The 72089-nt window shown below is 36.1% G+C and overlaps 2 protein-coding genes across 3 annotated transcripts in view; one reads left to right on the top strand and one right to left on the bottom strand.

Moving 5' to 3' along the window:
- Positions 1-29374, top strand: part of LOC121414302 — a 31380-nt gene extending 2006 nt beyond the window's left edge. The window contains exons 2-16 of the mRNA XM_041607430.1: positions 5721-6009; positions 8041-8392; positions 9107-9298; positions 10452-10694; positions 11379-11494; positions 12587-12715; positions 13423-13715; positions 14293-14407; positions 15429-16227; positions 17146-17261; positions 18450-18646; positions 19113-19345; positions 20387-20483; positions 24521-24673; positions 29078-29374. Coding sequence (XP_041463364.1) covers positions 5750-6009; positions 8041-8392; positions 9107-9298; positions 10452-10694; positions 11379-11494; positions 12587-12715; positions 13423-13715; positions 14293-14407; positions 15429-16227; positions 17146-17261; positions 18450-18646; positions 19113-19345; positions 20387-20483; positions 24521-24673; positions 29078-29103 — 3321 coding nt within the window. The 5' untranslated portion in view covers positions 5721-5749 and the 3' untranslated portion in view covers positions 29104-29374. The remainder of the gene's footprint in view (positions 1-5720; positions 6010-8040; positions 8393-9106; positions 9299-10451; positions 10695-11378; positions 11495-12586; positions 12716-13422; positions 13716-14292; positions 14408-15428; positions 16228-17145; positions 17262-18449; positions 18647-19112; positions 19346-20386; positions 20484-24520; positions 24674-29077) is intronic.
- A 16923-nt stretch (positions 29375-46297) lies between these two features.
- On the bottom strand, positions 46298-71708 carry LOC121414300. 2 transcript variants are annotated; one of them, XM_041607429.1, is made up of 2 exons: positions 71524-71708; positions 46298-48922 (listed from the first exon to the last, which is right to left on the bottom strand). In XM_041607429.1, the coding sequence occupies exon 2, from the start codon at positions 48876-48878 to the stop codon at positions 47901-47903; it is 978 nt and encodes a 325-aa protein (XP_041463363.1). In that variant the 5' UTR covers positions 48879-48922; positions 71524-71708; the 3' UTR covers positions 46298-47900. The 2 variants fall into 2 exon arrangements, with proteins under 2 accessions (XP_041463363.1, XP_041463362.1); XM_041607428.1 differs by lacking the exon at positions 71524-71708 and adding an exon at positions 59908-60040.
- Positions 71709-72089: the final 381 nt, after the last annotated feature.

Genomic DNA, 72089 nt, shown 5'->3' with positions numbered 1-72089 from the left:
GGAACAAGGAAAGTAAACGAAGGGTCCAAAGGAAGAGGACCTGATAAAACATCCAAGCCAAAAGCCATGCGTTCTGTATCCTTTTCAGAATCAAACAAGGCTGCTCAAGAAAACAAGAAAGGTCAGGAGAAATTAATTAAAGTCAAACCTACAACAAAGAAATCATCAGGAAAGAAAGGTGAAGGTGCAAGCACAAGTACTAAGGATACATATGACTGTGAGTACTGCCAAGAGGAAGGTGTTACACATATGATTGAATGTGAGGCATGTGAGAGATGGTCATGTATGACCTGCCATAATATGACACTTGATATGTACCATTTCTTCACAAATGAATCAAATAGAGCACATTGGTTCTGTGTTGATTGCGAGAAGGAAGCAATTGACGCAGCAAAGCTAAAAGTGAAAAATAAAAAGATAACAACAATCTTGTGTAGTAATGTGGAAAAAGAATTGGGTGAAGCTGTTGGGAAAATCTTACAAAATGCTCAACAGACAATGAAAGAAATGGTTGATGAAGCACGAATCTGGAAGCGCTGTACCAAAAGTGATTATAGAAACGAAGACGAGAGACAAGCAGACTTAAATTCATATAAAAAGGCAAGGAATGAGCTAAGAAAGGCAACAAGAACAGCCAGTCGTAACTTCGAAGATGACCTAGTGGAAAGTATCAACTTTAATCCTAAGGCTTTTTGGAGGTACGCAAATAGCAAGATCAAAGGTAGAAGTCAGATAGGAAGTCTTAGAAGAGATGATGGATCTCTAGTAGAAACCGATAAGGAAAAGGCAGATGTCCTTAACAAATATTTTTGTGAAGTATTTACTGTTGAAGACTTACAAAACTTTCCAGATTATGTGACTGGATTAGATGTTGATATACCTTGTATGGAAAAACTAAGATTTGAATCATCAGATGTGATAAAAATGATCAAAAACTTGAATGTGAATAAATCAGCTGGCCCAGATGGGATCCATCCTAAAGTGCTGAAGGAGTTGGGTGAAGTTATTGCAGAACCACTATCTATCATATTCAACAAGTCAATGCATGAAGGTAAAATTCCAGCCGATTGGAAAAAGGGAGATGTAATTCCTCTTCCTAAGAAAGGAAACAGAACACAGATTTCTAACTATAGACCGGTGAGTCTTACATCGATAGCAGGAAAACTAATGGAAAAGATTGTGAGGAATGCTGTAGTGGACCATTTGCAAAATAATCAATTGTTGTATTATAACCAACATGGATTCATCCCAGGACGGTCATGTTCCACACAGCTTTTGTATGTCCTTGAAGAATGGACACAAATGCTTGATGAAGGGAAGCCAATCGATGTTTTGTACTTAGATTTTCGCAAAGCATTTGACAGTGTTCCACATGAAAGACTTCTTCGTAAATTAGAGGGACACGGAATTACGGGCCAACTTCTTATCTGGATGAGAGAATTTCTGACAGGAAGAGTTCAGCGTGTACGAGTAAATAGGGGACTATCTCCATGGTCTCCAGTATCAAGCAGAATACCGCAAGGGAGCGTTCTCGGACCTGTTCTCTTCCTAGTCTTTATCAATGACCTATCATCTGCTGTCAACAAGAGTAATGTTGCTTTATTTGCTGACGACACCAAACTTTACAATATAGTGAGTGACTTATCACAGATCAAAGATCTGCAAGAGGACCTGGATAGACTACAATTATGGTCAGAGAAATGGCAGTTACCGTTCAATGGTAGTAAATGTAAAGTTCTACACATTGGAAGGAATAATCCAGAAGCAAAATTTTATATGCTGGAACAAGAAGTGAAGTCAGTAGCTGCTGAAAAGGATCTTGGAGTAACAGTCGACAATCAATTGAAATTTCATCAGCATGTGTCTCTTGCTGTTAATAAGGCATATCAACTGCTCGGAATTATAAAGAGAACTTTCACTCAACTAAACAAATCTACCTTGCCAATTCTCTTCAAGACGTTAATTAGGCCACATCTGGAATATGGGAGCGTCATCTGGAATGGCAGATTTATAGAACATGCCAAGAAGGTTGAGAGAGTACAGAGGCGAGCAACAAAACTAGTAAAGGATTTGAGAAACTTACCATATGAAAGGAGACTCAGGGAACTTAACATGTACTCACTCTATTATAGAAGAAGGAGAGGAGATATGATAATGGTCCACCAGATTTTGCATGGATTGGTCAACATCTCTCCAGACCATTTCTTTTCCAAGTCTGGTAGTAACTCTACAAGAGGTCACTCCATGAAATTATTGAAATCCCATAGCAAACTGGATGTGAGAAATAAATCTTTTAGTAGAAGAGTAATTAATGACTGGAATAGTCTTCCTGAAAACCTAATACAAATGCCATCAACAGACAAATTTAAAAGAAATATTGATATATTTTGGCAAAATAAGCACTTTGAGCTTCCATGACTCCTCACGCAAGCTCATGAAGTAGTAGTTTCCAGTGACCAATCTTACAAGAAGCGACCGGGAATTACAGGCTTGCGCCTTCATCCCGTACCAGATGATGATGAACAAGCCAAGGTGATGATGATTATAAACCTTGTTCTCTGTTTAATACTCCTCCATGACATGTGTGGTGAAATAAAGTTGGCAATGTTTGGCTTATTTGCTCTTTTTCTTTAGGACAAATGCCTGATTTTTTGACACTGTCAGGTTGTATTACTGCTATTCATTATATAATTTGGCTCTTAAATAAATTTGATTCTTTAAATTATTTTTTCTTAATTAAAAATAGAGGTTGAAAAACTACAATTGTTGTGCCATATTTACTTTCCACCAATAGAGGGCGTACACAAAAATATGCCAAAAATTCAAGTTTTTGAGCGTTCTGGTAAATAAAAAAATTAACCCCAAGTTACTAATGAAAAATAAATTGAATCTGTATGGAAATTAGTATTTTTGGTCACAAAAGTGATATTTTATTAATGATTTATTAAACTGTGTTCCGTTAACAGCATTGGCATACCATAGTCCTACCTGTAGATTACCCACAGGCAGGATGGTAATGAACCCCCGGGGGGGGGGGCACTCAGTATATAACGCATAGTGGGTATGTGCCGCGGAGGGGACCCCCATTTTTGTCTCACCTGTGAAGCAAAGTGAGACTATAGGCGCCGCTTTTCCGACGGCGGCGGCGGCGTCAACATCAAATCTTAACCTGAGGTTAAGTTTTTGAAATGACGTCATAACTTAGAAAGTATATGGACCTAGTTAATAAAACTTGGCCATAAAGTTAATCAAGTATTACTGAACATCCTAGTAGAGTTTCATGTCACATGACCAAGGTCAAAGGTCATTTAGGGTCAATGAACTTAGACCATGTTGGAGGAATCAACATCGAAATCTTAACCTGAGGTTAAGTTTTTGAAATGTCATCATAACTTAGAAAAGATATGGACCTAGTTCAAGAAACTTGGACATAAGGTTAATCAAGTATCACTGAACATCCTGCATGAGTTTCACGTCGCATGACCAAGGTCAAAGGTCATTTAGGGTCAATGAACTTTGGCCGAATTGGGAATATCTGTTGAAATCCCATCATAACTTTGAAAGTTTATGGATCTGATTCATGAAACTTGGACATAATAGTAATCAAGCATCACTGAACATTTTGTGCAAGTTTCAGGTCTCATGATTAAGGTCAAAGGTCATTTAGGGTCAATGAACTTTGGCCGAATCGGGGGTATCTGTTGAATTACCATCATAACTTTGAAAGTTTATTGGTCTAGTTCATTAAACTTGGACATTAGAGTAATCAAGTATCACTGAACATCCTGTGCGCGTTTCAGGTCACATACCAAGGTCAAAGGTCAATGAACTTTGGCCGAATTGGGTGTATCTGTTGAATAACCATCCTAACTTTGAAAGTTTATGGATCTGATTCATGAAACTTGTACATAAGAGTAATCAAGTATCACTGAACATCCTGTTCGAGTTTCAGGTCACATGATCAAGGTCAAAGGTCATGTAAGGTCAATGAACTTTGGCCATGTTGGGGTTTTTTGTTGAATAACCATCATATCTCTGTAAGTTTATTGGTCTAGTTCATAAAAAGTGGACATAAGAGTAACCATGTATCACCGAACATCTTGTGTGAGTTAGAGTAGTATTCAAAGTCAGCACTGCTGCTATATTGAACCGCGTGATGCAGTTGAGACGGCCAGAGGCATTCCACTTGTTACACTCAAATTTCCGTTCCAAGGCATAGCATTTTTGCCTTGTTGAGAAAAAGAACAAAGAAAGCCGCTCCAAGGCATAGCATTTTCTTCTTATCGAGAAAAAAGAAGAGAGAAATCCGCCCCAAAGCTTCGCATATTTTTCGTTACGCCGCTCCGATCGCGTTGAATGCAATGAGCTGCAATTTTGGCCCGGAATTTTGGTGAAAAGCGGCCGCAGAGCTCCCCGGCGGAGGCCGCGCTAGCTGCATCATGCACGCATGACCGTTCCGTAGGGATGCATACGCGCTCACACGCTGGCGATCCGTTCCAAGGACCCCCGTTTTCACAAACATTTGTCGTTCCGAAGCCCGTTCCAAGGACCCTCCTTTTTACAATAAGCCCGCTCCAAGGCCCCCGTTTTTTGTCTCGCCCGCGGCACACCCCCACCACTTTTTTGGTCCAGTGCCCCCCCGGGAATGAACCCTTGGATGGCAGTATCCTGACATCGAGGCGCAGACTGGAACCTAAAAAACCCCAAAAAGTTCTGTCGCGGTAGCTCTCCTTCTTTCAGAATTCATAGCAAAATGGCCGTTCAAGACCAGTACCGAGGTTGTAGGGCGCATGCGCGAATTTGACCAAGTCTATATGTGCTAGTGCTATGGCCTCGGTCTCGATCGGCCATTTTGTTTTGAAATCATTATAGTGCATTGTTTTACGGACCATGTTGCACTAGTTGAGCTTTACAATGCGTTGTAAATTACGCTATACTGTAAGAGTGGTTATTTTGGGGTAGGCAAAAGTGCAAAAATGTAGAATTTTATGAACAGAATCTTTCACCTCTAAAAGCTCTGGTCATGTGACTCATGAGTATACAAACAGCTACTAATTCACTTGTATAGGGTCAATCAGATGACAATAAAATCAAATTATTTCATGGAAAGTACATTAAAGGAAAATTAAACCTTTGGAACAAGATGGCTTGTGTGAAAACAGAAAAATCAAAGAAACAGATCAACGAAAGTTTGAGAAAAAGTGAATGAATAATAAGAAAGTTATGAGCATTTGATTTTTAGATCATCATTCTATAGGCCTAATATAGATCCTCCCATTGGCAATGTCACAAAGATGTGTGACACTGTGATGCCACATGTGAACAACTTTCCCATTGCTTTTGTAGATTTCACTAAAAATGCCTCTTTCATCACATCTATCAATAGATCATGAATTCTTGCTATAGGAGGGCTTGTACTACAGATTTTCACAGAATATATTATGGATAAAGAGATTGTATCACCTTAAGAAAGAGCAAAAAGAGACAATGGGGTATTTTATACATGTAGACCATCAAAGGGAAAGTTGTTCACATTTGACATCACACATCCTTGTCGCATTGCCAATGAAGTTACAAAATTGAGGCATAGGTTTGAGCCCCGGTCATGTTTTTTTGATGGTTGCATTAAAAGTCGGTCAGAAAGGCAAATAATCAGATCTGATTGGTACACATTACACACACAGCAGACAGTCTGTCTTCTTTCTCCTCCTATCTTATAGATGTATGCAGCCATGTTGAAAACATCACTATGTATGGAAGATCTGTCAACCCTGCCTTTCCTCCAACACACTCTACGAACAGCAATTCTACAAGGTCAAAGGCCATATCAAGTCACAAAGGTCAAAGGACACCAACCCCATTGAACAGAGATGATGGATCAAGAAAGAAACAGGGTAAAACTGAAACAGGTGAAAAAAGGAAGCAGTCTAGGGTCAAAGGTCATGATCTATCAGCCACTGGGAAGAGTCTTCATGTTCCTGTTTATAAACCTATGCAAGCTCCTGTGAGGTAAGTGTAATATGAACTGCACAAATTATGTCAAGGATAGGTCAAACGATCATTTCAGGGTGACGTAAAGCTATCTTTCTGAAGGGAAATTATGTGTAATAGATTATATTGGCAAGAGAATGATTTTGTGTCATTCTCTTTGCGTAAAAATAATAAGGTGGTTATAATTGTTGTTTATTTTCAAATCCATTAATTTTTAGTAATGAACTATTCTCCAGGGGGCATTAATTTTTAGTAATGAACTATTAATAATAATAGCAGGGCCCGCTGGGAGAACAGTATTTGGAACTGAAGCGGCTTCCCTGGGTAAATATACCTATATTATTATTATTATTATTATTCCTTCCAGGATCCCCTCCAGGGGGCTAATCAATGGTACTATGCATCAGGGAAAAATACACGGACTCGGACAATTTAGCCCTTGAAATGATTTTAAAAAGAGCCCTGGTTAATTAGAAAGAACCCCCAAGTCCCCCTTCAGTTCAATGTGATCCCTTCCATTGTGATTCACAGGGCATATAAATAAAGGTTAATCACTTGAAAATATTATATTGCAGACCTGTTTCATCTTCATATCAATCCAAGTATTGCAGTATGTACAATACACTTTGTCAAACAGCAAACTAGAATTTACAGTTATTTTTGTGGGAGATACTTCAATTTGTCTGTTGTGACTCGCTTGCTGTGATGCTAATTAAATATTCCTGACCTTACAGTATTTGAATGGAATTTCTTCAGAAGATACTTCTCTGATTTAGATTACATTTTATGGAACTTGGTTTGAAGCATCTGCAAATATATTTGCATTATCTCTTGACTTTATATTTTGAGTCAATTGTCATTTGGAAATGTAACTCATGTGACACAAGAGTGTGACTCGCATGACATGAGTCAATTCAGATTAAAAAAGTTAACTAATCATCATGATTTTATACAGTAAAATGAGCTAAATTACATCCAAACAGAGCATTTATGTTCCGTTGCATCCCATACAACTTAAAAAACAAAGAAAACAAAGTTAACATCTGATGGGAATTTATTGTTAGTGGAACATGCAATACAAAACAGTGTATTTCTTGACCTGTGTATAATAGCAACACATAAGAGAAAACCCCTCGGATCTTAGCTTTTCTGATATTGCAGATTAAGGCAGTAGGTTGTGAGTAGCAACACTCAAAAATTCAATAATAATTTCAAATCCTGCTCTGCATTTTGAAAAGAAAAGAAATCTCTTCAGACAATTAGGCAGTATTAGGCAATAATTGCTCATCTGAAATTGAGCATCTTTAGAAGTATTATTAACAGGGAATCAAATTTTTGTATGAAAAAAGTCAATACCAGGAAAAGAAAGGGTTAACTAACCATAGGTAACTAAGCATTATGACGTACATTGTATGGCAGATAACTAGAAGCAATGCTCACATTTAATACCTCTAGTAAAGGGGAATCTAAACCTCAAAGGGAAAAGTAGATGGGTGGACATTTGAAACTAAATTGGACAAACAATTTTCAAACATTTATTCATGTTTAGATAACTATGTACTTGTCCCTAGAAAGGGAATTCAGAATGGCAGCATACAAGTGGTGATATCATTGTGGAGACTTCTCCTTCAAATTCAATACACAATTTGATGTTTACTTTGAATGAGTTTTCTCTTTAATATGAGGACATTATGTGTATATCGATGTTACATTTGATTTGATTGATTTCTGATAATCAGGAAAATAAAGAGATTCCTTGGTGTGAGTGATCTCTGCTTTTGAACAACCATAAATTTCTTACTATTTGTCAGCTTTCTTTAAACCTTTCAAAGTTCTGTTTACCATACATGTAATCATTTTCATAACAATGTTGGACTCCTAACACATAGTCTAGATATATTCTATCACTTTTTTAAAAATCATTTTAGCTCACAAACGATTAATTTCTCAAGGAATAGGGCTGTTTTGATTCTGTGCAACAAAAGTCCTAGTCCTAAAAATATACATGTTGTCAAAGCCTTTTATGTCTTGTTTTAAATTTGTTTACAGTCCACAGAAGTCTGATGTCTTTCATAAGTTGTTATCATCGGAGCTTCATCCTGGCCATACAAAATCAGATGAGCTTGAACTTCGACCTCTTCACGTCAAATGCAGCTGTGGAAATCTGAAGAACCGAAAGCCAGGTGTTGTTTCACCAATCCAGTCATCCTCAAGTGATGAAAGTGAGGATGAGGGAGAGGGTGATGAGAAGGATCAGAGAGGCTATGATGTCGCAGATTTGATTAAGCTCCTGATCATACAGGAGACCAAGCAAGGCCAGCAGAGGTCTGGGAGCATCCTCAGAAATCTTGCCAGGAGTGTGACTATTGGAGAAGATGTGACAGAAGTCCAACTACATCAGGTATTACAACCCACTCAATAGTAGATGTTAAACTGCACATAGGGAAGAAAAAAAGCTCCAAGGTGCTGCAAGAGGGAGTTTCTTGTAAAAATAAGCAACACCATCTCATGGTACTTTGCATTTGCTACATTCTGTTCTTTGCCCCCCCCAAAAAAAACCTTTAAAAACACATTTGTCATGTAGGAAAGGGGCCAGTCTTTGTTATGAAATCTTTACCTCAAACCATGTAAATCATGCCAATGACCGTGATGATTTACATTATGTTTGTATGTATGTATGTAATGTATATTGGTTATTTACAATATGTGTATGCAGATGAATTTATTTTATATTGAATAATTACACTTGGAATTTCTTTTCAAATTAAAGTACCCAGTGTAAGGGGAATCCCTATTTCATTCAGAAGATCAAGTTCACCTTTTAACAGGTTTGACACAAAGAAAATTCCTATTTTCTGCATGGAGGTTATATTCTGTATTTGACAAAAAAGGGTTTGTTCTCAAGATTTAGAGTACATGTCACTACTTCAAAGGATCTTTAGCCATAGGATTGAGTTGAATGACATGGAACATGTAGGAGATTGAACTGGTTATAGAGGAACTATGATTAGACCATGTGTGATGAGACCTAATAGATGTTTAATGAAGCAACCAATCTGATATTTACATCTTAGAGTTGGATTATCCTTGCAATCACTGATTTGTATTTCCCCAGCTCCTTCGTCTGGTGACAAGTCATATTGGATGCGTCAGAGAAGCAGCATTGTTAACCCTCAAACAGGCAGGAAAGATATCTCATCTAGCTAGTATGCTGTTAGAATCAGGTGCCTTAGGCAGGGTAATCATGTTGCTCCATGGAGAACATGAAGGTGCTGTTATCACCGCTGGATGCCAGTTTTTAGAAGAGGTAAAACTTTAGAATAAACTTGTGTGTAGTTGCAGTTAACATACAGCTGTTAATGGCAAAGTCCAACCTAACAATGCATGGATTTGAATAACTAGAGAAAAATGATACGACCATAGAACTGAAAATTTCATCAAAATTAGATGTAAATGTAGAAAGTTATAGTGTCTAAATTTTTTTTTATATCAGTGCATATCACTGTTTTGTAAAGTTAGTGAAACCTTTATTTGGTATCAGATTTTGATAGACATTCACCATTGATGATATTTATTTTTTCTATTTTTTAAAAATTAGAATATTTTGGATATATCTCACTTACATCACTAACCTTGCTCTGTATTGCATATAATAAAATAGATGTCTGAATTTGTGCTGACATCTCTTCATTCTCCTCCCATTTCTCTTCTTTTCATCTTTTCCAAAAACTTGCTTAGTTTGACATTTTGGTAATTTGACATGTTATATCATCATCTGTTTATTTATTAATTCTAATTATTGTTAATTTAATCATTTATATGTTGATTATTTTTATTATTGTTAATGATATTCTCCTCATCATCACCATCATTGTCTTTGTTGTCGCCATCATTACCATCATCATCATAGTCAAAATCATCATTCTTATCTTTTTAGTTTTGATGTTACTGTGATGATGATTATTTTAATTGTTATTGTACAACGCCTATTTAGCTTGTTGTACGCAAGCAAATGCGAGGTTGAAGGTCACGCATTCGTACCATTGCACGCAAGACGTACCATCCAAAATGTACCGTTGCACTGCTTTAGGAGGTGACGTCGCAATACGATTTAATTCATTGCGCTCAGTAAAATGTGCAATACGCGGATAAACCTGCTGGCTAAATGCGCAATGCTGCCCAAGGTCATGTGCGCTTGTGGGATTTTACTTTTCGCTTTCAATTTTATGCCCACTTTTCATAGATTCTTCATATTTTCACTAAATTCCGAGGCGTTGTACAACACAAATAGCGAATATTCGTGCAATGGTGCGAGATTTTGCATTCGGTGAAAGAAAGAGACGCTCTATTCAACGAGGCGTTAGCCGAGTTGAATAGAGCATCTTTCTTTCACCTCATGCGAAATCTCGCACCATCGCACTCATGCCTATTTGTATATTATGAATCCTCTATGCATTCAGATCACAAGCCACAATGCCTTGAAAGATCTTTGGCTAGAGGAGATGATAGTCACTGGCCTGACCATTCTGATTGGTCTGTTATCAAGAGATGGGAGGAACCAAGCCACTACCTCTGTCCATTCAGAGCGGGCAGCTGCTTGTCTGCTGAGCAAGCTAGCCAATCACCTTCAACTAGGTATCATGATGTTGGATCATGGCATGGATGACATTGAGGTGGCCTTCAGGAAGCAGTCATCTATCAGGGTAATGTATTCTATACTTATTGTGCCTGTACATGTATAACAGCTGAAATTGACTGCCCAGATCAAGAGTGACTGCCTTGGCATCCTTTATCACCATATAGCAATATGCCACCTCTTCCTGTTCTCTGCTGGTTGAGCCGTTTGTATCAGCTGCATGAGCATAACGATGTAGCTCATGCAATGACATTGATGCTCATTTCAGTCCTGACCTCATGCATTAAAATCCTTATAATAAAGAAAAGGATGAGAAATCATTGTTTACATTCTAATATTCATGCTTTAGTTTCTATTAGTGCTATTGCAGCATACATTTAATTTGTTTCCTGCAGGCCTTTTGTGTAATTTCTCTGAAACGAGAAACTATCATAGAGGGCGTAATTTTGTGGGGTTAGTCACTCAGCACCAATAACAGTGTATCCCCTGCTCAGAATCTGGGGGAACTGAAGCAGTTAGCTCCACTCTGATGATGCAGTGAATCAGGGAGTCAATATCAACTGTTATACCGGTACAGGAATAGTACAACAATGTAGTAAGCATTGTTTAGCACAGATTAGCCCTTTGTGCCATATACATGCATGAATGTGAGAGCTGAGGGAACCTGACAGACAGAGGTAATAGAGATGAACTAAAGTATGAGTGTGAATATGGTAATGAAACATTGTCATTGTATCCTTCCACCCATCAGGAACCAATCACAGAACTGTTAACCAATCTGATTCGTCATAATGATCACACTGCTGGAGGAGTCCTCAATTACAAATTTACATCCCTTGTTGCAGTGGCACTCAGAGATGGTCCTTGGTAAGAACTTAGAGCCTTTTTGTCTTGCCTGTACAAAGTTCAGCAGACATGTAGTGATTACTTTTCCTGATGGTCTGTTACGAAAAATTTTAAGTTTAACTTTCATTTCTTTATTTCTACATCCATTGTGTTCACGAGTGGGGAAAAAGGATCTTTGGGTAATACCAAATCTGTGTTGATGAGGATTATGGGGTCAAATGTCATCTAGGGGTTAAATGAAGATATTTCATGTTCTATTGATCGCAAAATCAGACGAGACTCGTGATTCGCGAACCACCTTGTTTAAGTTGGTGATGAGCAGCATGTTGCATGAACACATTGAACACAACTTAATACAATGAAACAAGCTAAGGTCAATAAGCAGTTAATAAGCAGAATACTTAAATGATTTCAAACATCTGCTAATGAATGCAGCCAATGTTTACATGAACTAAGGCAAGTGGCAACAAGCAAATGTGAGCCAGGTCAGGCAACAAAGATTATCTTACGGAGGTCTATACAGCATATTACTGCTCGATATAGCTTAACTTAAAGATAAATTCCAGTTCTGGTAACGATCTCAATATGACTTTTTACAGAATCTAATATAGTGACCACCCAAGTGTCTGTTTGTATGAATAATAAATATGTGCTTAAGGATTCTGGAAGAAATTGTGCAATTGCTGAGAAATAAGCAAAATAAGCACGGATTCGATCACTTCCGTTGGGTCTTTATTCCAGCAATAATGATACACTGTCCCATGCGTGCCTATCTGTGTTGGTGATCTTCAGTGCGATCGTATTTCAGCTAAGATTTTATGATTTCACAAAGTTCAGTTTATGTAACTGTACCAGATCTAGATCCACGATGATATATACTTAACCTTGGTTTTACAAACTTTCTCACGAAATTAGTGTTTTACTGCAACTACTATCATTTAGCTTTAACCTCACTTTACTACATGTATTTTGAATGTGAGGGCGCTGGATGAACAATAATGGACCATCTAATCATACATTAATCCTTAATGTCATGTAAAGAGATTTATAGCCCTCAATAATTATTTCAATTTTCACCACAACTTGTTTTTATTTCTTAACTTTTCTCTATAGCTGTGTTCAGTGCAAAGCAATGGATTTCTGTAGAGAGCTGTGTGTGTATGAGGCTGGTATCCATGCTCTAATTAAAGACACTATGCTACTAGCCACCTGTCTTCAAGTCTTAAAGTCAACAAACTGCAGGTAGGATCTCTTTCTCTTTCCCTTTTTTACACAATTTTTCCTTTCTTTCTTTCACTCTTTATTTGTTTGTTCCTCTCTTTTTACAAGAGAACAGATAAGCATGTGATTGGTTAGAATCAGAGATCTTCTGGTATAAGACCAGGCTAACCCATCCCTGAAAGGGAAATATAAGTCACAAATAATGTGGAAGTGGAATAGAATGTTTAGATATATTTATACATAATTATCTGTCCGTCATGTGAGCCTGTTATACTAATATAATATAAAATTGGAAAGTGGAAGTTGTCTGAACTCAGATCATTGTTTACTCTAAATTTTCACAGTTTCCAGGAGTCTACACTCCTCAAGGTCATGACTCTTGGCTGGTCTCATAATTGTTAAATCAGAGCAAATATCTCACCTACATGTTCAGAGAAAATATGCAGTTTACTATTGGTTGGTCTGTGGACTATCCCCTCATTTTTCCAGACTGTCCTAGACATATCAGCACCAATGATGACTGGCTTTTAGACTTTGTCTGGGAGTCTACTTGTTATTGATTTTTCATATGATCAGAAGTTTAATTGATTTTTCACTGGGAAAACTTTAAACTCAGGGCAATAAATGGCATAATAGTAGCATAGATTATATTGTATTGAACCTATGTCGAGCAAGTCTTCTCTGTTCTGAAACAAGACTTCTTTAATGCCATTGTAACTTTGATACAGGTATGTCCGAAGACTAGGCACCTCTACTCTGGATGCCCTCCTGAGAGGGTCAAACACCAGGCAACTCCAGGCATTGTTCAATCAAACCAACCTAGCATTCAATGAGAGGACCCAGGTCCATCTGGATCCCAACCGTCGCAGAGCAAAGGATGTGTGGATACCCCTGACCAAACAGACCTTTGAGATGGAGTATGGTGATGGAGATCAAAGAGAACGGAAGGGAGTAGATGAGAAGATGAAGTCTGGAGTCAAGGAGATAGTGGACCTAGTTGTACATGTGATTCTAGTGGAAGGTGAGAACAAGTCTTATCCTTGAGATGATCTTCTTTTCTGTCATTCTGCACAAGGTCCATTAGATATCTGCAGGGTAGTGTCAGTGTATTTTGATGGGGGGGGGGGGAATGGAGATGACTTTATTTCAATTATGTAACAAGTGAAATAGAGTACCACAACCCAGAGCTCCCTTTCTCTGTGTGTCTTCATATTTTCTTTTTGTTCTATCTTTTCTTTTTTTTAAATTGCATGTCACAGAGCCTACTCATGTGCAGCCATCAAATTAATCTTATTTGTGTTTTACAAAAATATGCAATTGTCACCTAAAGTTGCTCTTACAATAAATACTTTTTAGCAACTGTGCATTGGCCAATCTTTATCCTACCGGGTACCAATTAAACTTTTGGGTATAGAGTGACCAAGTGTGAATAGATGCCTTTCCAAAGGATGCTAGTGCCTCGGTGGGACTCAAACATAAGGTGGGAGTCAGAGCCAGTTCATTATGAGACCAGCATTTTTTAATATTTTCTTTGTACATGCTTGATGTTGTTTTATCTCTTTAAATTTAAAAATTTTAATTTCTGTTTGTATTTTCAGGTAAAATCCACACAGATGAGAAGAGCAATGTGACAGATGTGAGGTTTCGGCCGACTCATGATGATATCTCATGTCTTCAAGAAGCTGTTAACTGTCTGAAATCTATAGCAAACATGTATGTAAATCACATTTGAGTATACATACATAGCTCTTACATATCTCAGTGAACTCTAACATTGCAATCACCCACCCAGTCCTATATGCTTTGTAGTTTCCATAACACCATGCTCCCCACCTTGTAAAACAAGGATGACACAAGGTGCTCTTTAATTAGTGCTACACCCAAACTCCAGAAAAGTATCTTTCCCTTGATTAGAAATGTTATGTTAATTTGCTTAAGTCTAAACTGAAATCTTACCCTTTTCAAAAAAGTTTTCAATAAATAAGACACTTTTTGTTGTAATGCATCTTCTAGAGATAATAGAGTACTCAAAGGTGTCTTGTCTTCAGTTGTCTATTTTGCATTTCAGCTCTTACATGTATACCATATTTCGGTAGAGCATGATAAAAAAAATATCCACACATCAACTGTTGTGAAAATCAGTTCATGGTGCTCCTAGATATGGCCAAATGAATACCGTTTACGAATATTTAGATGTATGTCCAGTAAAAATTTTGATCAGTATTTCATGGGGGGGAGGGGCACTACAGTCGTGTGGTCCAGTGGTTAGAGCATTGGACTCATAATCGCAAGGTTGTGAGTTCGAATCCCAACTCTGCCATTTTTTCCACTTTGATAAAAGGCCCGAGAGTGATATCTGTCTATAACGTTAGCCACTATGACTGATTAACCTAGATGTAAAATGTTTCATAGGTAATTGGTTATATACCAGCTTGGTGTTTACCAGCAAGATGCTGTCCTGCCGAGTTCCTACGGGAGTTACCACAAACAGAATTCCACACGCAACATAGGCTCATGTATAAGCAATGATTCCTTGTTTCACTCATTTTGGCCGAGAGATTTATTGATTTTAAACTTTTATTCAGTATCTGTATATTGCAGTATGCATGGTGTATAAAACATTTAAACTACCATTTGTGACCCCCAAGATAAAAATTACAGTTAGTCATCAGGCAAGGTTTTTAGCTTTGAAGATCAAATCCTTGATAAAAGGTTTCAATCCGTATATTTGCAGGTCTGAGGCAATCATGAATTCCAACTCAACGCATCGTCTTCTGATCTCCCGTGGCTCTCTTTGCCTTATTGATCTTCTTCACACCTTCTCAGCAACAGTCTTTGGTTTCACCAACTGTGTTACCCCAGACACAGACAGGCAGCAACGAAACCCAGAGGCACTCTATCTTCAGGCATCTATGAAGCTCTGGCAAGGAGCAGCAAAAAGGACAGACTCCATCGTAGATGTTCAGGAGTTCTATGATGAATCTAAGCTGAGTTTTGTTCGGTCAGTCCTGGAATTTTTGTTGTGTTTGGTCGAAGCATCGTGCAATAGATGGAGTAGGCAGTTAGTTGGACAACTTGAAGAGCAAGTTCTTGAATCAACCAACTGGATAGAGGATGGCACTGACGACGACTCTACTGCTCTTCCTGCACAGTATAAGTACATTGAGAACATAGGTCAAGCTTTTCATGACAGGGGACTCCCCAATAGCAGAGGGGTCAAAGAGCGAAGGTCAAAGGTTAAATTTGCATGGGATGAAAATAACGATCATGACGTTGGGAACAGTGGTCGGCAATGTGGCCCAAAACCTCATGGGTCAAATTCAAACAATAGTAATAACAAGAAAAGACATGAAAATCAGTGGGAAACCTCTGTCAAAGGAAACAGTTATCACCATGGCAATGGGTCGGGAGATGACCTTGAAGTGACCCAGAGGAGGCAGAAGGGTCAGCTGGTGGTCAAGAAGGCACTGGTTAAGGGTGGGGTCTGTGAAACGGTTTCATCATGGATGACGTGTGGAGAGGAGAGATTAGAGGTAAGGTACCATCTATCTAGATGAAAATCTATTCTGAAGCACAGTTAAGCTTAGTTTGGTCTTCCAATGCTCAGTCTACCCATTCACCTCACCTGGGTTGAGCAAAGCACAAAGTGGGTTAATTTCTTGCTGAAGGAAAACATGCCATGGCTGGGATTCAAACACTTGTCCCTCTGAATGAAAGACAAAGAGTCAGAACGACTAGACCATGACATTCTTTTTCCCTTCTCGATTGTTCCTAAGGCTGCAGGATTTAATGATTCCTTTGAAATATAACTGCAGCTTCCATGAATAAATGGTATTGATAAGACATGCAGAACTGCCAAGTAGTACTGGGACCCGTCTTACAAAGAGTTGCGATTGATCCGATCAATCATAACTCTGGAAATCCATCAGTGTCATAAATTTTTTCTACGAAAAATTTGCATAATGTTTTTTGTAAACAAAAAAAGGCTTGTCAAATTTTCAAGAAAAAAAATGAAAGCATGAATATACACCATAGCTAGAAAATATTTTGAACCAACATGTATTTTAGATGTTGACGTTGCTGACTGTCCATAGTTGTGATTCATCAGATCAATCGTAACTCTTTGTAAGAGAGTTATCTGGTTTCAGTAATTATTACTGAAAAATGTGAAAGAATACTGGTGATTTACAATTTCATGAGATATCACATCATTTCATAAACAAAGATGTTGTTTACTTTATATGTTTGCAGGTTATTTATTGAAAATGTGTTTCACATGGCGCATCATGATAAATGGGTGACACGACATTTCTAGTGAAGACCCTTTCATGTAATCAGCCCCACCTTAAAATTCAATTAATCAAGGCCAGCCAATAGGGCTGGATTAATGTAATTATATGCAGTATTTATGTTTAATAGAAATTGTTGTATGCTTTGAATATGTCTTACAGGGAGTTGCATGTGATGTGATACAGTGTATAATACAACCTCAGGATCCTGAAGAAATCCATAGGTTTGCTACCGAATCATCAAAACAGCTCAACCCTGCCCAGAGACATCATGCTAGGTAAGATCATTGTCATATCTCTTGAAATTAAATTTCTGATCATCACCTTCGTAGCTCACAATATAAACTCACTTTGCAAGTACATTAGGAGATAAGGTCATTTCTTATATCAGCCCCACATCTATGGAACAAACTTCCCCTCGACATTAGGTAATCATCAATTTCACATAATTTCAAACTAAACTTAAAAACCTATTTATATTAGTTAGCATTTGTGGAGCTTTTGAAGTGCAATAGAATATATGGAATATATAGAAATAGTATAATATAATAAGAGAAATAGTATGATAAATGCATATGGTTATCATTATTATTATCAATATCATTATTATTATTATTATTATTATTAGTGTTATTATTATCATAATTATCATTATTATTATTATCATTATGATGGTGTCTATGTCATAGAACTTTCTTATCCTCTTTCATCTGACATGCTTATATCTTCTGTTCTTTATAGAAAGGAAACAATTTCTCATTCAAGTCACCCAACAAAGTAGTCATTTGCACAAAGTCAAAGGAAAAGGGTTTTATATTCCTTTGTCCAACTATCAATTTGGGCTCATTGCCATTTGGTCAAAGCTGCACTTGGTCTAATGGTATATTCACTAATGGGGTGTTGCAAGAAACTTGCAATCAATTGCAAGTCTATTTTTGGTCCCTAAATCAATCACATGTCTTGTAGTTAATTTCAAATTTGTGATTGATTGCTAATCTGCTCCTTGAAACAGGAAGTCTAATCTGATTTGCTACAGCTAACATTGATCTTTCAGTTGTACAATTGCAACAGAATATTTGCAATTGATCGCAAATATTTTCTTGCAACATCCCATTTAGTCTAGCTGTCATTTTTGTTAATGCACAGATGATCTTATTTCCATTTTGTCTTCCCAATATGTGCACTTTGTTAAATTACAATGTGGTTCATAATCAGTTCATCTTAAATAAACAAATTGCTGATAGACCAAGTTGATATTTAGATGAAACAGGTATAGCCTAATAATTGAAATTAGCCAAAATGTTATCTGGGCAGACTGGCAATTAGACCAAGTGGATATTACACTGACTGATGGTAGATAAATTAGTATTAGACCATGTGGGAGGAGATTGAATGGAAATTAGACAAAGTGACAATTTACCATATGAGCCCTATGAGTAATCAATGGCTTTATGTTTGTTATCCAGAGCCCAGGAGATGGCCGACAGCCTTGCTCAAAGGGATGCTCTCCTCTCAAAGATCCTATCTCAGATGTCCATAGAGACAGCTGACCTCGTGTCAGACAGTCTTCAGGTCAAAGGTCAAGATGGGGTCAAGGGTCACAGTGAGGTGAAGGAAGATGAGAAATCCAAGATTAGCAAGAAGAAAAAAAAAGATGATGATGGTGAGTCTGCATCTATTTCCTTTGAATAAAGGAAAAGAGAAGAAGACAAATTATCTCATTTGTTATAGTTTGGTCATTTCATTTGTTTATGTTATCAAATTTGAACATTTATTTCTTGAAATTTAGAACAGAATTAGGATATTCCCATTGTATGCATAATGAAATCACACAAGATTTAAAAAAAATTAAATATGCAGTAAATTATGCCCTGAGGGATATACAGATTTTGGCAATTTCTGATTGTTTGTGCGATGGCACAATCGATGGGTAAGATCTTAAGGGGGGATCTCTGCTCCCCCTCTTCTTCAGCTCTAAACATTCCTAAATAGCCTGGTTTTGTTATGGTTAATCTGTATAAGCCTTATTTTCGAACCACAGATTCCAAACCACATTTGTGAATTCAGACCAAGGTCTTCCTATTCTGTTTCTGTTCATCTCATTGTCATTTTTTCCCCATTTATTTCAGCTATTTCTGTAAGTAGTACGTCAACTTCAGCTACAGCATCAAAGCTAAGTAACAAGCATTCGGTATCTGCTTACAAACCAACAGTTAAATCAGACAAACCGCTGGCATACCAGACTAGCCTTACTGTTCTGGATCTTAGCGGGAAACAGCTATTAAAGAGTCTCAACCAATCTTCATCTGATGTCAAAAGAAAGCAGTTTTTAGTGCTTTATGATCTAGTGGCACATGGAGATGTGAGTTATTGTTAAACTGATTTTATTGGAGCAAGTTCTTTATGTAGCCCCCTTTTTTTCACTCTATTCCTTTATTTGTATATTTGTTTTATATGTTAGGATCGAAACCTACAGATGCATTATGTATAGCTCATGCAGAGTTCACTGTGATCTACTTCTTACCAGTAAGAACTCTATCATCAGACTATTGATACATGGTGCAATCATGGAGAACTAGAAATCTCAGCTCCTTTTATATTTTTCAAAAGTGGAATCACTTTTCCAATATCCACAAACATATCTAGAAAAATCTTCTTAGAATGTTATTCATTCATTACTATATCTTATTATACGCCTGTCCTACGGGACATATTATGGTATCATGCTCGGTGTACTTGTCCGTCTGTTAACTTTTCCTTGTAAACAACTTCAGCTTCAGTTTAACTTAACCTAGGCTCATATAATTTGGTATGTGTGATACTAGGATGAATCTTAGTAAGCTTATTGATTTTGAGGTCAAAAGGTCAAGGGGCAAAGTCACAATGGTATGCTTTCATCTTACCCTTCGGAAGTCCTTGTAAACTTGATAACTTCGGTTTAACTTAACCTAGGCTAGAAGGTCAAACGTCAAGTCGCCACCTTTTTCTTGCTTGACCAACAACTCCATTTTCTGTTTTACAGGCGACACTCTTGTTTTATTTTCATCCTGTCTCTACATTTGAGCTGAGTTCCATATCACAAATTTCAGCGATTGATCCTAGAACAATTTTTTGGCATTTGCAATGACCACAATGTACATTCAGTCATACAAAAAAATCAACTACCAAACCAAATTGAATGAGAGCTAAGGTATGTTGCAGAATGAGTTTTATATTTCAATGCAACTTAAAACTCCTTTTTATTTCTAGACTTGCTTTGATTTTATCTGTCTGCTACAGGTTTATAGAGTGTATTTCTACATCCTATTCTTGTATATAATACTGTCTCACAATACACCAAATATAGATGAACGTTGTGAATCTTATAATTAATTTGTTTTCATCCATCATTACTGTTTTTCAGGTTGTTATGCATATGACACTGGCATCTTATGGACTACACTCATATTTGATACAGTTTATCCAGAAGAATGTGCAATACTCGGTTAATGTCCTCATTTGTAAGTAAATTGATCAGTTTTATTTCGATGGATTTTATCAGCAATTTCATTAAAATAATTTGCTCCCTAAAATGTTGTTGTTGATTGTTTTTTTTTATGGTGCTCTCATTCAAATAGGATTATATGCGCCAATGAAAATTATTCTATCATATCAAAATGTTTTTATTTATGATTTTCAGTAGATAAGGCCTTATATTTTGAGATTTGAGAAATGTAAGGCTGTTAGATTTCGCAAGCACATGCAAAGTTTTTCCAGTCAGGGAAAAATCAGGGAATTTGATATCAGGGAAAAATGCCTCAAATGAGGGAAAAATCGCCTCAAATGAGGGAAAAATCAGGGGATTTTGATTGTCCCAAAAGTCCAAAGTATGGTAGTCAATCAGACTCTTGTTATATTGTTTTGCATATTAAAACAATATTCATTGAATGACTGGTTATGATGGATTTTAAGTGTTCTTTTTTTACATGTAATTCACTGCGACAACTTAGAAAACATGCAAAACTGAGAATGGGTTTAAATAACTATCAAGGAATTTTTAAATTTCATCAGGGAAATATCAGGGATTTTTTTGTCTCGCCCACCAGAGGTGAAGGCGAGACTTAGGGATCCAAATGTCGTCCGTTGTCCGTCCGTCACAAACCTGTAATGACACATAACTCCACAACCGTAAGTCGCTTTTCAACCAAACTTGGATGGTAGATGGACTTGGGGGACCTGCATGTTATGCTGCAGTCTGAGGTCACATGGTAAGGTCAAAGGTCATTTTCAGGTCAACGTTAAAGTTTACATGCAAGACTCTCTTATGACACTTAACTCCACAACCGTAAGTCATTTTTCAACCAAACTTGGATGGTAGATGGACTTGGGGGACCTGCATGTTATGCTGCAGTCTGAGGTCACATGGTAAGGTCAAAGGTCATTTTCAGGTCAACGTTAAAGTTTACATGCAAGACTCTCTTATGACACCTAACTCCGCAACCGTATGTCGCCTTTCAACCAAACTTGGATGGTAGATGGACTTGGGGGACCTGCATGTTACGCTGCAGTCTGAGTCACATTGTAAGGTCAAAGGTCATTTTCAGGTCAACGTTAAAGTTTACATGCAAGACTCTCTTATGACACCTTACTCCGCAACCGTATGTCGCTTTTCAACCAAACTTGGATGGTATATGGACTTGGGGGACCTGCATGTTATGCTGAAGTTGAAGGTCACATGGTATGGTCAAAGGTCAGGTCAACGTTAAAATTTACATGTGAGACTCTCTTATGACACCTAAATCCGCAACCGTATGTCGCTTTTCAACCAAACTTGGATGGTAGATTGACTTGGGGGACCTGCATGTTATGTTGAGAGAGACTGTCACGAGCGAAACTGCTCTAATTAACTTATTAATCTACAGGCTACTTAACCACCCTGAATAAAAGACCAAAGGATATTCAAGATATAAATGAAGTGATCAATTTAATGTCCCAAAATATAATAAGTCATTTACATTGAATCGTTGAGAACATAAGTATATTGGCAAACAGATATTCAATAAATCTTTGCATATGGAAATCATAAAATGGCATATATGCATAAGAGAAGGAGTATAATCATCACTGATTGTCCCAAGTTTATGGGAAGAGATCGATCTGAAAATAGGCCTTTAAATTATGTTACCGAAAGTCTTGGAAAGTTTATCGATTGCTTGATCAAACCTTAATCGGGTAAAGGTGGAGTTCGAAAACAGAAGAGATCGACAAACCACGACGACTACGAAGATTGGACGATTATGACGAGGAACAAGTATGCCGATGATCGACGACGACGACGAAGAACACGACTGACGTCATCAGCGAAGACACGTGTCCTTGAAGAATGAGGAACAAGAGTTGAGTTGAAGCTCTAACTTGGAAGAATTACGGTCGAGTCCGACGAACAGTAGCTTCGGCTGACTGAAGTGAGTCATTCCCCTCGAATGACATCGTGACTCATGACCTGGACATAGAGGGTAGGTGCTACCCTGACCTACGTTGACTCCACATTGACTCTGGGCTGACCCTAGGTTGACAGCCGTCTAAAATAGGAATAGACCAAATACTTAACAGCAAAGGCCCTAACAATATTCTATTCACAAAGATATCAGCTTATCAAAATTAGCTTTCATATTTATTATCAAAGTAAATGAATAACAAGCTTCTATTAGCATGAGCTTTCTGATAGTCAAGAAAATGCATAACAGTTGAGAAATCTAATATAATTAACTCTCTCTCTGAATCGTAGATCAATTATATAAGTGACTTTTAGCAAGGATAATTATATTCACATTGAAGACTGGAGTAAGATGTCATTTGGTGACAAAATGAGCAGAATATATATATGTGTAAATCTGTCTTTCTTTCTGAAAACAGGCATGCCATATTAAGCATAAGAATTGTATTAATAAAAACGTATGAACCAAACATTACTTACAATTCGGCATCGAGTAGAAAGGAACCTCCCCGCACTGGGTAGGGTGGCATACGCCCTTTTCCTTGGTTAGGAAACACCCCAAATTGGACCTTCTCCGAAATCAAAAGTGAGAGTGAGCTGGCTTGGCTTTTCTTGCCAGCACACCAAACAGAAATATGAAACACAAAGAGTCTGTAATCATATACACCTGTTAAACCATAGTCTACTTATTATGACAACCCAGCCTGTTAAAATACCAGGCAACCTATCATGCCTGCAGTTTCGTTACTACGGTATGCAGTCCACATCTGTACATGGAGTTTAACAAAAGAGTTTAACTAATTTTGAATAAGATCCTACATGCTGCAGTCTGAGTCACATGGTAAGGTCAAAGGTCATTTTCAGGTCAACGTTAAAGTTTACATGCAAGACTCTCTTATGACACCTAACTCCGCAACCGTATGTCGCTTTTAAACCAAACTTGGATGGTAGATGGACTTGGGGGACCTGCATGTTATGCTGCAGTCTGAGGTCACATGGTAAGGTCAAAGGTCATTTTCAGGTCAACGTTAAAGTTTACATGCAAGACTCTCTTATGACACCTAACTCCGCAACCGTAAGTCGCTTTTCAACCAAACTTGGATGGTAGATGGACTTGGGGGACCTGCATGTTTTGCTGAAGTTGGAGGTCACATGATAAGGTCAAAGGTCATTTTCAGGTTAACGTTTACATGTGAGACTCTCTTATGACACCTAACTCTGCAACCGTATGTCGCTTTTCAACCAAACTTGGATGGTAGATGGACTTGGGGGACCTGCATGTTATGCTGCAGTCTGAGGTCACGTGATAAGGTCAAAGGTCATTTTCAGGTCAACGTTAAAGTTTACATGCAAGACTCTCTTATGACACCTTACTCCGCAACCGTAAGTCGCTTTTCAACCAAACTTGGATGGTAGATGGATTTGGGGTACCTGCATGCTATGTTGCAGTCGCAGGTAACATGGTATGGTCAAAGGTCATTTTCTGGTCAACGTTAAAGTTTACATGCTAGACTCTCTTATGACACCTAACTCCGCAACCTTGTTTTTGTATGATTTTCTTATTATTTTTTGATAGCTTGAATGCACGATCCTATGGTAAATACTGTTTATTCCTATTTTAAGCAAAATCATCCCAAGTTTATATTGGGTTGAAAAGTCTGAATCAAATTTTCATCTTACAGTGCAAAATGAATGGTATATTATTGGAATAGAGACTTAATGAGAATTAGACTAAGTGTAGTGTAGACCAAATAATAATTAGACCAAATGGGTTTAGTCCATGTGGTGTTAGACTATCTGAACAGTGAAGACCCAATAGACAATGTGGTGTTTGAATAAATGAACGGTGTAAACCAAATGAATATAAACACAATTCTGTGATGTATGCAGCGAGTTGGGTTTCTTCTGATTATTCCTAAATCACATTTCAAAATGTAATATATGGTTATTTTTTATGATTCAGAGGTATTTAAAAAATATTTCATGGGCTGAATACTTCTCAGGAGTGTTTGCCTCGTGTATAGTTAGCAGATCATGATTTTATTCATTGTTGTAATTTAGGCCTTACTATTCTACGCAATATGATGGGAGACCAGCGAATCAAGCAGCTCTTTATCTCAGAGGGTGGGGAGAAGTTCCTTCAACGGGTCGTCAAGGCAACCAAAGGAGCGGTCAAACTACATGCTGAGAGGTTTTTATCTTTCTTATCTCAAGGTATGTACATTACCTTGAAATATTTCTCTTCTTCTATTGCAAAATCATAATATACCTTAACATTTTTCTCAAAAAATCTGCAAAGTGAGAGGTTTGTGCTGTGTTGTTTTATGACTTATTTCTTTCTCACACAATTTTAAGACCAGATTTGTGATGAAATGGTAAGCAGTTTTGAAATCACGCAACATTATGTAAGTGCATATCTGACAATTGCTTGAAAACATTTGCGTACAAATCTGATGTAAATCCTGTTTCTAGCCAAAATTCATAACTAAATGATTATTAATTTGAATGATAAAAGTCAATTAATTTCATGGTATTTTTGATTGGGAAAACATTTTTCATTAAAAATGATTTAAAATAAAATGAAAAACAAAGAAATAAAAAAAAACATTTTGATTCTGATTATATATTTTTTATGTACATTTCATCAAAATAGCAATTTAAGGGCTTTATTTTGTTGCTTGGCAAAAGGGCAACATCACATTATCAATTATAAAAATGATTCCAAATACTCATTTCAGAAAATGTTAAACAAATTATTAATGTGTTTTTATAATATCGATCAGCCATATTGCCCTTTTACTTTCCGAAAGACAATTAATAGATTTAGAGCAAATTCAAATTTCATATATAATTAGCCTAATTCATTAAAAAAATTGAATAATTTTGGAGCAATCATGTCAAATTTAGTTGCGCATTAACCGTTCCCAGTCTTTCCATCATCCAACATATCCCAGGTTTATTAGGGTATTATATGAGAACAACCACCCCTAAAAGTCAACTGATATGAATTTTGAGAATTTCAATTAGTTTGGAAAAGCAAATCTTAAGTATTCAAATGAACTGACCAATAATAACTCATTGAATTCAGTCAAAGCTTCAAAGGAAAATAAGGTCAGGGTTCACTCAAGCATGAGATGTGCACACTTTAACACAAGTTAAACTTCCAAACAATCCATAAAAAATGGAGTCAGAGAAACTTTTGTATCTTGTTTAGAATTCAGTTTTACAACTCAAAATCTCGACAGTATGAAGATGACTAATTACTTTTTTTAGATTTTTAAGCTAATTTCCTATTTGTTTTGTTTTTTAAGACCAAATTATTATTTTGGTTATTTGCAGAGAACCTTCCTTTGTGACTTAAATTTATTGTTGGTTGTTGGAGTGGCAGGTCAAAGAGGTTACTCTTGATGTATAAGAGAATGAGCAGGTTGTCCTTTGAATGGGGAAAATCAGACAGGGGAAAACCAAACTTGTCTTTATAAACAGGAGGGCTTCATGGTCTAGTGGTTATGAATCTCTCAGTCTGAAGGACGATGGTTTGATTTCCAGCCATGGTATATTTTCCTTCAGCAAATAAAATACCAACAATATGCTGTATGCAACCTTTTTTTTATTGCAGAAGTTTTGACAAAGTTCATTGTAAAATAAAACCCAAAGTAGATAATAGAGTAAAAAGAAATTGATATAACAATACAATACGTAAGAAATTAATTTTGATACAGTGATTTATTTTTTTCAAGTAATTTGCTTCAAACATAGGAAAAAATGTTACCCAAAATAAGCAAGTCAGTGATTTAGAAAAAAAGGTTAATTAGTGTAATTGGTTTAAGGAAATGTTTTTGGAAAAATTAGTAATTGGTTCGATTGAAATAATTCCTGAAAAATGTGTGTACCGATTTTCAATGTGATCTAGCATTAGATTAGACAGCCAAGACCTGTGTCAAAATGATTTTATTACAATGTCTAAAATCAACATGGATGAATGAACCCAGACTAGGTATGCAGTGACTATTCAGGTGAAAAAAGCAATTTTCTGTGAACTTTGATCAGACTGATATCAAAGGGGATTGGAACCCATTAAACCATTTGAATTGCATGAGCACTGGAATAAGTGAGATCACGATTACTAATCACTTCTGAAAACTTCCCCTGGAACTATGAATGGGTGTTTGCAGTGGGGTTTGACCAAAAAAAAATGGATTTACAATGAATTTGATTTTGGATAGCAGCTTATGACAATGTAAATCGTCTCATGTCTACAAACAACATGGATCCGGTATAAAGTGCCTGATCATTCACCTGAAATATACAAAAAAGTTGTTATTTATTTTCTGTCACTGCTTATTGTATTTGGCTCCATGAAATGCTTGGGGGAAACTACCCTTAAAATTATGTTTTATCAACTATTGTGTAAACTTTATATTGTTTATTCAGCATGGCAGAAATGAAAAGCCATCTATTTCCAGTATGCATTTGTGAGTGTTTAATAACAATGATTCTGTTTAATAATTATGAAGTTGATTTTGGCCTGATCTTATGTTACCAGCCATCCCAAAACCAACAAGAAGTAATCGGGGAACGTTCTCTGTAAATAGCCAAAATAATAGTTCGGTCTTCAAAGAACCAAATATTAACTTGTCTGAAAGAGTAATTCTTCTTCATTGTGTCAAAGTTTGAAGTAAAGTTGAATTAATAACAAGATACAAGTGTTTTTTTTTCAGACTGTATTGAAGTGTCATCAAGATTGCACAGTCTGCACATCTCATGCTTGAGTGAATCACAAATATTCAATTTAAGGGGAATGAAACCTTTGCAATAATTAGGCTTGTGTCGAAACAGAAAAATCAAAGAATAAGAACAAAGAAAGTTTGAGAAAAATCAGACAAATTATGAAAAAGTTATGAGCATTTGAATATTGCAATCACTAATGCTATGGAGATCCTCCCATTGGCAATGCAACAAGGATGTGTGATGTCACATGTAAACAACTTTCCCTTTGATGGACTATAAAATACCCCCACAATGTCCCTTTTTGCTTTTCTTATGGTGATACAAACTCTTTATCCATGATGTATTCTTTAAAAATCTGTATTACACGCCCTCCTATAGAAAGAACACATTATCTACTGATAGATGTGATAAAAGAGGCAATTTAAGTGAAATTTATACTAAAGTAATGGGGAGAGTTGTTCACAAGTGACATCACACATCTCTGTTGCATTGCCAATTTGAGGATCTCCATAGCATTAGTGATTGCAATATTCAAATGCTTATAACTTTCTCATTATTTGTCCTATTTTTCTCAAACTTTCGTTGATCTGTTTCTTGGTTCTTTCTGTTTTCACACAAGCTATCTTGTTCCAAAGGTTTCATTCTCCTTTAAGTACTTGTGAGGGTTATTGTTTATCAAGTTTTCAATTTTGACAAATTATGTTACATTTTAAAGCTTAGCTTGTGCTCTGTTAAGCTCTATGAAAATCTCAAAATTCATTTTGGGGGACTTATTGTTGGTTTTGGGATGGCTGGTCTCATATTATTGTGCATTCATGCAGTAACACATTTTGCCATGTTTTTTCATTTATTCCTTTTAATTTTTTTTTCTTCTCTGTCTTCTTTTATTACTTATAATCTGTTATCCTTGTTCCATATGTGACTAGCCACCCCAAAACCACCAATAAGTCGCTAGGGAAGATTCTCTGTAATATTCAAAATATTAAATTGGTCTTCAAAATGCAGAAATTTAGAAATTAGCTTATCTGAAGGAGTATTCATTCTTTATGCTTTAAAAATTTCAAATTGTAAACTCAATTAGAGGACAAGATACAAGAGTTTGTTTGAAACAGGTTTTTGTGGACTGCATAAAAGTTGAATTGAAATTGCAGTTTGCACATTTCATGCTTGAGTGAACACAATCTTCAAACGTTGTTTTCTCCTTTTTTTTCTGAAGTTCATGCTTTGTGTTTTCTGCATTCAATCAAGTGGGTTATTGTTAATCAATTTAGACAAGCTACATACAGTGTATCATTTTAAAGCTATGGCTGTAGTTTTTCAAACTAGATTGAAATCTCAATTTTAATTTTTGGTGACTTATTGTTGGTTTAGGGGTGGCTGGTCACATATTATAAATTTAATTTTAGTAATTAGGCAATAATCAAAAGATTTAATAGAAAATTTTATAATAAAATACATTTTTAAATCTATGATTTTCTAAAATAATGTTTTTACCACAACCCTGAATCAAAGTATTTGAAGCTTGACAAAGAGATAAAAATGGTGGATACAATTTCTTGTCTTTGAATTATTCTTTTTTATTTTTCACCATGCAAAACGATATTCATATTATAAAAAAATGGCATTTACATTTAAATAATACATTGTAGAAACCTAAACAAAATATTCCTGAGGCACAGAGTCCCGTGTAATTAGTAGAGGTCAACCATGGCTTGAAATTACAAGATATTAATTTGGTTGTGATATTTATTTATTTTGTTTTTATTGTTAAAGTGAGTTATTTAATTTTATATTTTAACACCCCCTCCGGTCTTTATGATTTCTTTCATTTTTTCAATTAATGAATTTGTAGTAAAAATTGAACTACGCTAATTTTTTTTTCAATAGGTGCAACTGGTCTGGTCTGGTCATAAACTCAACATCTTGGAAATTTCAGCAAGAAACTAGTCACATAGGATGGAAAATACTATACCTGTTGAGATATGTATATATCTGATTGAGAAAAGAATTTTATTATAAACAATACATGTATTTGATTAATTGAAAAACATCATTCATTTTCTGAAGTGAATCAATGTGATATTATCACCTTCCTGTAATTTACTTTTATAGTCTTTCAGGTTCCTAAGACAGAATCATTTTTATTGTACGCCCATCCTCCGTTACGTATTATGGTATTACGCATGGCGTCTGTCTGTTAACTTTCCTTATAAACGCGATTATATTAACCGAGGCTAATATAATTTGGTGTGTATGATACTAGCAATTGGTCAAGGTCACATTGACATGTTTTTATCTTGCCCTAATGAAGTCCTTGTAAATGCGATAACTTCAAGTTTAACGTACGGTAACCTAGGCTAATATAATTTGGTGTGTATGATACGAGCATAGATCCCAGGAATTCTATTGATTTAAGCTCAAAGGTGAAGTCGCCACCTTCCACTTTTCTTGCTTGAACATTAACTCCATTTTCCGTATTACAGGCAGGTCTATTATGTGCTTGCCTTAGTGACACTTCACATTGTTCACGTCTTGTATTTTATTATTACATTTCCAATTATTGTTCTGTATATTGAATTTCTAATTTGAACTAATTTTTGTAATTGCATGAATTCCTTTCTTGCCGTTTCATTCCCTCCATTATATGTACATGTACTTATGACCTTTTCACACAAAGAGCTTAGTAATGATGCTTAGCAACACTTTTGTATTCAAATACAGAGGTAGGATAGATCAGGGCCACGTCTTACAAAGAGTTACGATTGATCCAATCAATTGTATCTCTATGAAAATCCATCAATGTCATAATATTTTTTACTAGAAATTTACACAATGTCCTTGGTAAGAAAAGAGAAACACTGAATTTTCAAGAAAACAATGAATGCTTGAATATACATTATAGTTAGAAAAATATTTTGAACAAACATGCTTTTTAGATGCTGACGTTGCTGGCCGTCCATAGTTGTGATTGATCAAATCAATCAATCACAACTCTTTGTAAGGCGGGGGCCTGGTGGGTGTTTCTTAGAGCTGTTCATATGTTAAGAATGACTTTACATACAACTGGTGATCCTTCTTGTTCTAAATGATCTTTATGTAGCTGCTTTAAGAACACGATACAGTCGTGTGTGAACAGCTAAGTTATGAAGAATCCACTAGGGCCATTATTCAAGGTCACACATTAATAAAGTATTTTATTAAAGTATTTTACTCAATATTCTGGTTATGTGAAATACTTAACCATCATTATTTTTCAATTGTCTTTTTTGAGCTACGTATTTTCGATCTAAGTCAGCCCCCTACCTGATATAAGTCTGACTTGCATTTAGTTTACAGATATGTACATATATTGTGCATTACTTTTCTTTGTTGTGTCTTAATGGATATTAGTAAGATTTTGGTATACATTTATTAATTCAATTGAAATACTTAAAATTGATCTGAATACAAACTAGTGTGCATCACCATGCAAGTAACATGCTAAGTAAGTTATTTTGTCAGTCAGTGCTCAGAAATGAATTTTTGTGCAAAATCATTTTTTTCCAGAGCTGTATAGACAAACTTATGATATACTATGAACTCATAGTGACATAATACATTACTCCAGATAAATCATGAAATATTATGATATAACGTGACTTATTTTGTAACCAATTTTTTGCCGTATGAAGCATACAAAGCCCTCCACACATACGTCTCGTACACAGTTATTGAATAAATTATATTTTGTATTAGATATGGAAATTCCAAATAGAAGATAATGAAGATAAATACAATGATAGCATTTCTAAATTCAAAATTCTGCTTTTGCTTTTGCTTACAGGCCTTGTGGGTGATGTAAAGTCCATATCGGCTCCATTAGCCGATGAGGACGTTATAATGTGAAATTAAATTTGCTTTTATTGCTTCATGGAGGCTTGAAATAGACTGGTATATTGATTTTAATATTCATATCAATATTGGGAATTTGATCATTAGTTTTTATAGGTTTCAAAGTTCATATCAAATACTATTACAGATTATTTGAAAATTGAATGTCAGTGTATCGCGCTCCGATTGAATGCGCCTTTATTTGCAAAAGTTTATGTATTTTGATTACAATAAAGAATATTGCTTAATTTGTCACACTTTGTGTGAATGAACTTTACTATGTGTGAATGAACTTTACTAATGTATTTATATTAGTGCAAACTATGTAATGCCTTGAAAATTGCTTATTCATTGTGTGCAAATTAGAAGTATATGCCAGTATGATGATTTAGTTTTCAAAACGACTGAAATTGTTGTGTCTTTCATAATTGATATTTGACAATTATACCTTGACTTTTTTAGCTGATATATTGTAATTTTGTGATTTTGTATGAAAAGTTAATAAAATATATCCAGACTAGATTGAAAATGGATGATTGCGTTTTTTTTAATCCTGTGTTAGGAGGAAAGGGTTAGCTTCACAAATCTATCGTAAGTCTAAGCATATTGACATCAATTGGTAAAATGTATTTTACCATATACATTTTGGGTTGTTCAAGATGACTGTGGAGGGTTTGTGGAATAAACTTCAGGATACTTTATGGATTAAATACAATTTTATGTGCTGTTTCTTTTGCTTCCTCAGTAAAATCTTTCAGCCTCCAAACAAATCAAACAAAACAACAACATAGAATAAAGTTTGGTTAAGGAGAAATCACAAAAAATGAGAGCTTTCAAATTCTGCAATTTTATAGTGATAAATATTAGAGATGATTGATATTTATTGTTTATGAAGAATAAATAACCTTTTCAGCCTCAAATTATTATTTGTTTGAATAGGTTTTGCTAGTGTGGTTCAAGTTGCCCTTTCAAGGCTATTCTATTATAATTTTGGGGTTATGATTGATTGCCATAATTCTTATTACGTACATGTAGGACTATGGTTAAGATATTCATACAGATGAGTTTGTTGCCTTTTGGTATAACTAGGGAAAAGTGAGTGTTTAGTAGATGTGTATCGATGATTATTTGAAGGGGCTCATTGTTGACATGGTTCATTTCCTGGAAATCTTAGTGATTGAAGTGAAAAAGGTGTCAATTCAACAAAATGATAAAAAAATTATTACAGTATTATATCCAAGCTTAAAATCTAAATGAAAGATACAGTATATTTCATTACATGGAAGGAAATTGGGTGAAAGTGATAAGCACAGGGATTATGGTAAATAGAATGAGAACATTGAGTAAGGCAGAGAAAAAAATCGAAAGGGGCGAGGAAGGGATGAGAGTAAAATGAAAAACAAAGATGAAGACGAAACATTGAAGGGGTACTCCAGGCTGAAAATTATATATAAATAAATTGAGTGAAATTCATTGAGCAAAATACTGCATATTTCATCATGATCTGATAGAAAAAAAATCATGAAGTTATTGAATTTTGCAGAGGGGTGATATTTTATTTTTAACCGTTATATGCATGCCCTCATGAACATGGCCTGATGATGTTAAGTCCTCGGTCTACATTTTCTTTTTTTTTATTACATGGAATCGTAATTATTTCATGGTTTTCATTCATGTGTGAAAAAAGTCTGGTCAAAAAACAAGTTTCAACAATAACACAATAAATCAGTAAATTCTATTTGTTGACATTTTTTAAAGGACAATTAGAATTAAGTTAATTTCAATATATAATAAAATATAAAAATAAGTGAGGAGATGTCCTCATCAGCTTGCTCATTGCATATGCATGAAGAAAAAAAAACTTTCATCTAACTATAAAACTTTGAAATGTCAAGTTTTTTTTAGTCATCTCCTAATTTTGGTCAAATTTCAGTGTTTTGTCTGATTTTATCTGATCTATTCAAATCAAATAATTTTTCAGCCTGGAGTACCCCTTTCAGACCTTTTAAAAAAACTACTTTTCATAACTTCAATACTCTTCATGAGTGGTGATAACTTTATTTTCTTGAAGTGTGATCCTTCCGGTAAATCCTGCACTAGGCCCAACCCCTCCCCCATCCATCCCATAATATTGCTACTTCATGACAGACACCAATCCCCACACCCACACACTCAAACACCCCCGTGATGTAGCAGGGGGGGGGGCGAACTGCCCCTTGGCGTATTTCACCGGGAAAATAAAAAAATATGAACAGGAAAAAGAAAAAAAGGGAGAAAGAGAGAGAGGGAAAGAGAGAAAGAATAGAAAGAAAGAAAGAAAGAAAGAACGAAAGAAAGAAGAAAAAATAAGAGGAAAGGGGGGGGGGGAACGGAAAAATTAAAAGATAGGGAAAGAACATAAATCGGGAAAATGGAAGGAAGTACGAAATATTCTGAAATACATTAGCATTATTAGAAAGGGATATAAAATCAAAAGAGATGACACGGGTTGTGTATGTATCCGCGATTTGATAAAAAAGTAGCCATCTGCAATGTTTAAAAATATCACGATGTTCCGGGGGGTCCGCCCAAGATCAGTGGCGGCACCAAGCGGGGAGGCACGGGGGAGTGAGTTGCCCCCCCCCCCAAAAAAAAAACGAATGTATAGTAAATGCTGTCATAGCAAAGGTGCAAAGTGCTTCAAAACAGCTTTTTCGTTCTTTTTAAAGGAATCTAAAAATTTTCTAATCCCTTCACAATTTTGGTCAATAACATAAATCTTTCAGGTTATATATAAAATTCAAAATTTCGCTCGCGCTACGCGCTCGAAGTAAGCGTTGAGTGAAATAAGTAAATTATCCGTTCACATGGGGCTTAAACATCCAATGTTCAAGTCAATATGCTTCTCGCGATTAGAGTTTTCATTATTCGTTTTAGCGAGATACACATCCTGCGTATTCACAATTTTCATAAATGAAAAAAAAAATCAGCTAGCACTACGCGCTCGCATCAATTGTTGAATTAGATAGCCATCCAGTTCATGATTAAAAAAGTGCTTAGAACGTCCAGTCTTCATCTCAGGATATCAAAAATTTTCAGCTCGCGCTTCGCGCTCGCATTATTTATTCGTTGAGATATCATTTTCATGACTCAATGCTAACAGCTAATCCTTAACAAGTCCCTTTTCAAAGTCGTACATTAAATAAACAGCTCGCGCTTCTCGTTCGATTTTGAAAAATAGGAGAAATATTTGTGTGTTGCCCCGCCCCCCAATTTTTTTTTTGCCTCTTCTTAGTTAGAAATTCTGGTGCTTCAAGCACTGGCCCCAAAAAGTTCTAACAACCGAGAATAAAATAAAAGATGAAAGAAAAGGAAAGGAAGATGTAAGATATGTTATCTTCTGAATACCATGTCAAAATCAATCTCAAAGTTAGATTCTCATGAAAAGGAGATTTTTTCTCGCTCGCTTCGCTCGTTCTGGACTTACATTTGCCAACTTTTTTGCTACGTGCGCCATTATGTGCCCCCAGTGTGCCCCCTTTTGTCACGCATCGAGCTCCGCTCTAATGCTTTGGGCATAATCACAAAAAAATCCTGTTCATACCATGATATGATCGGGAAATTTTGGCCTCCTGCCTCCCCCCCGGCACCGACCTCTATTACGCCCCTGCCCCCCCCCCCCCTCCAGGAAGATGAGACTCGATCGAACCCTTCAAACTGTCAAGTTTATATCTATAACCAGTGTTTATAGAATTCGATAAAACAAACATGTACGAATACAAGACACTATAGTCACAATAAATCAAAAACATTTATTGTCTTGCCGTAAATCATATGACGGTTGCAATCTCCAATGTTATGATCAACATGTCAAGTTGTAGAATCTTTACCCCCTTTCTCAAAATACGAACGATTGATAGAGATGTGTATGTGTGACGCATTGTGTGTGCGTGTGGACGGTAAAAATGAAGGGCCAATTTTTTTTCTTCATCAAATGTCCACTTTGGTCTAATTTCTACTTGACGTAACACATTAACCATTTTGAATTTTCAGTTTGGCTATACCTATTCGGGTACCCATTTCTTCTAATAATCACTTGGTCGAAATACACCATTTAATCCATTAGATGGACTATTTATGAATTAAATCAAAATTTTAAATAAACATACAATGTATAATTTAGACTATCTGGGTATTAGACTAATAGACAGTTAGACCAACTGATAGTCCAAACGGTACGTAATTGGACCAAATTGATAGTATACCAAGTGGGTTTAGCCATGATAGTATAGACGATCTGAGAATCAGACAATCTGCTAGTAGACCAAGCGGAATGCCAAGTAGGTTTAGCCATGATAGCGTAATACCGTGTTTACACATGACTCGGCTCGAGTGTTGAATCCCCAAGCAGGGTCGAACGCTGCGAAGAGGGCATGCTGTGATCGCGTTTATACGTACATATAAAAAGGCGAGTTCAACACGGCTCGCGGATCTCGAACGGAAGAAGAATTATGACGTCGCAAATTAAAGGCGGGAAATTCACCGCCGGAATCGAATCTTGTCCGTGCGAACAACAACAATGCCAAAAGTGAAAGCGCACGCAGTGACCTAGGTCAAGAGGGTTCGACACGGCTTTCTGTTTACACACGAAAAAATTGCCGAGTCTGACTCGGCTCGCGGGTTGAAACCTACGATTTTGGCGGATCAAAAAAGCCGTGTTCGACACGGCTCGCGGATCACAGTGATCGCGTTTACACAGCATAAAATTGCCGTGTTCGACACGGCTCGCGTGTCGAACCCCCGAGCCGTGTCCCTGTGTAAACACGGTATTAGATGATTTGAGAGTTAGACCATCTGCTAGTAGACCAAGTGGGATTAGCCATATAGGTATTAGACAATCTCAAAACTAGACCATCTGCTAGTAGGCAAAGTAGGTTTAGCCATATAGGTATTAGACAATCTCAAAACTAGACCATCTGCTAGTAGGCAAAGTAGGTTTAGCCATATAGGTATTAGACAATCTCAAAACTAGACCATCTGCTAGTAGGCAAAGTAGGTTTAGCCATGAAGGTATGATCTGAGAACAATCCAGGAAGGGGGGGGGGGGGGGGGGTGGAATGGTCATTTATCCCCATTACCCTGTCATGAACACACAACTTTGCGGGAAGATTTTGTGATTTAAAATGTCGATAAGCAAGTTATAAAAGATGTAGGCTTTGCTTGGATACCAAATTAATGGATATTTATTTCCTTCTTATATCAACTTTAAGCATTAATTCCACTTTTTGTTTTGAGTTTAATACATGGGAACGACGTCTATAAGCGCTTTATTATCCCGCTTATCTGATACCGGCTTGCCCCCCCACCTCCTGTTAGATCCCTGATATGCCACTTGTCGAGAGGTGATATTTTGTTATAAAACCATGGTAACTATGATATCTACAGTACACTTCAAAGAATTCAGACTTTAGAGGGTAATATATATTGGTAAATTGCCAATTCGTCTTCTGCCAACTCATCCACTCACCATGCACATGATCTACTTTCATTTAGTCTAATCATCAATTCGTCTATGACCATTTCGTCTAATAACCAGTTGATCTTATACCCAAATTCTTTTCATTCATTTCGCCCAATTAACACTTAGTCCAATTAGACCAAATGGTTTATTGTTATGTGAGGATAAGACATATCTCACATATTCAATATTATATCTATACATAATCAATACTTAATCAATACTTCTACAGGAAGTATACCAGCTCCAACTTTCATTAGAAAGTATTACTCATTCTTCTTCCAGCTAAACTTCTGACGCACACACATTTTATGGGTTTCTTATTCACTACATTTCATGTTCTCCCTAAAAGGTCAACTCCCCCAATTCAGAGTAAAGTTATGACGTACAGATTGTTTTGGTCAAGCGTCCAAGGTTGACCAACACCTGTTTGATCGTAAAGAGTCTAGACCAGACCAATATAAAAGGGGTTCACTTCTGAACCAAAATCAGATTACTTCAGAGTAGAGATTGTTAGAGATTACTTCAGAGATTGTTAGATTGGTTGCAGATTACTTTACAGATTGTTCCAGCATACAGACAGCTACAGAAGAGTTTATATTTTATACTGCAGAGTATAGTCACCATCAGACTTACTCATGTTGCTGTAATATTTGTTATCGTCATCTTCATCATCAAGTATTCAATAAATGTATATATGAACTGTACAGGCTTTGTATTGACTCCTTCATTTAAGTCTGGTTGAAAGTAAAAGAGCAATCGATCCAGTCCCCAACACAACAACATTATGGACTAAATGGCTATTGGACCAACTGGTTATTAGACGAAATTGTGAGTGGAAGAATTGGCAATTAGACCATGTGGATAGTGGACGAATTGATGGTAAACCAAATGATAGTAGACGAGTTGGCAATCGGACGAATTGGCATTAGACGAACTGCACATAAACCAGTACATGTACTCGATATTTACATTGCATATTAATAAATATATCAATACAGTGTTTGCCCTTAACACTTCTTATAATTGTTTGCCTTGGATATTGACCAATATAATCAGAAGTAGACGAAACAAGATATAATTGTTTGCTTATCATAGAATCAAGCCCGGAACCAGTTTACGGGTTCGCTTCGTTCTCTTCCCTGGCACTTTTCCTCCACTATTTATTCTTGCTCTTTAACCTCCAAACCTCCCTCGTAGTCCGGCAGCCAAGGGGGGTAAGGTTGCATTGGAATGTCATAGTTTTTTTTAACTGATTTTGACTGGTGAGACCTTCTATTTGAAGAATCTACATGCTGGAGCTCTGTCAGCATTGAGCAATTTGAGATATACGCGAAAATCCAAAATGGCCGCCGGCAGCCATCTTGGATTTTCTGTTTACTGACTTTAGCATACCTAGAAGTTTAGAAACTTGGGAATTACAGGTTTTAGGGGGCGGAGAATCCAAATCTGAAGTTATTTTTGGGAAAAAACAATGCATTGATGTCAAAATATACAGATAGCGGCCATTTTCCAAGATGGCCGCCATATAACATGTATTATATTGTTTATTTCCTGTATAGGGTACTTAGAATTTTCAAAACATGGAATATACTGGTTTTAGGGGATGGAGAGTCCAAATCTGAGGTTTATTTGAGGATATAACCATGCTTTGATGTCGAAATATACAAGTAGCGGCCATTTTCCAAGATGGCCGCCATATGCATTATATCGTTTATTTCCTGTATAGGGTACCTAGAATTCTCAAAACATGGAATATACTGGTTTTAGGGGATGGAGAGTCCAAATCTGAGGTTTGTTTGGGGATATGACCATGCTTTGGTGTCGAAACATACAAATAGCGGCCATTTTCCAAGATGGCTGCCATAGAACATGCATTATATTGTTCACTTACTTTAGCATACGTGCAATTTTCAAGCCTTGGAATATGAAGATTTCGGGGGATGGAAAATCCAAACCTGATGGTGTTTAAGGAATGTGATCATGTTTTGCTCTCAAAATATAAATAGCGGCCATTTTCCAAGATTTCCGCCTTGGAATATGCACTATTTCGTTTACTTACGAACCTATAATTTTCAAAACATGGAATATAATGGTTTTAGGGGCCAGAGAGTAAAAATCTGTGGTTATTTTGAGGATAGGACCATGCGTTGATGTCAAAATGTACAAATATATGAAGAAGATGGCCACCATAGAACAAGTATTACAGTAGGCCTACCGTAATTATATAGAAGCAGATTCCTTATTTATCAGTCATTTTCTTTTTTCTTTTTGGACTAGGTGGAAGGATTAGGATAATGAACAATATTTAGACTTCAATTGGATGAGGCAGTAATTGAAATATCAAGATTAAGTGCAAAAAGTAGGATATCTTAGTTGTTATCGCTACATGTATGACGAGGCATATTAATCATCTGAATCATTTCCAAATTATATCTCTTGAATGACTATTTTGATGGTTGTATGGTTTTTACATATATCATTGTGATGATCGATGCAATATAATATAATTACTCCTTAAGATAACTTAGAGTAACCTAAAGTATATGGGAATGGGTGGGCTGTTTATCCTCTTCTGAAGTAATGGCTTGACCTTGACAAAACAATCTTTTAATCCTCCTGAAGTGATTACCACATTGCCAAATTTGTTGAAAAATAAATTTAGTTTCAAATGCTTGATTATTTTGCATATCACTGCAACTATACAGTTAAATATTACATATGCATTGCACAGACACTGTTGTCGAAACAGGATTAGACTTGCATGTATGCTGAAAGAAAATGCTTGAAACAACTGACTGTCTTCATTTGAGAATATAAAAAAGGAAAAATCATGTTTCAATATTAATCTCCATTTACGGGACCACTGAAAACATCCTTGATTTGGCCACTAGCAATGAGCCAATTGAAAGCTCTAGTTTACTCAGTTCACGTATGGCATCATCACGTCAGCAACACTGATTCCTATCGACTGCAGCCCTGAATTATTTCTTAGGACTTTCAACACCAATAATGAAAAACGCCCAAACTGTTTATCTAGTCAATTACTTGGTACCATCAGGCTGTATTGCACTATGAAGAGCATGAAGCGTTCTCCTGTAGCTCTTTTCCAGACAGTAGCCTAAACACAACGGCTTACCATATCTAGCACTCAACTGATTCCTTTATGTAGGCAAGATATCTTTACCTCTATGTAATGAGCACAGACAGAGCAAGCAATCACCACACAGCCCCTAACATGATGTCTCTCAGCCGGTGGAAAATCTGAAGTCCTGGGATATTGACCCCGCTGCTGAATGGCCAGCAAAGACAGACAACTTAAGGTGACACCTGCATCAAGATGAGACCTACAGAGTGTTATCCAGGACAAGGAAGTATGAGGTTGGCATGCCATGGAAAAGAGTGGTGCAATGTCAAAAGGCTGATGGTCAACAGATCGCAAAGTGGGGCCTCCTGACAGAACCTTAGCGCTTCTTTAGCTGAATTGGATATTAAAGTGGGAAAAGGAGAATGTTGAGCCAAGTTTCCACCAGGGCCTGCAAAGGTCGGGACCCTGCTAGTAATTTTGTGGCTGAATCATAATTACACATCGGGAGCAGTTAAGTAAAAAAATCTCCTTGCCCAGAATGGCGATGAGGAATATTTACAAGTATGTTTCGACATCAAAGCATGGTCATATCCCCAAACAAACCTTAGATTTGGACTCTCCATCCCCTAAAATCAGTATATTCCATGTTTTGAAAATTCTAGGTACCCTATACAGGAAATAAACGATATAATGCATGTACGTATATGGCGGCCATCTTCAAAAATGGCCGCTACTTGTATATTTTGATATCGAAGCATGGTTAAATCCCCAAAGAAACCTCAGATTTGGACTCTCCATCCCCTAAAACCAGTATATTCCATGTTTTCAAAATTCTATAGGAACCCTATGCAGGAAATAAACAATATAATGCATGTACGTATATGGCGGCCATCTTGGAAAATGGACGTTGTTTGTATATTTCGACATCGAAGCATGATTATATCCCCCAAAATAACCTCAGATTTGGACTCTCCATCCCCTAAAATTAGTATATTCCATGTTTTGAAAATTCTAGGTACCCTATACAAGAAATAAACAATATTATTCATGTAATATGGCGGCCATCTTGGAAAATGGCCACTATTTGTATATTTCGACATCGAAGCATGGTTATATCCCAAAATTAACCTCAGATATGGACTCTCCATCCCCTTTAACCAGTATATTCCATGTTTTGAAAATTCTAGGTATCCTATACAGGAAATAAACATGTTATATGGCGGCCATCTTGAAAAATGGCCGCTATCTGTATATTTTGACATCAATGCATGGTTTTTTCCTCAAAATAACTTCAGATTTGAATTCTCCGCCCCCTAAAACCTATAACTCCCAAGTTTTTAAACATCTTGGTATGCTAAAGTGAGTAAACAGAAAATCCAAGATGGCTGCCGGCGGCCATTTTGGATTTTCGCGTATATCTCAAATTGCTCAATGCTGACAGAGCTCCAGCGTGTAGATTCTTCAAATAGAAGGTCTCACCAGTCAAAATCATTAAAAAAAAAACTATGACATTCCAATGCAACCTTACCCCCAATATCAGGGTTTGGCTGCCGGACTATAGTTACGCGTGCTTGAGAATTATAATTACATTGTAATCATTTACCCATAACTTGAAACTACTCCTAAGCGAAGAATTCTGATTATTATGTGAATATGCACATTTATATTCTTCTATTGTAAACAGATGTATGTTTTGATTCTTCCAGTAAGTCCAGATGATCAGGTGGGTGTTTTATAAAGCTGTTCGTAAGATACGAATGACTTAACGCACGACTGGTGATCCTTTATTGTGCTTTGTGATATCCCTTTGTAATTGAGTTATGACCTAAGAACATGTTACAGTCGTGCGTAAAGTTGTGCGCAACTTTACGAACATGCAGCTTCATGAAACACCCACCAGATTTATTTCTAATCGTAATTCTTATGTTGTGTCCTTTCAACATCAGGGCCTTGCGTTTATTCACCTTGAACTATTGACAAAAAATATGAATTTTATATTATATAACATGTGGGGCAGTGCCTCGTATATGAAGTCACAAAAAAAATGCTAATAACTGTTCTTACTTTTGATGAATGTTCCTAAAACCTTCACCATTGTTCTTTATTATTTTTCTTCTTGTATTTTCCGCAACAAACTTCGACAGGGTAGCCTCCTTTTTGATGAGTAGTAATGTATTGAGAAATGTTGAAAATACAAAAACATAATGTTCAGAAAAAAATTAGTACGTTCTGTTACATTAATTAAATTCTTGCATGCAGCTTTCAGGAACTCGGTTGGTCTGTCATGCAGCTAATAAATTTGTCTGACAAAATGAATTAAAAGATAAATATATAATTGTCAATCACCAAAGCATGTGGTCTTTCCTGGCATAGCAACAACTAATATAATTAATGATAATTTGTTTCGTAAAGTGTCATACTTTGTGTATTCACATGTGTCGAGATATATGTACAGTGCGTCCCACAAAAAACGAAACCGAGATTTATCGATGATTTATCATAACTTAATAACAAATGCAATAGACAAATGACCTACCATTGTAAATTAGAATCTCCTCTTTCTTCAATAATTACTTTTTCACGCATGAGTGAGCAAAAACAATTTGAAGAGGGGATACCAAAAATTCACTTGGCGGGCTGTATCTGGGTTTCAAAACGAAAACCACATTTTTACAAAGTTCAATATCTGCTCTTTATTATGATACCTCAATTACAGAAAATGGTCAAAAAATAACTAAGTTCTGGTCATTTGAAATACGGCTTGAATTTCAATAATTTCATAAAATGAAGAGGTTCTCCAGGCTGGCGTTCAAACTCACTCGACACTCTCGTTTTGTTGACAATCAGCCATGCATTAAATCTTTTGTTCACCATGCGATAGCTTCTGCGGGAAACCGGTGAAAACACGTTTATCTAATGAAATTATGGAAATACAGGCCTTATTTGAAATGACCAGAACTTTTATTTCTTGACCATTTTCTATAATTGAGGTATCAAATTAAAGAGCAGATATTGATCTTTTCAAAAATGTGGTTTTCTTTTTTGAAACCCAAATACCCCCCCGCCAAATGAGTTTTTGGCATCCTTTCTTCAAATTGTTTTTGCTCATTCATGCGTGAATGAAGAATAATCTAAGTAATATTAGATGAAAGAGGAGATTCTAAGCTTTAGATGGCATTTGTCTATTTTATTAATGATTAAGATATGATAAATCATCGCTAAATCTCGGTTTCGTTTTTTTGTGGGACGCACAAATGATTGAACTGTGAGAAGACGATTTCACTCTAAGTGGACACACCTCGACTGTGTCAATGTTCACACATTTTGTTTACATGATTAGTGTAATAGGTGATTCACACTGTTGAAATGCTCAATGTGAAGGTGTGTTCACATTCTGTTCCATTGTGTGTACAGACTGTGCAGAAGACCCTTGAATTTGGATCGGTCACATATACGACTAAATTTTTTTAGTCTAGTCTGTACTACTAGCCCTGATTTGAGGGGTTGATTACAACAAGGACCAACAAAATCTTGTCCATAAAAATAATTTGATACCGGACCCATCTAACACACAGTTCTGAGGAAAGTTGCATGATACAAAAAACAAACAGAAAATCACACAAAATCAAATACATAAACAGATATATCACACTTGATCACGTATCATGTAGTGCGTATTGCATTGTTTAATAAGTATTTTCTGATTGAAAGGGAACATAGGAAAGAAATAAAATATGATTATCAAACAATATAGGCATAAATAAAATTGTCGAAATAATGCCAACATATAGGCTTCTTATGATATTTTATATTTTATGACATCTCAGTGACATTTCATTAATATGAAATATTTGATACAAACAAACAAATAAACAAACAAACATCATACTGTTCAGATGGGAGGAATGAATGGCAATCATTAACAAATAATAATAAGACTTAAAGGTCAAGTCCACCTTAGAAAAATGTTGATTAGAATCAATAAAGGAAAATCAGACAAGCACAATGCTGAAAATTTCATCAAAATCGGATGTTAAATAAAAAAGTTATGACATTTCAAAGTTTCGCTTATTTTCAACAAAATAGTTAATATGAACGAGCCAGTTACATCCAAATGAGATTGTCGATGATGTCACTCACTATTTCTTTTGTTTTTTATTGTTGGAATTATACAATATGATTTTGGCATGATTCATGCCAAAAAAGTTCTCAATATACTATGTTTGTTATGTTATGGAAAATGTATTATATACAAATGATGTAATTGCAGAAGTAAAACAATAAAATCAAATCAAATATTTCAATTTTTACGACTTTGACAATTAGGACCTCGTTGCCTGAAGCACAAAATGTTAAAATAATGGAAATCCACGTGTTCACGGAGGATTGAAACTTCATTTCACATGACAAAGACGAGAAAATAAAAAAATATTGAGTGATGTACGTCATCATTTCCTCATTTGCATACCGACCGAGACGTGCATATAACTGTTTTGTGAAATGAAGCGAAACTTTAAACTGCCATAACTTTCCTATTTTACATCCGATTTAGATGAAATTTTCAGTGTTATGCTTGTTGAATTTTTCTCTTTTTATTCAAATCAAGTTTTTGTTGGGTGGACTTGTCCTTTAACTCTTTGCACGCTGATTTCATTTTTGGGGGATAATAATGACAATTGTTTCCATGTTATTTTCTTTAATTCAAGATTTCCATTTTGCACCATTGATATGTATCATTATTAAATAGATGCTAATCCCAGAACTATTGCCTCTTATTCGTTTATCTACTTTTAAGGTAGCTGAGAAAACTCATTATTGCGATTGTTGAATTCAATTGTACTGTGCAAGATTGCAACATCAGCTGCGCACAAAGGGTGCGCTGTTACGGTGCACTCGACAAAGTGTTAATGCCCATTGCATTTCAGGTGCTGGTTCCAGTACTTCCTGCATTAATAATCAGCACCTTGGTGCTCAATATAACACCTAACATGCTAATTTAGCACTTAATTTTCTTAGTGTACAACCTTTTCCCGTCAGTGCTATATTTCCTCATATTAAGTAAAATGACGTCATAGGGTGTCAGTTATGCAATAACATTAATAAAAAAAAGATATTAATGCAATTAAGAATAGTGATAGCTATAAATACCGTGCAATCGTACTGTCTGCACTCAAGAAAGGGTCAAGCTAATACCAAGTATGACGTCATGTGGGTGTAACTGGAATTTGAAGGAGAAGCAGGTCGTTTTATTACATTAAAATCTGTTTTGACATGCTATTGCTAAGGTAGAATTCATTGTAGGAAGTTGCATTGGGATATTAATTATTGTTATTATATGTTTTTCCTATTTATTTTATTTCAATGTTTCCACATCATCAGCATTGGCAGTGTCGAAGGAAGGGGGGGGGGAGGATTGTTTCTGTTTATTTCAATAACGAATAAAGTCAACAAGGACCAGACTGAAAGAAAATGAAATTAGGAGAGGGATCCTATAAAATTAGTATGACATTTTATTCTTTATGCAAAAAACTTCATTACTTCTTGGATGATAATTGTGGACACGCGATTGTGGGCTTTTCCTGGAACTGATCCACCCCCCTTCGCTCTACATAATGGGGAAAGTAAAAAAATAATTTAAAATAAACAAAGAAATAAAAAAGAATCAATGAAAAAAGATAAGTTTTTTTAAGAGAGTGTATTTCAAAATAGAGTGCATGACCTTGAAATGACTTTCAGATGAGATAGTGAATCACAGAAAAAAAACGTCAATGGCCTTTTCCGCGTTTCGTATCGACCATTATCGTCAGTTGATCGAAGTAATCATTTTTTTACATCAGGATCAAGCTATCACATCAATCCACTTGACAACGGTTTTTTTGGTTAATCACACAACGTTTCTAAATACTGTTTGGCAGGTAAATAACGGCGGAGGTTATTTTTCTTTGCTGCTGCCATACCAAAAGTTAATCTTTAACAAAATCTCCCTGTGACATACAATAGTTCGTGAACTTTGTGTTTACCGGGTGATGGGGGGATTGCAAATAAAATGTTATGGACCTATTCTAAACAAGTTGACTTACTGAACCACTATACAATGTACCTAATGACACAGAAATACAGCAGAATTTGCAGATCATGCACCGAAGTCTATACATGATGAAGGCCTGTATAGTTTTGAGATAGGAGTCAAGATGATCAGAAAGTAATCTCAGTTTCTACAAAAATAACATGCTTTTACGTATCTACTTTCTTCCATCTTCCAACATTTTTTATAATCTCCGTTTTAATTCTTTTTTAAAAATAATTTGACCAAAGGGATAATTACTGTGGCAGGTTTACCGTGCGAGTGTATATTATATCCGAAATAAAAATGAATACTATAAATAACTTCTAAACTTTGTTAAACAAATTATAAATAACTTCTAAAGAATAAATCAACATTTATAATTGTTGTGTCGTATGGATATTATGGAGTGTTTGCACGCGATGTGTAGGGTATGGGATGGGTGTCTATAAATAACAAAAGGGAACACTTTATACCAGTTTACGTTATGGTGAAAATGATTTAATTTAAAGGTCTCTAATTTTCAAGAAAGAATATGTTTATACTGTAAAGCCTCTATACGAATGAAACCTCTTATTTTTCCATGGGAACAAACCCCCACTAAAACCGTTTTATGATCTCCGCTTTTTTTTTTTTTACTATCCATGCGTTTGTAAACACAACTCGTATAAGATGACGTAGTTGAATGGGCATTACCATTAGCTTTTCAAGATACCACTGACCTGTTTTCTCTAACATGGGTCTAATGAACTCTCTGAACAGGCCACCCCCTCCAATAATAACTCGTTATATAGAGCACTTGTTGTGCATTGACTGGATATAACGCTAAAACGCCAACTCCATCATTGAATATTTTAAATATTATTACTTTGTAAAGCCAGTCCTTGGCTAAAATCAATTTGAACTTCAGAATGAATATGAAGTGATTTTGTAATACTTAAGAATTTACCATTCATGCACAAATTTCAAGGCCAAATTCTCTCTGTCATATTTTCTTTTTGTAAGTGAGAAATACCAGAGACCTACTTGACAAGTATGATCAATGTAAAATATGGGTCTCTGTTAATTTTCTGAAGATGTTGTATTTCAATCAAACCATAGACATTATGCCAATATGAAAAAAAATCATTATAAAGCGTCCATAATTTTTTTCTTAAAAAACTAAATGATGACCGTATGGTCACCGGATTGTCAAATTAAAATACTTTTGTATAACGCATTAATCAATGTGATTTACATGGATTACAAAATAATTGTAATTTCATAGAAAATTAATTATTCAAGAAAATCAGGCAAATTCAAGCAATAAGGCCAAGCAAATATGTAACAATGCAGTCGTCAACAAGGGCTCCATCATTCCAGATCTTCCTTTTTTTTTCAAAAGAAATCATCTCTGGAAAATAATCAAAAATTTTTGGGAATCATTTGAGAAGCCTGCTTATGTAACGTGCCAATTCAAAGAAAATAAAACTTGATGTATGACTTTAAATCGGAGGACGACAAAGCGGAAAGCAGTTGTAAATCCACTCGAATATTCCTTCTGCGCATGTGCAAATGATAACGCACACCTTCTATCTTCTCTGTTTTTCATGACGTCATTCCTTACAAAATTTACATTGGTTCTGTACTCTCCGGCAAACCGCCCTCGTCATGAATCACCAATCTGATATCATCGTCATTTCGTACTGTGAAAAATCCAAATAAGAGTCCAGATAATCACAGACGATCAGATGCTCACAAAAAAAATACGTCACAAATACTGGATCCCCTGATCAACAGGGCATCCGTGATATGAAATAATTATTTATAACATAAACTGATAATTGAAAACAATAAAGGACCAAGCCGTGAAAGTGTTATGGATCCGACGCCATACAGATAAACTTGAATTAGTTTATTGGTCCTTTGATTCTTCCAATCTTTATTTTTTTTCAAGGTTTGCGATGTCTTGTCCCTTTTCTGCGTCATATTTTCGGCGTTCCTCTAAGAACAGCATCCTTTCAACAAAAAAAGTGACGTACTGACATCATCCAAACAAACTTGCAGTGTAATCTGAAATAATATCGTTAACTCAAAACGACTCTGAGGTAAGGCAATTGAATAATCAAATCTCAACGACATCAAGGAATTTCGATTGATGCCGCATAAATATTCCCATTTCACTTCCTGAAAGTGTTTTTTCGCCAAGCACTCATGACTTCTCAGGTTTGCTGTTAATTTCACCTATGCTCATGGCTGATTCACAATCTAATGATTCATGTAATAATGAAAAGCTTGTCGACATCGATGACGAGTCTGTACTGGATGTCGATGACGTGTGTTCGGTTTGGTCTAGTCGGAGCCGACATTCGTACATCTGCTCGTAGTACGGCAAGGCGATATCTACCAGGTCCCTGATCTTCTTCGGCAAACAGTTGATATCGATATCAGACTTTGAGGATTTAACAAGCTCGGAGGTGCTAAAGGCACGGTCATACTGTCCCATGACTTTATTAACAAACATGAGTCTCTTAGAGTAGCTCCACTCTTTAAGGTCGTACTTTACTTTTCTCCATGCAGTCATAGGTTCTTGATATGTCACACCGGTAGCATGACAATACATCTTCAACATCTCCTCCGGGTTCTCCACTAAGTCATCTGCGTCTATAACAATGGGTTTCTGACCTAGTTTATGAGTAGTATACTCCATTAAATCATACATCTCTTTGTATACCAGACCTTCTGGTAGGATATCATTTCTTAGGTCCAGCTTCAAGAGTTTGTTTGGAAACTTTTCCAGGAAGGTTTGAAAAGACAGGAACACCTTTGCAGGATGTCGGATCAAGAAGGTATGTGTGTAGCCATCAGCGATCATGTCAAACTTCCCAGCAACCGTGTAAGCTAGTTCTTTACAAAACACCAAATCCTTACCGGCCTTCTCTGCCTCGAGGCGTTTCTTGACTTTCTTGTAGGACAGTTTTGGCTCATAGACCACAGGTTCGAACAGTCTTGGAATCTTGATCTGTCTATTTGGACCTAGATGGCATGCAGCTGTATAAAGTTCATGGTTAACATCCACCTTCATTGTGTCACTATTAAGGCAGCTTATACATCGTTCAAATGCCGTAGACAGTGATCGTGGAGGTGCCCAAAGCATGATCCGTATCTGGTTTTCACAAGCCGACGCCATCTTTGTACGCCCGTTTCTCTAGTTCTTCCAGAAGAAGTCCTCACCTGTGTAGTGCAAACAAACAAGACCATTAATGATTTACACATGTCAAGTTTAAGAAATATCTTTTTTTTATTATAGAATTTTGCCCGATATTATTTTGGTGAAAGGTAGAAACTGAAATTATCAAAATGTTCGTGGCACTGGTACAAACTAATGTCACCTTTGTACAAACCTGATGAAGTTGTTGTCTGCGCTCCCCCTTTTGAGATTAATTCACTTGAATAAATGAAAACTACCACTTTTCATTGTTTCTTCTTAAAGTCCCATTTATAAAGAAAAAATATATAAAGATAAAAATATTTGAACAAATAGCGACACTTCATTTTCGTTTTTCTGTTAGATTCTGGATCCGTTGCTTGCTCAATCTATACAAAAGTATGCAATTTCATGAGAATTAAAACTCAGGGGCCGTGGAACGGTTTTCAAGGGGGGGGGGGCTGACCATGCAAAAAATCACAATCAAATAGTTATTTTTACGATTTTGTACACGGTTTGGGAAAAAGTGAAGCCCCCCGCTTCTGCGGCCCCTGAAACTGACATTGACGGTGTTATATTGTTTTTTTGTTTGCTTTTATTTCTGCGTTCAAAAATACAATATCAAATGTGACCTAATATTATGAAATATACAAACTAATGCATAACATAAACAATATAAATAATAATGCATAATTAATTCAAAATAATTATGTGAGCATAAACTGGACTTCAGTTCTAATGGCGTGCCGTCAATCTGTAAATGAATTTGAATCATTAATATGAAAATGATATTTAAAATGTATGTAATGGGTCTTTTTTGTGTTAAAGGATAGTTTGTTAGCTTTAAACCATTTGATATATTGTTTAAATAAGTGAGATTTTAATGAGAAAAAAATATTTGTGTCAGCAAATAAGAAAAATAAAACGGATGGTGTATTAAAATGTCATAACCGTGAAATGCGACTTATTGTTTTCGGTTTCTATAAATCAAAGGAGGGATTGACCTCATACACCATTATAAATTAGTTTTGAAAGTAGAATATCGTGATTAAGTTTATCAAATGCCTTATAGCTACGTCACAAAACGTACCAATGACATGATCTTAGTTAAGGGGCTTTCACAATTGCTCAGTGCGATCGTTTGCGATCATTAATTTTGGTCACAATCACAACGGTTGTAAGCAGTCGAACCACCATTGTGAAGACATATTGATTAGAATTTAGCAAACTATGTTTATTAATGAATTTATAAAGTATGTTATATACTATTTTTTCTAATAGTTTTTTTTATATAACTGGAAGCAGAAAAATGGGGTGATAAATTACTCATTTCATGAGGATTGTCTATTTTTTTAAATTGGATTGACCTTGGCGATTTTTTATAAGTCAGGGAAAATACCGTATGATAATGAATTACTGGAATTGTGACTAAGAGGATTAGCAAGTAGGTGAATTATATCTTTCATATCACCAATAATATCGCTCGGTTTCCTCATTATAATAGAGTCTGGCGGTACCAACCAACCCACGCCCCATTGATCAGAATTCGCATCACATGATGTATGTCGGCACATGCATTTAGCACTAATCATGCACGTAAAGCTACATCCTCTCTGACCAGATACTTGGGTGCATGCTTGTGTACATATCAGGATTGATTTGCAAAATAATAGTTTTACAAAGGACACGTCACGTAACAATAAACTACCCTACATGTGTTTCAGTAGAATACAATGATAGTACTTAATTGAAAATTGAATAGCCACACCCCCTCTGGTGCATGCGTGAACCTGATGTAGGCATAACTATGCAAGTGTACAAGTTTAATAAAAAGGGTGATTGGTGAGCTTATTCTATCGTCATAACTAAGGGCATACACAAACTATCTATTGATCAATCAACAAATGAGATGACAATAAAATTCAATTCATTACCATTGTGAACAATAAATGAAGAGGAAAAAACAACCCAAAACCAAACAAACATTTAGTCCTCGGAATGGCTGTTTAGAGTGATTGACAAGATAAAACGATACAAAAAGATATTTTGGATAGTGGTATTCTGTAACGACTGAATGCCTTCAGTATTGTAATCAACATGTCAGTAGATCGATGTAAATTTTCGTTGAAAATTGAGAATTCAAACCATGTCTGCCCAATCAAGCATTCTAATCGAGTATAATAAAATGCATATAACATGAGCTATTTATTTGAGGCTAGTGGTAAACAATATCGCATTTACATGCCAAACAATATACCTACGATTCTTTGATCAAGAAATGTGGCAAATCTGAATACACTTAATATGTATACAAACACCGAAATAATTAGGCATTCGAGACTTTTTAAAGATAAACAAAAATATGTAGGATGTTTTTGACAAAATTATTCTAAATTCTAGGGTGTAAATAATCGAGGATGTGTATAGGCGTTTCATAAAACTTAGAAACATAGATAAAATAAAGCAAGAAAAAATAGTGTGCTTTTTTTCTATAGCTTTCATAACTTATGCACATTAGTCGTCATTGTCTCGAGTTCCTTGAAAAGTTTACATGCACAATTTGTTATCAGTGTAGAGAGCAAAAACGAGTTAATGATTAAATACATTTCATATTGGATTGATAAATTTCAAATCATCAATTCATGTGGAGTGTATCGTAAATCTCACCATGTAATGTTTGCATTGCAAAACATTTCAGGTACATTACAAATCATGCATAATCATGATAATATAGAGTAGCCACTTCCTCCCTGATACTTGGATTCATTATGAGCACGTGACGTTTTAATTTGGAAAATAATGAATATTGTTTCAAAGTCCATATCATTCAGCAATTGGAATACCGAACCTGTCATATGCTTTATATAGTACGTTGATCATGCTAGAATTATTTTACTTTCAAGGACTCCCTCAAATACTTTCATTTACACATTTCTGCCCTTTTGTTCATGATTATTGCTTATCAAATCACATATCACAAATCACATGATTCCCTTATTTCATGTCATGGATATTAAACTCATGGTGCAAACAATATCTTTAAAGCAGATATATTTATTAACCAATAGCGCCATCTCGAATCCTCAACTTCTCATACCTGGCCAGTCTCCTCTCAAAAACAATTTAGTTTCTTTACACAAATACAATGATAGGTCGATTTATTCTCAGTAGTATTCTGAAAACGTATTTTAAGACTATGTATTTATAACACACAGTCAGTGGCGTACCTGGGATTTTCCACGGGGGGGGGGGGGCAAAACCGGTCGAAAAATTTGACAAGCAAAAAAAAAAATAGGCTTCAAGCAAAAAGCTCTTCAATCGTACCCGAAAAAAATTTGACAAGCAAAAAAAAAAAAAAAGGTTTTCAATCAAAAAGCTCTTCAATAAAAGCTCGTCGGGGTGGGGGGGGGGGGCAAAATAGGTATTCAAGATCGTCAGGGGGGCAGGGATATGTCTTTTGTATGGGTTGTGACTCGTCAGGGGGGTCAGACTGCCCCCTCTGCCCCCCGTAGGTACGCTAGTGCACACAGTCAATGAGAGACCACACACACTTCACTCCCCTATTATATATCCGAATTTAGCATTTATCAATAAATCCTTTTTGTTTATTACCCCCAACTATACTGATGATCCTAAAATGTTGAAAATTTATGTTCATATCTGTTTTTTTACTCTTATGAAATGTCACTAAAATCAAATCTTTACCCTCGTGTATCCCAAAAATATAATTCACATTTAATTGAGTAATTTGAGTCAGTAATGAGTAAAAAAAATGAGGGTGCCAAACAACGAACTGTTAACTAGGATATTTTTGTGGTGCTGAACATGCCGTATGGGGCAGTATTCATTAACAAGCTACGAACATCACGAACGAGCGAAGTGAGCTCATAAAAAGACCTTTTTTCGGAAGTGTAATTTTGTGACAGATTTTGAAGTAATTTTTAAAGAGAAATAATGTAATATTTCACCATCCTTCCGTTTCTTATTTTATTGGGAGGGGGCAGGGGCGGAAATCTCTCCCAAAAGGTAGGGGGGGACAAGGACAAGGGTCTGAAAAAAAGGCTATTACCTAAAATTTCAAGTCATTTCGACGAAAATATATTTGACAAGCAAAAAAAGTCTTCTCGTCAAAAAACGCACGTTTATTCACATTTTCAGTGATATATTTCTTAGCATCACCAAAGACCCAAAATAGTAGGGGGGACATTTGATATTGTGTCCCCCCTACTATTTTTAGTAGGGGGGACACGTCCCCCTGGGATTTCCGCCCATGGGAGGGGGGAGGGGGTGCCCGTAAGCCATCTGCACGTCAATAATACCAAGAGAGACAAAATGAATCGACGTCAATAATATGAATGTTATTTGTTTGGCGTCACCTGTGCCTGAACTGAATCACTATGACCCGCAGGTCTCTCCTCCCGATATAACTGCTTGGGGGAGTGTAGGTGGACCACTACACCAGGGTCCCCTACTCATATACCAATGGAAATAGTGAGACTCTCCTCTACACAGGGCCTCCATTTTACGTCCTATCCGAGGGACGGATTGCTTTCCACTATAGCCCGTATATATGATGTGTGGAACAGGAGGAGAAACGTTTACACACAATATGACGTTTACACACATCGATATGCTATCATAATATGAAATACTTTACCATTGTATAATTCCGCTACAAGTTATCGCTTCTATTTCTTCCTTGCTCTTGCGTTCGCATGTACAGATATCGATATAATTTTCATCAACAAGATAATTTTGACAGGCAAATTTATTTTCCTAAATCTGAATCCCGAATCTTTTTTGCATTTCTAAATATCGACGGACATATGACTCAAAAAATGAAATGTTTTACCAGTACGTTCTAAAATCTTCCTCGCTATCATAGCTCGTGATATCTGATATAGGATGTCAGATATCAGCGTGATATCTGATATAGGATATCAGATATCAGATATCAGATATCAGCTCTGGACCAGGTTACAGATGTGAAAATTTGGGCACGAAATCCTCCCCCTGACATTATACAATCATTTTTTATTCTTTCGAATAGTCCAAGCCCCTCTGACTCCCCTCACTCATGTTCCCCATCCTTCACCTTGCGACTTGTTGCACATGATCATGAATGTGCACACAATGCACGACATACATGAAAGAGCATCTATTCAAACATAACACTAATCTTCCGCTGAGCCGAGAAATCCTATAAACAGATATCGATCAGTGAACATTTTGAAAAGCATTCAAACACATCCAAACTAACACATGACGTGCATGTATAAAATAAATCACAATGATGTCAGTGCAGATGTTGAGAAGCCAATCCTGTAGATAAAAACGCACCGTCGAGTGCAAATGAATTTTAGAAGATCGTGATATACGGATCCTTGTTATTTGATAAAGCACCCTCATTTCAACATTATAACCGATGACCGATCAATAGGACTATACTCATAGTACCAGTCATTAAAGGTCAATTCCACACTTTAAATTTTTTGACTTGAATAGAGAAAAATCAAACTAGCACAATGCTGAACATTTCATCAAAATCGGATGTAAAACAAGAAAATAACGACATTTTAAAGTTTCGCTTATTTTTCCACAAAACAGTGATATGCACAACTCAGTGACATGCAAATGAGACACACGATGATGTCCTTCACTCACTATTTCTTTTGTTTTATATTGTCTGAATTATACAATATTCATTCTTTTACAGATTTGACAAAATAAGGACAAACTTGACCGAACCATATTGTTGGGGAAAAATTAATTGTTGTTTCACTTGACAATGAGAAAATTAGAATATTTCATGTAATAAAATACAAAAGAAATAGTGAGCGGATGATGTCATCAGTCTCCTCATTATTTTGCCTTCCGACCAGGATGTGCATATAACCGTTTTGTGAAATCAAGCGAAATTTAAATGTCATCTTATTTTACATCCGACTTTGATGAAGTTTTTAAATTCATGCTTGTTGGATTAAAAAAAAATCAAATCAACTTTTTTGTTGGGGTGGACTTGTCCTTTAATCAAATTTTCATGTCAGCTAAGACTGATCACATGTTAGATTTCAACCAATCATTAGGATGGATCCATACCGGGGATCCATATCACCATTTTACAAAACAGAACAACGAAGATAAGGATATGAAACTGGTGGCTCTGCTATAGAATGCCTAGCAACTTTTTCTTCTTCAAATGTATCTCCTTACTTTACTCGACACGAATACTATACAGTGCGTATAAAAAAACGGAACAGATGTGAAAAGTCTATAACAGTTTTTGTTTCAAATTATGATGTCTATATTTTTGGTGTTAATAGGTGCTCTGAAGTCTTATCTTTCAAATGCCATTAAAAAATTTAGTTTCGTTCATGCTTGAGCGAACACGGAATGTTTTTGTTTGGGGTCAAAAAGGAGGCTTGCGCCAAAATGGCATAAAATGATAAATATGATGATCGGACTAATCAGCAGACTTCCTCTTAACCTTTCCGTTATCTTTGCCATAATTTTCAAATTATGCGGTCAAAATTTATTTTCAAATCTGTTTATTTGCTTGAATTGTTCTGTTGTTGTTTCTTATTAATATGTTCTCTTTTAGCTTTGAATATTCCTTCTTCAAGCAAAAACATTTTTTTTTTCAACCGAAGTATCCGAAGTATGGGAGAGCGTGTATTTTTTTTTCAAATCCTTTCAGTGTTTGTGTGCTACAAAGGTTATGGTGCCTTTTGAACAGTGCCATACAGATGGGCGGGGGCTCGGGGTTGCTCCCCCCAACTTAAAAAAAAAATCATGACCAAGAAAAAAAGTGGAAAGGAAATAAAAGGAAAGATAGAAAATAAAATATGATGATATTATTTTCTGAATATTATGTCAAAATCTATCACAAAATTTGATATTGTAATAAAAAAGTGGGAATATTTGCGTTCTCGCTTCGCTCGCTCCTAACTTTTTAGTACATTTTACCGGATCTGCCATATCTAGCTCCTTCAAAATTGACACAATACACCATTGCTATTAAAAGACATGAATCCTTCCTGTTTGTCCTGTCAAGCATATGATTAAACTTGGTCAAGGAATCAATACCCCCTTGAAAAAATGGATTCATGTCTTTTAAAATAATGTACCATAACATAATTGTTTCACATAATAAAAGGATTTGAATAATTACAAGTTTTCCCAATTAATAATGCAAATCTTCTTGCTTGGGTTGACAAAAAGTCTTCTTTTCTTCAAAAGAAGTTTAAATGAAAAAAAAATAATTCAAGTAAATAAATAACTTTATAAATAAAATTTGACAGCATAATTTGAAAATTATGGCACAGATAATGAAAAGGTTAGGAGGAAGTCATCTGATTAGCAAGAAGTCTGATCATCATTATTACTCATATTCTGCTATTCTGACGCAAGCCTCTTTTTGAACCCCCGACAAAAACGTCCCGTGTTCGCTCAAGCATGAACAAAATATTAACATCTATTAACATCAAAATATAGATATCATAATTTGAAACAAATTTTTATAGACTTTTCAAAACTGTCCCGGCTTTTTTTATACGCACTGTATAAGGCCGTAAAATTCATTTTTTTTAAATCTCTAGATTGGTAGTTTTGTAAAAAGCGATCTGATGTTTGTCATTCTTTAAGATAAATATCTTTTTAAGAACAATGGTTTGTTCGTTACATTATCACTGACCGAGGGTAAAGATATTAAAAAGAACATATTTTAGACTCGGGGATATCGACCCATGTTTCGGATGGAATGGAAGGAGTGAAAAAATATCAAAAATTTTTACACATAAAGAGCGTCGAAAACTTCTCAAAATTTTCACTCTACAAACCGCGCCAGGGGAGGGTGAACTTATTCGTGCAGGAGCGATTATCAATTTCAAATACTTCTGCTCACTTCGTTTCCTTAAAAAATGACATTATATAATAATATAGGCCTACATAATATGATCACGTATAATCATGTCAAAACTTAACCCCCACATACATGACATATTAAGGAAAGAGAGATATAGAGAACAAAGAAGAGAGAAGGGGGGGGGGGAGAAAGAAAGGGGGGGGGGGTGAGATAGAGAGAGATGAGCACAACCTAGCTCCCATTCTCTCTCTATCTCTTTTGGTTCTCTATATCTTTCTCTCTCCCCTTAACATGCGGGTTTTTTTTTAAGTTCTGACATGATTACATAATATTCAGGGGCCGCGGAATGTTTTTCAAAGTGGGGGGGGGGAGGCTGAGCCAAATGTGGGGGCTGACCATGCAAAAAATCACAATCCTATGGTCATTTTTACGTTTTTGTACACGGTTTTGGAAAAAAGGTGGGGAAGGAGGCTGAACCCCCCCCCCCCGCTTTCGCGGCTCCTGATATTTGTGACGTTTCATATATATATATAGGATTTGATTCACTAATTGATGCAATATTACTCAATCTTTTCTTTGACATTCAACTTCCCCATGTATGGTTTCTCCTTTACCCGTTCAGGTAATGGAATTTGCATGCAGTGTGGCTATTTGATTATCCTATTGAAAATAATTTCAATTGTGCAAATATGGCTTCACTTTGGACATGTTGGACATTTGCTAGGCATACGCAGATACCAGGCGCGTATCCAGCATCGGATCCTACAAAGCATTTTATAGGCCATATTGTCTGGGGACAATAGTAAAATTATGCTATACATTTCTTTGTCATAGTTGATGCTGCACGCTATAGATATTTGACTTGAAAAATGTATTATATAGCAGAAATTGTCTCTAGGCTGTGGCGTTCATATTGATTTGACAATTTGAGTGGTATGCCTTTCTATCATCATCAAACTACATTGTCAGTAATCGTTGACGTCATGGACTTCAAACCAATTTTCCCTCTTTCTCATCAGAAAGGATTCAAGCGTTCCATTGGAAAAAAAACATTCTTTTGAATATGAAGAAACGGCGAAATTGAATGAAGCGAAAAGGGGGTTATGGCATTTGAGGGAAAAATCTGAGGTGTAGTCCATGAAATCTTTTGGTATTTGGAGAAAGGTTGGGGAAAACAACAAGAGACAACATGTTGGAAATGAATTCACATCAAACGTCATTTCTAAATATCATGTGATGTATTAGGGGGGGGGGGGGGTGTGACTAGGTCCAACGTGTGCGAGAGGCCGGGGTTCAGGGAATGAAGCCCTCACCCGAAATACCAGGATTTTCGTACCTTTAAAGGAAATTTTTTCGTGGACATAATGTATGGTTGACACCAATGCAACGCTCCACCCCACCCCGATAGAGAACAATAAACGATTCTTTTGGTTACGAGACATCAAAATTAAAATTAACAACATGTAAAATGACCACAGATATGTTTCTTTCTTTTTTTAACACACCTTGGTTTAATTTTTTTGCCTGCTTCCCCTTTATGCTTCCTTTACATTTCGTTCTAATTCCCTTTTCTCCCTTGTTCTCTTTTCTTTTTCTTTTTGCTTTCTGTCATTTTCCAGTGGTTTAAAATTCCTGGGGAGGGGTGGGTATACCCATGTTGTTTTACACCACTGATAAAATAGATATTTCCAAGTGTACTTTTAAAAATCAAGCAATCAATCACCTTGCGACCTGCTGGACTTGTCATTTGACTGATAGTCGATGCAGTTCGTAGAGAGCACATGTCACATAATGACCTTTAAAGTCTAGATGCAAATTTAATTTTAAAATGTGGAGAAATATTTTACGCACAAACTTATTGGCACCCACAAAATTATGAACAAGTTAGACTTTCAGCAACAAACACCTATAGAGACGAACTATTCACTCGCGTTTAACAAGCAATGAGGCTCGGGGGTTCGGAATCTAGTTTACATGAATCGAGCCCGGGAATCGAGTGTTGCTATGTTAACAATCCTCCAGAAGTTCATAATCATTGGGTTTTAAATGCTATGATTTATCAAGAAATTCAGATCTTAAATGAAGACTCGCCTCTTTAGAGAATGTTTGTTTGATTGGAAAATCTCTTTATATCTTAATCACTTAAAAAAAACCCGTCCAAACACTTGGAAACTATTTGGCAATCATAATGGGGGGAATGCTTCCAAAGAAGAATACACTTGCAATGGGTTATACAACGAGCCGCTCGTTGCATTATGTCAGTGTCGTGCGCGGAAATCATATAGGGGGACAGGGGGTACGCGTACCCCTACTCAAAATAGTAGGGGGACAAACTATCACATTTTGCTGTCAAATTTTCCAGCCCCTGGTCCCCCTACCTTTTTTGGACAGATTTCCGCCCTTGTACAAATTATCATACGAGCCTCCCCCTCCTCTTAACTAGCCTGGATCTTCTTGGAGTAAAAGTCAGCTACTCTACGTACAGGATTAAGCCTATAGAGTAGATGACTTTTACTCCCCAGAAGCCTCCAGGCTACTCTCAACCATGGACCTATTAGGTCCATGTCTCAACCAAGTTCCGTAAACAATATTCAGTACCAACTTCCAAAGTTCCAAGTACATTGCCCTTTTTAATCAACAAAGAGATTTTATTTTGGTCTCGATCCCTAAACCTTGCAATTATTTTCATTATTGAAGCAATATGATATGATATGAATCGCGAACGTCATAGTCATTATCATAATATTGCCCCACCCCCATCCTCAAGTCAGGACAATGCTGATATATATATATTGCTAGCAACCTTAAGAAAAGGATGCTATTACTGTGAATAAAGGTCAAGATTGAATTCACTGATAAAACCATAACCTTATTCATTGAATGAGTGGATAAAACCTGAGCTTTCACAACAAAGTTTAGGTTTTCAGTGAGCTATATATTGCCTATATTACTACTAGGTTATCGCATAAAAAAAACAAAAGTGACGAGGGGTTATCCATGTTGAGCCAAAATTATTGATATAATTTGATATTTAAAAGAGAAAGAAAATCATGATTGTTTATTTGATTTTGAAGGAGAAACGGTATAAAGGTGGTATTAAATGAATCGAATAGATTTATGAGCCAAATAAAATGATTTTAGTCTTACCTTCTATTTTCTATATGAAAATTCCGTACGTAAAAATCTCTGTAATCCCAAACACATTGCGTACCGTCTGTATGGCTAGATCGCATAGTGTTGAAAACGAACTTGCTATGCTATGTGGAAATAAAATTGCGTCTCAATACATACCCGGTATGCATTGTGGATTCAATATTGTCATTGGTCAGAGTTGTATAGCATGCAAATCAGCGCCGATCAGCTGTTACACCAAAAGTTCGTAGACCTCTGAACTGTAGTGCAGTGAAACCACCTCCACCACCGAAGCCATATTATTTATACAAAATTACAAAATCGATATTTTTCCTGGGCATTTTCCAAGTAGAACCTAATCATGCTCATAATAACCATGATACTTGTGGTAATAAAAAGGGTTTTTTCTTCATCGAAAGAATGAAGATGGCTATAAACGATGAAAACACATTAAAAAAAAATCCTGCTTATGCTAATCTTTAAAGAGATCTATTCATCATTATTGCGACAATTAAGCAGATAACAGGGTATTTTTATGGGACGGGGAGGGCGGGGGGGGGGGGTAAGACCGGCCCTTGGCAAGATGATGACCCTAAGGTGAAGAGGTGAAGGTCATTTTTCTTATTGAATGATTGGGGTATTCTGTTTCTTCTCTTTCCTTTTTTTAGGTTTTATATATTTTTTATTCACTACTTGATAAATCATAAGGGATGTTTCTGTCCCCTTTGGAACTGCCCCTGTGGCACGGATGATTTTACACCTAAGAGCACATGAAATAATGCGGAAAAAGCTCTATTGGGAGCCGCGTCGTGGTCTAGTGGTTGAGACTCTCCTAGGGACGTGGGTTGGAATTCCAGCCATGGCGTGTTTTCCTTTAGTAAGAAATTTACCCACATTGTCCTGCACTCAACCCAGGTGAAGTAAATGGAGTAAGGAGTAATTCCTAAAAAACCTGTGAGCACCGGGATAGGTAGACTCGAAGCTTAGCCGGGGTAATATAGGAGCGCCTTGATTAAGTGGTGCGCTATATAAAACATATATTATTTATTTATTGATTTTGATTTGGGGCCCGTAACACAAAGTTTAGCAATGATCGTAGAGCATTTCCTACAATTGATTGTCGATTACAATGTAGTCGTAAAAATCAAGCGTATATAGGCCTACGATTGATTGTTAACCTTTGTGTTACGGGAACCGAGTTGTTGGTCAACGTGCGTTTCAACTCATGCTCACTGGTGAGCGGATAACAAAGTTGGGACTGGGGCTAAGAAAAACACAATCGTTACCCCCAGATTGTATATTTTGACACTTTCGCAAGATATGTCATATTGAATAATAATGTATATAAATATTAATTTCAAACGTATTTACAGTTTATCGTAACCATGACATTATATCTTGTCGACATATACCCTACTGACAACTCTTAATTCATATATGGCATTTCCTTTCCTTCTTTTTTTTATATGTTTGTGCTGCGCCCCTTCCCTAATTGATTGTTCACACATTCTGAAATATTTCATTGATAACCAGTAATTCGTGCACAAAATTGGATTCCAAGCATTATTGTTAATTCATTCAACGCCATGCAGTCAAGGTCATCTTATTTCCTGTTTCCCCCCAACAAAGAAATACACATGCATCTCTTTGCACACTAATATTGACAATCGTTAAAATTGAATACAGGTTCTGCCTTTGAGGGGCGATCAGCAAGGGAAAGATCTGAATCTAATTTAGATTTCCAAAACCTCTACTAACATTGATAGGATACTGAATCAAATTACTGAACGAACCATGTAATAGTTCCATGATGGAAAAAAAAACTTATTGGATGAAAAGGACAAAACGAAGCAGTGAGAACTGTACAGTCGCTCTAGCTTCTTCCCTTCTTTTCTCTTGATATCGGAAAATTTCCATGTGAACTTCACCTGTAAGTAACCCTTGGCACTGACCTTACTGTATTGTGTATAATCCAAAATATAAACACCGTTCGTCGCGGTGTGCTATAGCGGGAGAATGACATGAATGGGTGCATGTCAGTGTAAAAAGCCCTTGAGAATCAGCTCCGAATATAGGTCAAGGGTGTACGAGTTATGGGGGTTCGAACTTGTTATGATAACATTAAAGGTCAAGTCCACTCTAGAAAAATGTTGACTTGAATCAATAGAGAAAAATAAAAAAGCCTAACACTGATAATTTCTTCAAAATCGGATGTAAAATAAGAAAGTTATGACATCTCAAAGTTTCGTTTATTTTTCACATAACAGTTCTATATTATGTACAATTCAGTGACATGCAAAATAATGAGAAAGCCGATGATGTCCTGTTTGAATCATACAATATTTCCATTTTTACAGATTTTGACAATAATGACCAACTTGACTGAACCATAAAATGTGAACACAATAGTAATTCCACATGTTCTGTGAGGAATAAAACGGGTTTTTTTTATAAAGCCAATGAGGAAAAATTAGAATATTACATATATGTAATAAAATACAAAAGAAATAGTGAGTGACGTCATCAGTCCCCTCATTAGCATACCGTCCAGGATGTACATATAACTGATTTGTGTAATAAAGCGAAACTTTAAAATGTCATAGCTCCTTATTTTTCATCCAAATTTGATGAATTTTCCTATGTTTTGCTTGTTGAAGTTTTCTCTTTTTATTTAAATCAACATTTTGTTGGGGTGGACTTGTCCGTTAATAAAATTTCTTAATTTATTTAGGGAAGTATTTTTACTGCTGTTGCTGCATTCCTGCATATTGTCATGTTGCTTATTATCATTCTTATAAAAAAAACCCCTTGTATTTCATTTAATGACTGAGAGCGCATCAGCAGAAAAAAATCAATTCATGATTATATTAGTGCAAGGATTTTGAGGACCGAGTTGTGCAAAAAAAATTGGGGTTTCCGTAATTCGGATCGAATCAAACTAAGGAACAAAAGTTGTAACTTATCGAACTCTGATGAATGACACACGATTGAGGGAAAATGTTCAAATAAGCCTTTTTACAGTTGTAACTGCGCATGAGCAGTAAAAGGTGATAAACAGATCAAGGTTGTTTGATTTGATGATCATTCATGTATTCCTTGTAAAACATTCTTTTCATCACATCCACTGAAAGAGGGGTTATTTGAGAAAAGTTGTTCATGACCTAACTTAGAACTGGCTTATTTGTGAGGGACCCCTCGATACATAGTGTTATAACTATCATATAAAAACAATCACATTATAAGTCTGGAGTGGATTATGCAGATGTAAAATGTTAACAGTGTGCAGATAATTTCATACTTTTACATTGTGAGAGTTCAAAGTGTTCCTATGTGTAATCACACAACTACTGAAATCTAACTTTGCGAATGTCACAGTTTTCCAGACTGTGAAGACTCTATATTGGACACTATTTTCTTTCTAGCAGTGACATGGTTTGACATAATAAAAACCTGGATAATTTTATTATGCCAAACGACATCTTAACCATGTTAATTGAACAAGGAACATCTCTCTTCAATATTTTTATGGTCTTTCTACTTAATCATTAACTTGATGATCTCAACCTCGTTTCGCTAATAATGGGGTTATTGCGATAACTGATTCATTAACAGAATGATGTAAAGTTTGGTCTTCATGCACTTTAGAGATCTATAAATAACCATCACTGTAAACTATGAAACCAAGAAAATCTTATATTCATTGCAAGTATGGCATATCCCCCAACCCCCCAAACAACACCAACAATAATCAGCCTTTGAATTTCTCTCACACATGTACACAGTCATGTACGTTGGAATGCACGATTAATGCCAGCATCAATTTTATTTTTATCGATTTAAAAAAGAAAATATCTTGTCGAAAACCAAACTGCCTCAGGATTCGAATCCAGGATTTATGTATCGAGTTAAAGGTGCCTTCTATCACTCGGTCACGTTACCTCTAACCTTTGAGGTGATGATGATGATGCAGACGACGAGAAATTTTAGTCTACAAATGTAGACCCACATCTGTGCAGTGTGTGTACCTCAGCTGATTCAACGAGTCTGCATAGCAGACTAGATCACCTTCATCAACCAAGTTACGTCATCTTTATTTACTTCGTCTTCAGTTGATTATTTCAACTGATAATCTCATAGATCTAATAAAGACGCTGAGAGTACAACTAATATAAATGGTCAGGGGTGGCGACAAGTTATTGATAGGGGGGGCATCACTTTGTTTCTCAGGTGATTAACAGGGGTTATACGATCCAGATAAATCTATTATATACTTTTTTTCAATTGATTTCTTCCTTTCTTCCCTCTTTTTTTTTTGCTATCCAAAAAAATCAAAGGGGGCGGGTACCCTCTGGCCCCTGAAGTGATGCCCCCATGGAGCGTGTATAATTACGTCATAGGGTCATTAAAAGCCCGATGTATGATTGTCAGTGATTACACAGGTAACTTATCTGGTTATCATACTCAGGCTATCCCTCCAAAATGTCGCCTCAAAGACGGGAACTATCAGAATGTGACCTTCTTCAACGTCCATGGTCAAGCATTTGGAATAAGCCTTGAAATTATTAAGTCATTGACTTAAAGAAAAATACTCGTCCCTGTCGAATTTGACAGCCAAGATTCCAATGCACTGACCTCAGGTGGCGCAATAAGTCAACAAGTTTGAGGGCCAAACATGGCGTATGGGTTAAAGTTTCTAAAAGTTGGTTGGAGCAAAGTGAGCGAGCTAAAGTTTTGTTATATTTTAATAAAAACATGTTTTTTATAGAATTTGACATAATGATGATAATAATAATGACATAATAATAATGGCATGGCCCAAAGGCCCCCATTTATTTCTGTGCTCTAAATGTTTGTGTTCTAAACCTTTAACAGTCATGTATGAACCTCTTTTCAGACAAAAATCAAGATATCTCAGGGGGCCTTTTTATCCAAATTTGACAGTGCATTTTTATTTTTTATCGTAAAAAAATCAAATTGAGCAAATTCTAAAGAGTAACTAGTTATATTAATAGTCAACGGAGTGCTACTAATGTATCAACATCGAGTCATAATTTATACATTCTAGTCAGAAATTAAGTCGAATGGAACTAGAAAAATAGGGAAAAAATGCAACTGATTGTTTTATTTATAACTATTTTGTTTTTAACTATACATTTTTAGTTTTTCAGATTGTACCCTTTGGAAAAAGGGTACAAAAGGTACCTGAAATTTGTTTTTCTTCTTGAGATTCGCATAACACTGTAATTGATCGATCATACAGCTCTTAACATATATTAATAGGGCCTATGTCCTGGTTTTTCTTGGTGACAATGCGTTAATTTTGCCTGGTATATAGGTCAAACATGCAGGTCAATAAAAGACACATTTAGATATATTTTATGGCCTATTTTATAGCTTTATTCGGTCACGAAGGTCTTAAAGTTATATATCTGATCTTTCCCCAAACATGGATTTGACGTTCCTTCTCCGGGTATTTCAAGAGGAATCATATCAAGAAGGGCGGGGGGGGGGGGCCCTGGGAACAAAGAGGAAGAGGATGTGTGTGTGTGACAAAGTTATATAGAGAGGGGTTTAGTTTAGGTCATCAACTCAATCATCTTCTTGGGCCTGTTAGTTAAAACAAACACAATATAAACTGGCAAGAATAACAATGTAATATATGAACATAAAATGGACATAACATATACTTGGAAGTGATGAAACTACAGAATGCAGAAAATAACAGCAGACACTGTGCCTGGTTTATGTGTAATACGGTAAAGACGATAAAACATAAATAAATCTCGAACAAGAAAAATATTACACACTTAAAATGTTGGGCAACATACTGTCCACTGTGTTGGACAATTTATGTTGGTAAAAAGTATATATATTCTAGGAAATTATTATCCAATTGAGCAAATTTATTACCTAATCATGAGTTTTTATTAACCAATTTGGGCAGATTGTAATCAGTAGTTGTGTGGACAGTATGTTGCAAAGGGTTGGTTGAGAATTGGATAAAAATGTCCAACTTTTAACTAACATTTTTGTCCGACTATTCTAAGAGTGTAGTGAGAGACGTGAGTGATGAAGCAGCCATGAGTGAACGAAAATAAAAAGAAAGAAAAGTGAAAGAAGTGTGTGAGTCGTGACGATCGTCCGCTGACCCTTCATGATGACCCTCCCAGTTCTTCTGATCATCTTCGCTTTGGTGAACTAAACCATGCTGGGAGCAGATGAAGATGTGGATGTTTTTGATTTATAGATGACCCTGCCTTACTTCTCTCCTCTAACTCCTCACGTTCTATGATCGTAATGGTAACGTGCCTTTCTTTCTCAATTTCTCTCCTCTTCTTGCCTATAGACCTGAAGGTCCATTGACATTGACATGTATTTTCAAATGAATTTAGAGTCAATCGAAGCATCACTTATTATTGAATCAACTACCCATTCAATTGTAACCATGGTAACGTCACTGAAGTGAAATGAAATGATGGTTTCTATGGTTTCCATGGAAAAATCCCTACAATAAAATAGTGACGTTACTCATCTTGGTTTTTGGTATAATAATGGATCCTACTAGAAATGCAACGCAGGGTTGTGGAATATATTTGTACGCAGAGCAGGCATGACAGGAGGGGGGGGGGTAGGGGGCAACCCCTCGTGATTTTCAAGTAGTGAAAAAAATAAAATAGAAGGGCGAGAAAAAAGAAAAAGACAGAAAGATCTGGGCCTTGTTGTACAAAGAGCTACAATTGATCCGATCAATCGTAACTCTATGGAAATCCATTAGTGTCATAATTTTTTCTACGAAAAGTTTGCACAATGTCCATTTTATGCAAAAAGAAGCGCAGTGAATTTTCAAGAGAACAATGAATGCATGAATATACATCACAGCTAGAACAAACATGCATAATAGATGTTGACGTTGCTGGCCGTCCAGTTGCGATTGATCGGATCAATCGTAACTCTTTGTACAACAGGGCCTTGGTCATATAACTATATCTCGATATTAAGAGACGAACCTTGGTTTGATACTATTGGAACTATATGCAGTGATGTTGCAATTTTTTGTTTTTGACTTCAATTCAATTCATTTATCTATTTCAGATGTAACAATATAAAATGTACAAAGGTTACAAAAAGGGTAACACCTCAAAAAGTTTACGCTTGTCGAGCAAGATGCTCCCTTACAACAGCAAAAACAAAAACATATTAACATCAATAAGATGACACGTTTATAACCATGATGGAAACAATATACAGTCAATGGGGGGGGGGGGGGGGGGCGGGATAGCTGAAATGACGTTGGAACACTCTTGATTGACCTTGAACATACATTTTCTCCTTGTCATGTGTATATAATATGTCGACTAATTTTTTCATTGTTAATTATTACCCGCATCTATTAACCAGTTTAAAATGACGATGTTTGACGTAGATCAGAATGTAGCTTGCGGTTTTATTTCGATTGACCTGCGTCAATATGCAGTGGCGTACTGTGGGTCACATCATGGGGGGGGGGGCACCAGCAAAAATTTTGAGCCACTTAGAGAGCGCGCGAAGCGCGCTCAGTTGCCAGATATACTGACATAATAGAGACATTTTAAGGACAGTGCCATTAAACGGATATGTATCTCACTGATCACATAATGCGAGCGCGAAGCGCGAGCTGAATTTTTTTGAAGTACAGACCTAAAAAGGGACATTATGAACAATTTTTTGTAATCATAATACATACCTGTCTCGCTAAACATACAATGCGAGCGCAAAGCGAGAGCTGAAATTTTTGTATATATATATTGACTCCAAACGGACAGTTTAAGGACTATATTTTAGGAATCCATTATCATCTAATGCGAGTGCCAAGCGCTTGCTGATTTTGTTAGAATAATATATATCTAAACACATGAAGCACTTGTAGTCATTGTAATCATGATCAACATACGCATCTCACACATCAAATATTGCGAGCGGGAAGCGCGAGCTGAAATTGTTGTATATATTGACCCCAAAAAGAGATATAAGGACTATCTTTAAAAGGAATTCATTAAGAGTACACAGATAATCACCACTTAGATGTGGTATACTTCGTCACCGATTTGGTGCCTCCACTCACTCACCATAGTCATCTAATGCGAGTGCCAAGCGCATGCTGATTTTATTAGAACTACATCTAAACACATGAAGCACTTTTTGTAGTCATTGTAATCATGATTATCATACGCATCTCACTAGTCAAATGTTGCGAGCGCGAAGCGCGAGCTGAAAATTTGGGAAATTCAGACCTGAAGAGGGGCATTCTAAGGCCTGCTTGTAGGAATTTACAAAGACCATGCATATTTCACTAATCAAATGATGCGAGCGCGAAGAGCAAGCTGAAAATTTTTGATGTTCAGATCAGAAAAAGGGACATTTTAAGGTCTGATTTTAGGAATTCATGAAAAACAGACATCTCACCAATCCACGAATGTAAACGTAAGCACGGACAGGAAATGGTTTATATTAAGACCTTAAAATGGGCAATCACTTTAAGTAGTCATGAAAAGAAGCATATGTCACTACATAAAACAATAATGATTTGAAGTGCGAGGAAATATATTTTGTGTATATTAATTGAAAACGGGAGGTTTTAGTACAACAGTATTATATATAACAGACAATGCAAGCACCAGGAACAATGAAGATAGGCCCTAAGCAATTTATGTTTCATAAAGTTATGATTTTTTTCAATGTAATATATAACATAATTATAATATAATATAACACTATAATTAGCAATAAATTCTTCTTTCCCCACTACGTTTTCTCCCTTTCTCGCTCTTTCCCCCTTTTTTTGCCAGCCGATGGGGGGGGGGGGCGGGCACGTACCCCCCATGCCCCCCCCGTAGTAATGCCACTGCATACATGTCATATAGACCTACATAGAATCAAGGGGGAATTCGTCTTGACGATGAAGGTGGACAAATTTGGTGAATACTTTACTAAATGAATTACAGAGACGTATGGATTGTTTTTGACTTTCTAAATTGTAATATTATTGCAAGCAGTTTACCAGCAGTAAATCTAAACAGTTCGTGATGACTAAAATTATTTTCTGATAAAAAACGAGTATGAAAAAAAAACGAGTATGTGTCTGATAATATACATGTAATTATTGAGTACGCAAGTAAAAATATATATAAGTAAATAAGAAAAGAGGAACAGTAAGGAAGGAAAAGAGAACAAAGATTAGAATGGAAGAATTTAGGTCAGGCAAGTCTATATTAGTGCTCATTGTGATTCAATTAAGAGAGGGAGAGAGAGAGAGGGGGAGGGGGTAGAGGGGGGGGGGGGGGAGAAAGTCTTGCCCGCTACCGGGCCCGCTATCAAAACACGTCAAAATCTCCTTGCAATAATCCATTTAGGTTTTTTTTTCTTCGAACAGAAATTGCCCTTCGACAAAATGTTTGTTCTCCTAAGACTGTAGGTCCTACATTTCGTACAATTGAACTTGAAAACATCGAAGATTAAGAGGAAAACAAACAAGGTTGGTTTATCTTTTAAAGGTTTATTTTCAAGTATTAGTCATTGGAAGGTAATTCCTTGTATGAGATCACTGAACTGTTTTTACACTGAACATGCACTGAAATATAAGATAATGCAACGTTCTAGATAGATACTATATATGATACAAGATGCGCTTTACTGTAAAATTGCGATGATTTATATTCATGTATTAAAAAAGGAACACTTATTTACAATTACACTAATTATTGGCTGAGTTTAGTGCAATTTCAATTCAATGCAATCCAATTCAAATAAAAATTCGTTTTTATCCCTTTTTCACAAAATACAATTTTCAATATATATTAAACAAACGATTTAGTGCATGAAAATATAAATATTTGACTTTTTTGTTAACAGAAGAATGCGTATATAGTTCCCAGAAAGCGAAGGCTTGTAATAGGATGCGCCTGTAACACAAATACAATACAAAAACACAATGCGAAAAAAAACCAATCCTTATATTTACTCGCCAGCCCCAAGATAATCCAACGCATTTGGCAAAGTTTGACTCTACAGTATACAGTGCGTATCAAAAAAAAGTTTACACTTTGAAAAAAATCCTGTAAAATTATACATTTGTAATATCCTGAAGATTTTTCCACATTTTAACATTGGTACAGATCCATTTAAGCAAATGACGATATTACTATCAAAAAATATTTCCGCTTGAGTGAGCACCAATTACTTTTGTAAAGTTAGTGAAAAATGATTTGCGCAGAACTTTGAAATAGCTATGCGAATAAAAGTAAACCTTTATCATGAAGAACACGTAGAATTTAGCTAGTAAAGTTGATTTGAAGATACCTTTGACCTCTTTTAACTTGTTTCCTTGCCCAATACACTTCGAAGAGTGCATTGCGCCCCGCCCCACTCCCCCACACACCAAGGCCATCAAGACGATATTTGATTTACACTGAGCTGTGATTTACATAAAATGAATTAGGCCTGATTTTCATTTTGTTAATCATTGTCAAGCTTAAGAAAAGTGTGGAGAAACAAGTATTAAATGAAAAATGAAATTTCAACCCACTTTAAATAATAAAAACATAGTGAAAAAGTGCTGGAGATGTCTGATGTAAAGTTTTGTTCAGATTCAGTTATGTCCTCAGATCCAGCTGGCACAAAAAAGGTAAATGTTGTGCTTACTAAGTGTTGAAATTTCAATTTGGGTGGCAAATTTGTTTTAAAATGCTTGAATATATCTGTTTTATCTTAATTGACTAAAAGTGCAAGGGAAATGTAGGAAAAATGTATTGCAGGGTAAGTTTGATTTCGCCCTTTCCCTTGACACTGTGTGGAAACTAGCATTTCTGCACAAACAGATTTCTGCGAGCTTTACAAAAATGGATAGTGCTCACTCAAGTGTTACATTCTGTCAAAACTTTTTCTTTCATTGGATAGAACCAAACCTAAGATTATTTGTGAAAAAATTACCCATAAGTTGTATATTTCTTGATTCCCAGAGCTTTTTCAAAGTGTAAACTTTTTTTGATACGCACTGTATAAGTAATACAGTATCAGTTAATTGCCTTTTTTGACAAGTTTAGGTTCATGAATATCAATTTTACATTATGAAATCATGGAGCTAACACAGATCAATAGCTCCATGGTGAAATATATTAAACAACGAAAAAGTAGCTTGTATGCCAGCTCTATGTTCTGTCTATAACTTGCTTGAGTTGCTGGTCTTGTAACTTCAACGTTAGTTTAACCAGGAGAGATCAATAAGTCTCTCCTCGATCTAACGAATCAATAAGTATGTACATGTATATAAGATGATTTATTACTAACTACGCCAAATTATTCGAACGTCACTATAATAAACGGATAAGCCGACAAATTTATGTCTCAATATTGTATCTATGTGTAGATGAAAAAAAAACTACCCTCAGAACAATGTAGTAAAATTTGACGCTTTTCATAAATAGTTAGTGTTATACGATTCTCTTTTTTCTGCAAGGATGTCATACACATTTCGAGCTTCGGTACGTAATGGATTCCAAGTCGGAAACAGCAACCATAAGGATTTATAAACGAATGACGAATAAACACATTATAAAACATGAAAAATAATATCAAATGATAAAAAAGTCAAATTACCTGATCTATCGTCTGATAGTAAACAGCAATGCTAATTTTGGTCCATTCAATTCAATATACAGCTATAATATGCAGGGGTAAATGTTTACTTGGGTAGTACGTGCACATATCGGTACGACCGATCGAGGCAGTATATTTTGATTGCAATTAATGTAGGGCAAAGTTGGTTGACTGCAGGCTGAATGACCATCTGTGTAAACTTGGATACCGATCAATGACAGGCCGAATCCAATTCAGGGGCGGACCAGGGTTTTAATGCAATGCTATAAGGAGATGGGAGCTGGGTTATACACGGGAATAGGGAGGGGGGGGGGCACTGGGAAAAGTGCCCCACCATCAGCTGGTAAAATTGAAAGAAGAACAAGGATTCAGTTTGTTCCCGATCTTTTGGAATTAATTTTTATTTTATATATATATATATATATTACACCTCCCTGCATTTATTGTCATACAATCATCTCTGTCAAAGCGCGGTTCTGAGGACGGGGGGGGGGGGGGGGGGGGCAGTTTGAAAGACTCGATCACCTTAAGGAATAATGGTTACTGCAAAGCGATTTATTCCTCTT

The sequence above is a fragment of the Lytechinus variegatus genome, chromosome 4, assembly GCF_018143015.1.
Source record: "Lytechinus variegatus isolate NC3 chromosome 4, Lvar_3.0, whole genome shotgun sequence".
Taxonomy (NCBI): Eukaryota; Metazoa; Echinodermata; class Echinoidea; order Temnopleuroida; family Toxopneustidae; genus Lytechinus; species Lytechinus variegatus.
The sequence above is the reverse complement of the archived record's forward strand: the minus strand, read 5'-3'. Positions and strand labels throughout refer to the sequence as shown.

Excerpts from the sequence above, each read along its gene's own strand:
- LOC121414300 (XM_041607429.1), bottom strand. The coding sequence starts at position 48,878 with ATGGCGTCGGCTTGTGAAAACCAGATACGGATCATGCTTTGGGCACCT.